Source organism: Erythranthe guttata, chromosome 8 (genome assembly GCF_056151865.1).
Source record: "Erythranthe guttata isolate IM_541 chromosome 8, IM_541, whole genome shotgun sequence".
Classification (NCBI taxonomy): Eukaryota; Viridiplantae; Streptophyta; class Magnoliopsida; order Lamiales; family Phrymaceae; genus Erythranthe; species Erythranthe guttata.
The window spans coordinates 6915656-6987744 of NC_142540.1; the positions used below are offsets into that span (position 1 = coordinate 6915656).

The 72089-nt window shown below is 36.1% G+C and overlaps 3 protein-coding genes, 1 long non-coding RNA gene and 2 pseudogenes across 4 annotated transcripts; 4 read left to right on the forward strand and 2 right to left on the reverse strand.

Annotated features, from left to right (window-relative positions):
• Nucleotides 1–8769: 8769 nt before the first annotated feature.
• On the forward strand, nucleotides 8770–10833 carry LOC105973207 (flavonoid-6-hydroxylase). Its single transcript, XM_012998225.2, has 2 exons — nucleotides 8770–9759; nucleotides 9977–10833. The coding sequence occupies exons 1-2, from the start codon at nucleotides 8809–8811 to the stop codon at nucleotides 10601–10603; spliced, it is 1578 nt and encodes a 525-aa protein (XP_012853679.1). The 5' UTR covers nucleotides 8770–8808; the 3' UTR covers nucleotides 10604–10833.
• An 11822-nt stretch (nucleotides 10834–22655) lies between these two features.
• Nucleotides 22656–26156, reverse strand: LOC105973246 (flavonoid-6-hydroxylase). The gene is made up of 2 exons (XM_012998267.2): nucleotides 25177–26156; nucleotides 22656–23476 (listed from the first exon to the last, which is right to left on the reverse strand). Exons 1-2 carry the CDS (start codon nucleotides 26110–26112, stop codon nucleotides 22853–22855), a joined length of 1560 nt encoding a protein of 519 aa, XP_012853721.2. The 5' UTR covers nucleotides 26113–26156; the 3' UTR covers nucleotides 22656–22852.
• A 9847-nt stretch (nucleotides 26157–36003) lies between these two features.
• Nucleotides 36004–36444, forward strand: LOC148768413 (cytochrome P450 CYP82D47 pseudogene; annotated as a pseudogene).
• Nucleotides 36445–49160: 12716 nt separating this feature from the next.
• On the forward strand, nucleotides 49161–51346 carry LOC105973202 (flavonoid-6-hydroxylase). Its single transcript, XM_012998220.2, has 2 exons — nucleotides 49161–50127; nucleotides 50596–51346. Exons 1-2 carry the CDS (start codon nucleotides 49186–49188, stop codon nucleotides 51220–51222), a joined length of 1569 nt encoding a protein of 522 aa, XP_012853674.2. The 5' UTR covers nucleotides 49161–49185; the 3' UTR covers nucleotides 51223–51346.
• Nucleotides 51347–53501: 2155 nt separating this feature from the next.
• On the reverse strand, nucleotides 53502–58299 carry LOC148768414 (uncharacterized; annotated as a pseudogene).
• A 10423-nt stretch (nucleotides 58300–68722) lies between these two features.
• On the forward strand, nucleotides 68723–69911 carry LOC148768415 (uncharacterized). The gene is made up of 3 exons (XR_016032832.1): nucleotides 68723–68949; nucleotides 69041–69274; nucleotides 69858–69911. It is a non-coding gene; the product is annotated as an uncharacterized LOC148768415 (long non-coding RNA).
• The last annotated feature ends 2178 nt before the right edge of the window (nucleotides 69912–72089 follow it).

The following is a 72089-nucleotide window of genomic DNA, read 5'->3' on the forward strand; positions in this document are numbered from 1 at the left end:
TTTACAATAATTATGGTAATTATATTTTAACTAATTATTAATTTTAATTACAAAAATTTGTTGTTTTGGTAAAATATATATATATATATTATTAGCATTCATGCAATATAATAAAATATTTGAGGGTAATTTTGTATTTTGAGTGTTTTAGTAAAGAAACAAATAAGATCTTAAAAAAAGGTGGGGTGTATGTACATTTTTGAAAGGGGAAATTTGTTAGACACCCTTTATTCTGAACTTATATAGGTAAATATCCAACTTGTTAGATGGATATATGTATAGGTCATTTGACCCAGAAAATAATATAAATAAAATAAAATAAATAGTACATAAACACCCTCATTTAATTACTCTCTCATCTCTCTCTCCCCTGCATCTTTTTCTTTTCAATTTTTTTTTTCTTTTCTTTCGAATTCCATTTTTTTGTATTGAAGAAATGTTATACAAATGAAAAAATATGGGAGCTTTTTATTTTATGAGATGATTTTTAGGTGAAAGAGTTAAGAGCGGAGAACAAACATCACCCTCCCAACCCCTCCAAAAGAAAAAGAAAAACGAATTTCTGAAATCCAAAATCCTAGCCAAAATTCGCATTGCGTGTTTTGTATGTAGAACATTCCCATCATTTATTATTAGCATTTTTTCTTTGCATTTTGGGTTAAATTCGTTTGTTGTTTGAAGAATAGTGTTTGGTGTTGAGATTTGATCCCTCTGGTTTACAATTTGCAATGTATGTTTTAAGTTACGTTTTGCAAATATTTTTTTTTAATTTTATTGTTTTTTGCAAAGTGTTCCATAAAAAAAATTTGTTGATGTTTTTAATGATACTAATTTTTTTCTTCAATTTGTTGTTTTGTTAGTTTATTGTTTGCAATTCAACAATGAAAATTCCGTTGATTTTTTTCTTTAGTCTGTTGTTTGCATTTTGGCAAAATCTAGGTAGTTTGTTGTTTGCAATTCAATAATACAAATGTTGGATTTTGTTATTCAGTTTACTGGCATTTACCGAAATCACATGAAGTTTGTTGTTTACAATTAAATAATACAATTTTTAATTTTCAGTTTGCTATTTGTAGTCCACGGAGTTAGCGGCGGTGGCGCGACAGCGGTTAGACACGGCCACGGGCCGGGTCGGGTCCGGGTCCTACTTTTTGGGGACCCAAAACCGACCCATGTGGAGGCGGGTTTGGGTCCGGGTCGGGTCCTTCCGGGTTCGGGCCGGGTCCGAGTCGGGTCCGGGTCCAAACCTGGTCTTTTAGTTTTTTTTTATTTTTTTTAATCTTGACCGTTAGAAAAAAAATTGAATTCAGTTAGACCGAGTTCGGGTCGGCTCCAGGTTGGTTCCGGGTGGACCCGAGTTTTTAGCTGTTGAAAATAAAATAAAAAATTAAAAAAAAATTGAATTTACGGACCGGGTCCAAGTCGGGTCCGGTTTACAGCCGTTGCGTTTTCAAAATTAAAAAAAAAAATATTCGGGTGAACCCGACGGGTCATCGGGTTCCCCCGCCGGGTAGACCCGTCGGGTCTTGGGTCCAATAAATCAAGACTCGAACCGACCCATGTAAAATCGGCTCCGGGTCCAGTTCCAAGGGGTGCGAGTCGGTTCCAGGGCAGGGCGGGTCTAAATCCGGGTCGGGTCGGGTCCAACCCGGCCCGTGACCGTGTCTAGCAGCGGTGACGCGACGGCGGTGTGTTTTTTAGAGTATGAGTTTGTTCAATAAAGTTTATTTTTGTTTTTACGAATTAGTTTTGTTTTTTAGTTAAATTTGGAAGAGAGATGTTGGGGGAATTTGTTTTGATAGAAATGTTTTTGGGGATTTAATTTTGATTTGATTAAGCGTATTCTTACCACAATGAGTATAATTAATTTATTAAATATGCAGATTTTGACCTGTATTTATAGACATAAATTATAATATAGAGAGACATGTAGCAAATTGCCCCTTTTTTAAAACATCTTATAACCTTCCTAACAGCTTATTTTTTGAAAAAAATAAGATTTTTTGTAATTTTTTTACCGAATCCATTTTAACAACTTATAAACTCTTAAACATCTTATAAGATGTTTTTAGGAGCTTACAAGCTAAGCCAAATGAGCTTCAAATAAAACTGAATTCTATAAGCATATAAATCTAAGGGTTATTTGTTAAACACCCTCTATTGAGGTTTTATTTCTTGATAAAATCCTTAATTTGTAATTGATATTTAATATAAATCCATTAGGGCCGAAAAAACATTATATTCCCCCACTAATTAGAATAATTATTTTAAATAAAAATTACGGTAAATTAAATACAGAATCCCTTCCAAAATCGCATTACCTAAAACTCCTCCCAATACATCTCCATCTCTCCACAAATCTCGCCCCCAACTTCTAGTATCTCGAAAATCCATTTCATCTTTTTTCTATTGATCTCCAAATACTGCAACAATGGCTTCACGTTTACTGTAAGAAAATCTACTACTATTTTCGGACAAAAACTTATTCTCTTTAGGGCAAACAACATGCATATTGGTTCAACATCACACAAGCTTTTTCGGTAAAAAAATGACGTGTATTACAGTGAAAATGAGAATTCACTTTGCACAATAGTGGATTCAATAAAATGGGAAAGTCAAAATCCATGGATTTAATAAGGGAAGGGCATAAACCACTCTGCGCGTGAAAACCACTATGTGCGCGAAAACCACTATTTGTACAAAAATCACTCTACGTGCAAAAACTACTCTTAAATTGTTTAAGCATCAACACAACATATACAATGCACCGGACACATACAAATCTTATATATATCAACAAAACGTGTACATACATACACATACAACTTGCTGTCCAACATAAGTCATTACTAAACGTCACATATAACTCATCTTAAATTCTCATGTAACCCGAAAACTGCCATGTGAATCTGCACCGCCGCCGCTTATCCAATGAAACAAACAGATTATTATTTATGTGAGTTACAATTTCGATTCCATATAAGCGGAAATATGCAATCAATAAGCGTTAATGGTGGAATTAATTGAGAAAGTGCCTATTAAAATATTTATGTAGAAGATATTATGTATCTTCTCTAATAACAGATATTAAAAACACGTGTATTAATTAGTTAGGGACATAATAATGATAATTAAAGGTTTTTAATTAATAAAAGCTTTTTTGAATTTATCTTAAAATGAAAAATAAAATTGAATCTGATCTAATGACGGTTGTATAATGGAGGATTTGTGTTAAATTATCTCATAAATCTAACAGGTAGGAATAAAAATAGGCACCGACTATTTGCAATCACAATTTTACTTAGGGCAAGACCAAATTAATTTTTTTTTTATCAAATTCAGTATAAAAAGACTATAATAACCTTAATAAAATACAAACAAAATAAAAAATCTTTTATTAATTTACTTTTGCAAGACCAATTTAAAAAAGAAAAAATAATAAAAAAAGAAAGAAAAAACAAATTGAAAAACGAGGAGGAGGGAAGAAGGAAAGAAAACAAAAATATTCAATTGCAGCACTCAACCCGGCCTTCGCCGTCGCCCCGTCGCCGTCGACGTCGCCGTTGAAGTCCACCACCTCCCCCGTCGCCGTTGAAGTCCCCACCTGCAACTGTTGTTGCCCGAACCCGCCACAACAATCTCACGAAAAGCAAGTAAGGAAATTACTTTTTGAATTAACTTTTTTTGAGAAATAAAATGTGATAAACATGATTTTATTGTTAGAATAATGAATGCAAGTCATTTTAGAACATAGTTGATGATTCTAGGGTTCGATTCTAGCCCTATTGTTGAAGGAATTGTGGTTTTACAAAAAACGACCTGTACTTGTCGATTTTTTGGAAATATTTCCACATATTGGTGTCGATTTTTTCATCTAATTTCGACAGCAAACAATTGTCGATTATTGGAACTTTTTTCGACATCTCAATGTCGATATTTGTACGAAAATTCGACATAAACCCAATATCGAGTTTTTAGAGCAAAATTCGACATTGCTGTGTCGAGTTTTCGTACAATTTTCGACACAAAGCTTATGTCGATTTTTTTTGTCCAAATATCGACATTAGGATGTCGAAAATTGACTGGTAAACTATTTTTTTTGCAAATTTTTTTTTTATATCCATCTACTCGGGTCGATCCTCCGGCCAATCGTACACATTTACCTACCGATGTTGAGCCTTCATTGTCCATACCTGAGGATCCACCGTTCACATCGACTACCGAAGTTGGTGGATCTAGTAGCCAATCGGCTGGCCCCAGAGGACCACAAATACCAGACTTGATGCCGTAGTTTGAGAATCATATCGCCCGACAGATTTTGTCCGGAAAGGTACTTTTACACTTATAGACACACATATACATATGTTATTGAAGTTATTTACTTTATTGATTGAATGTTTATTTTTATTAAAATTGTAGGAGCGCGAAAGTGTGATGGTTCATAATCACACAACAATGTTGGAGAAGTGGCGGCTGGCTCCTTTTATGACCGAGGTTGTCGAGAGGTCCGGTTTGATGCCCCTTGTACGTCATTCGTACAAGGTGATAGATAGTGTATTGGTGTTGACTTTCATAGAGCGGTGGCAACCAGCAACTTGTACGTTCCATTTACCATTTGGGGAGATGACTATCACGCTAGACGATGTCAGCAGCTTGACAGTTTTGCCAGTGGTGGGACGGCCGGTATTTATTCAACAAATTAGTAAGACGGGGCCATCGTCACAAGCAATCGTAAAACGAATTCTCGGAGTAGTGCTTGATTCGACGAATAAATATTGGGGTCAAAATCAGAAGGCGCTTAAGTTGGAGTGGTTGCGTAGTACTTTCAGTTCTGTGACAGATAGTGATGATGACAGCTTGTTTGTGTCTGCTCTATGAGGCGCTGTCGGATGCTTCAATGGCTAATACGAAGCAAATCAGTGGATATTTGACGCTTCTTTAGGGTTGGATTTACAAGCATTTCCCCCGTCTCACACCGACGGTTAGTTCCGGCGAGATTGAGGGACCGTTAGTTACACGAAATTATCTTCCCCAAAGCCCATCATTGATGCAACCGCCCGAAATCCACAATGACCATCCGACGCAACATTTTTTATATCTCGAACATATCTTCGGAACTTCGGATGTATTTGTTTAATATATATATCCTTGGTAGTTTTTTTTCGAACCTGCACATAAGAATGTTAAATTAGTAATACAGAATGGGAAAAAAAATTACAGCGAATTATCGACATATTGATGTCGAAAATTATGAGAAATATTGACATGTTGATGTCGAAAAATGTGACATATTTCGACGATAACGCGTCGAAAATTGTTGTTTTTTTCGACACTGAGATGTCGATATTATACTGATATATTTTTACGCCTTACTGATATATTACCGGTAGTTTTTCCAACACCGTCGATTTACCGGTGCTTCGATTGAAGATGTCGGTTACCATTGATACAGTGATCGGCTGCGGCATAAGCTGTTCACGTTGCTTTTGGATACCAGAAATAGGAATGCAACTCTCAGGAGTCATAATCTACAATGTTTAACCAATATCACGTATTACAAAATGAGAAACCAAAAAATGAACTATGAGCTAAAAACTTCAAAAAATTTACCTTTGGGGAACAACTATCTTTGCTTGAATGAAGCTCGTACTCAAATTTGGATGGGTTGCGTCGGGTTGATTTATCAATACACAATTTTTTTCCGGGACGACCTTTGGTAACAACATTTTGCATTGGCTCAATGAGAGAGTTACTCTCGGGGTGAGTAATCTCCCGCAATTTCATAAGCAAATGAACCCTTTTATTTGCGTCGGACTGATCGAAAACAGCCCGCCATGCTTCCATTTCTTCCGCATCAGTCGGGAGATGTTCATCCTTTGTACAAATCATTGGCTCCATGCTCAAGTGCTTCCAATACGGGTCTATCCAGTCCAATGAGATGGGAGTGCGATTTATGACGTTACCATGAAGTTCGTGGGCGCAAGGTAATCCATGAGTGGTTCGGATATCGCAAATACAAGACATAAACTCGTTCAGAAACAACTCAAGTGATTTTTTCACCTCAAGTTTGAGTTGCTCAAGAGAGTACAACGACACACATCCTCGAAGTTCGTTGTATATCGTTACTTTGTAACTGTGTTGGTAAGTATTCTTGCTCTTCTCAAACGAGGCTTTGATTTCCGTATGTTGATGCATCAGTAGGTTCTCAATATGAGCCCAAATCATTACAAATGTGCCCATACTATTTCCCAACTCTTTCTTCATTCGTGAGTGTGCACCCTCTACCCGGTTAGAAGTGTACGTTCCAAGATGCCTATGTTTGTTTGTCCAAGCCGAGACAATCATCTCTTTGTACGGATCCAACCACGAATGAGAGACATAAGTTAAAGCATCCGGGTAGTCAAAAAAATTTGTTTTCATAACATCCCATTCTTTATGAAATGACTCTTCTGTCTCTTGACCAACAAGACTTGCCCATTCTGACTCAAAATCTTTCCACTTATCATTGTTTGTTTTGAACATCTTCTTACAATTACTAAGAATGTTCTTGCTCACTTGTCATCGACACAAAAGTTGTTGACTGGAGGGATATACGATCTCTATAGCCTTCATCAAAGTCAACTCTCGATCTGTGACTATACAATTAGGTCTATGACAACTTTCCATGACCTTCGCCAAGCTTTTCAAGGCCCATACGTAATTGTCTATTTTTTCCGCCCGAAGGTATGCAAAGGCAACAGAGAAAGTTTTATTCGTAGAAGTAATACCCACAATCTATAGGAATGGGAGTCCGGATATGTTGGTTTTGTATGTGCAATCCATAACCAATACATACGGATAACTACATGCCAATTTAATGCACGTAGGGTGGGTCCACAACAAGTCCATTACCTCGCCAGTCTCCTCCAAATATCTGTGATACTCGAAGTAGTTATTTTCGGACAACTTCAACATCAACAATTGCATTTGAGTTCTACCAGCATTCTCTTTGAACTGGATCTTCAAACGAGCATTGTAAACCGTCTTTATTAAAGACGCATTTGTCGGATTCTTCAACTTTAGTGATGATAAGATTGCCTTTGGTTTCACCAATGCGTTTGACAAGTCTTCTACAAGTGCCATCTCTTCACTTGTTAATCTTCCAGCATATGAGTGGCCTTGAAAGTTTTCAAAATCTGAGTGATTGTGACTACCACATTCAACTGTCAACACCCACCCAACTTCTTCATCATCCATGCCCATTTTTTGGCCCTTCAACTCAAACGGACACTCACATTTCTTTGACGATGTTTGCCTTTTTCCCTTTCCTTTGTCGTCTTGACCGGGTACCTTTTTACCACGATACACTCCCGCACGCTCGCATACAAGTACCACGTAGGGCCTTCTACGTCTATTTTTTCCCGGGTTTGAAAACTTTACTGTCATTATCATTCCTAGTCGCATACCAACTTCGCGCACCCATGTGACTAAATTGTCCCTTGTTGCAAACTCCTCATGGGTGGTAAATTCATGTGAATAATCCAAAGCTAATTCCCTACATGCATTAGCTCCACTACACGCGCTAGGTACAAAACTCTGCAAGAAAAACCGGAAAATTGGTTACACAATTGTAACATTGAAAAATCGACACACCAGTGTCGAAATATGCATCTAATATCGACACCAGGATGTCGAAAATTTCAATATAATTCGACAGTTAAAGAGTGTCGATTTATGTTGAAATTTACGACACTACTGTGTCGATATTATGCGCATATTTCGACCTGTACACGTCGAATTTTGTGTACGTGAAATGAGGTGCGAAAAACGAGAAAAACGATCACAAAGTACAATATTTCTTACCTCTTTGTGTTCTTCGACCTTAGAATCCTCCATATTTATGTCTTGTGTATCCATCATGTCCTTCTTTTCAAGTTTTAGTAAGATTTGAGGGTTTTGTGTGATAAGGGTTTTGGAGAATATGGAAGATTTTTTTGTGGAAAAAAGTGTGTAAAATGAGGGTGAAGAAGAAGATGTTGGTGTTTTGTTGGGGGAGTGAGTTCACTCTCGTTTTTCCTTTTTTTTTATTCATTTTTTTTTTTGGTCTTGCAATAGCAATTAGCTTAATTTAAATTAATAATATCTAAATTATTATTGGGGTTATATTTGTAATTTCATGTCTTGATCTTAGTAAATTTATTTATATTTTGATCTTGCATGAAGTAAGGTCTTGCACTTAGTAATTTTCGTCTTGCAAATATACGCTGCCATAAAAATATTATAGGCTCCACTTGAAACTGACATTCAAACCATTAGAGTCAATTATACTATTTGTTTGTTCAGGTACATGCACTTGATTATAACCAACAATTATTAAAGCTCCGGCGGATTATTATTTAATCAAACAAAATAAAAATCCATCGAGTTTCAAAATTTACACACAAAAAAAAAAAAGAAAAAAAAAAAGTCTTCAAGCTTCACGTAGTGTTCCATTTAATAACTTTTTAATAGATATTGATATAATACTAATTAAGACCAATCTCTTGTCGGATCATTTGATAATGCCTCCATCTTAATATAAACAAATTAGGCAAAAAGACAAAAACAAAAATGGAGGCTAAGAAAGTCTCATAAAAATAAATTATCTAGTATTCATGGAAAAAATTGCACCGCTTGGACTAACAACTTCTGAAGAATATTCAACATAAGAAATCGCATTTTTTCTCCAACCTCACCTATATATATATATATATATATATATATATATATATATATATATATATATATATATATACACACACACACAAACAAGCCAAACAATTATACAACATGGAATTCATCAGCTATGCAATCTATGGAGCCATCGCCTTCATTTCCCTTTTCTCCTATTACTACCGGCTTTCCGCTAAGCCAAAAACCAAATCGCCACCAGCAGCCGGCGGGGCACGGCCCTTTACAGGTCATCTACACCTCATGGCCGGCGGCGGAGGAGGTGGTGGTGGTGGACTCCCTCACATAAAGTTAGCCGCCCTAGCAGATGAACACGGGCCTGTTTTCACAATCCGGCTGGGCGTCCACCGCGCCATGGTGGTCAGCAGCTCCGATTTGGCGAAAGAACTGTTCACCGCCTTCGACGCCGCCATCTCTTCCCGCCCGAAGCTAAGGGGGGCCAAACACTTGGGCCGCGACTTCGCCACGTTCGGTTTCTCTCCCTACAGTGCGTACTGGAAGGAGCTCCGTAAAATCGTCTCCGTCGAGCTTCTCTCGAACCGTAGGATCGAGCTTCTGCGAAAAGTGCGTGTTTCGGAAATCGATGAATCCGTTAAAGAGCTTTACAAGCTCTGTGAGAGGAAGAAAGACCAAGTATATAATTCCGGGGGCGGTGGAGTGTTGGTGGATATGAAGGAGTGGTTCGGTAACTTGAATTTGAACGTGGTCCTCAGGATGGTGGCCGGCAAGAGGTTTAACGGCGACGCGGAGGAGACGAGGCGGTGCCTGGTGGTGATGAGGGATTTCTTCCGATTGGCGGGGACCTTTGTGCCGGCTGACGCCCTTCCTTATCTTGGGTGGATGGATTTAGGTGGACGCGAGAAGAAAATGAAGGAGACTGCTAAAGAATTGGACGAAATCGTTGGAGGGTGGTTGGCGGAGCACCGCGAAAAGGAATATTCCGGCGACGATGATGATCGCGATTTCATGGATGTGATGTTGTCGGTTATACAAAGTGCAAACCTTCGAGGTCAATACGATGCTGATACCATTATCAAAGCTACATGCGAGGTATGTTTATTAGTACTTAGATTTTTCTAATTAGGTTGCATTTTGGACGGAAGAATTTGAATTTGATGAGAGAATTTGAGAAAACGATTCGAACAACTTGAAATTAACAATTTGGATTTATTGTGTATGTATATGTATGATTTTATTCAAACAAGTTCAATGAGTTGGTTAATATAAATTTAATTAATACTGATACGACGTTTCAATGAGCTGGCAGAGTTTGATCGCGGGTGGGACCGACACAACTTCGATCATGTTAGTATGGGCACTCTGCCTCCTACTAATCAATCGTCGCGTCCTAAAAAAAGCACAAGAAGAATTGGACGTGCGTGTCGGGAGAGAAAGGCGAGTAAACGAATCGGATATCAACAGTCTAGTCTATCTCCAGGCCATAGCTAAAGAAACTCTACGATTACACCCCGCGAGCCCCTTGGGGGGATTTCGGGAGTTCACCGAAGATATCAATATTAGAGGCTACAATGTTCCAAAAGGCACATGGCTAATAGTGAACTTGTGGAAGTTGCATCGCGATCCGCGCGTGTGGGGGGAGGACGCGATGGAGTTCAGGCCGGAGAGATTTTTGAGTGGGCCCCACATGAATTTAGATGTCAAGGGACAGGATTTCGAGCTGATCCCGTTTGGCGCTGGTCGGAGAATTTGCCCCGGGACGAGCTTTGGCATGCATATGTTGCATTTGGTGTTGGCTAACGTGCTGCAGGCGTTCGATCTGTCGACGGTGTCCGATGAAGTGGTTGATATGGCTGAAACTGTAGGATTGACAAACAACAAAGCCATGCCACTTAATGTTCTTGTGGTGCCCAGACTAACTTCTAGTCTTTATTAATTAGGTTATTTGGATTTTTATCAAGAATAATTAACCACCTATTAGATGCTATATTATTATGGGTGAAGTACACGAGTATAATATTTACTGCTCATCTAAATAAATGTATGTGAAAACGGCAAATCAGCTTTGTTCAATGTACGTATTTTATTTTAATCGGTTAATTGGGTGCAGGGCATACTACCCCTGATTTATATATCAAAGGTCATGTTGGCCAAAGTTATTTTTCTCGTTTAAGTGTCATTTTATAATTTCACCGACAATTTTTGTTTTCCAACTTTACTCTAATATTAATTAATTAATAATGAGGAAATGCAAATGCAAAATGGGTACTCTTGTCAAATAAGATTATTTTTTTTTCCTAAAATCAAGTGTGTTTATTAACTTTTATAATTAGTGTACAACAGCTTCAAACGACACTTAATACGAAACGACGACGGTAATAACTAATAATAAATAGGGGTCATTATAAATAAGCCCCAATGGTTACTTATTCATAAAGCCTCATACTTTAATATGCTTCAATTTTATCATTAATTTATTTTAACTTCTATATAACCTCAAATTTTATAAATTGTTCAATTTTGACCCAAAACTTGTTTTACTGCCGGATTCCGCCGTTGACCGGTTGACTTTTCAAAAAAATTTCTTCTTCCGGATTTTTTCGCCGGTCTCCGGTGTTGACTTTTTCGATTTTTTTTTTTTTTTTTATTTTTTATTTATTTCTGTAATTTTCTTTTTCGTTTAAACAACAATATTGATGTGATTAACAGTAATATTAACTATATTACTGTTAAACACAGTAAAATTAACTAAACTACAGTTTAACACAATAATATTGTTATATTAATCTCTAGCACAGTAATATTAACACAACAAAACCCATTATTATTGTGTAATAGAGTAATATTACTATGTTGACCGTTCAACAAATGTAAACATAATAAAAAGCCAAAAGTATTAATATTACTGTGAGTGACAGTAATATTACAATAATAGACAGTAATATTATTACGTTACTCCGTGAATAACTCAAACAAAACAAAAAACCCAAAAAATAATAATATTGATGTTGTTGACAGTAATATTATTGTGTTTACAGTTATTTTACTGTCAACAACAATAATATAATTACGTTGACTTGTCAACAATCAAACAAAATAAAAGAAAATAACAAAAAATAAAAAATAATAATATTACATTAATTTACTGTCAAGGGTAGCACAATTACATAAATGTATTGTCAACGGCAGTACAATTACGTTAATTAACTGTCATTACAGCATAATTACGTTAATTTACTGTCAGTGACAGCACAATTAGGGTCAACGTTTAGCGGTGGACTAAGAAAAAAAAATCTACAAAAAACACTAAAAAAAATCAACGCCGGAAACCGGTGAAAAAAAAAAAAAAAAAAGTCAATGCCGGAAACCGGCGAAAAAATCCGAAAGAATAAAAAAAAAAAAAAAGCGAAAAAGTCAACACCGGAATCCGACGGCAAATTTTTTTTTTTAAAAAAAAAAGTTTTTGAAAAATAAAAGTCAAAATTGGATATTTGTGGTCAAAATTGGATTTTTGTGGACAAAATTGATTAAATTGGGGTTATAATTAAGAATTTGGTATAAATGGTTGGGGGTAATATTGGCATATACATGAATGTTTCCTTTATTTAATATTAAAGACATGGGCTTATTGGTGAAAGAGATATATGCCCTAAACCTAGAATAATAAAGATACTTAGTTGGGGACTTATGGACAAAACCCCTAATAAATAAGGATGCCAACGGTAGATATCCACGAAAAAATGCAATATCAAAAACCATTTTCATTTAATTTACCGTTTATCAAAACCATACCAAAATGATTTTAAAAACTTTATTGAAATACCAAAACCATTATCACAAGTTTTCGAATATCCACATATATTCATTTAGCATTTTCTTTGTATACATAATATTTTAGTTAGATAATTAAATTAAATTATCCCTTTTACTATGGATTCATATCAATGGTTGTTGCAAGAATTTTTTGGAGCGATGAATTGTAAATTCTTCGATGTGTTATGACATGATCCGGACTCATCTATGGTAGATGCTATTTTTATAAAATTTTCAAGAACAAAGTATCGATTGGAATCAAAGTTGAAAGATTTATGGTCCCGAATTCGTTTAATACAGAGATGTTGTATTAAGTATTATGACACTTAAGTAAACATGCAGCGGAAATATAAGGACAATACTCAGATATAAAAATGTTCACAAGTAAAAACTTGTGAACTTGCCCTTTACAGGACGTAAAAAATTATATTAAACAAACAGTATTCTAAGAATACAAAGGGAAGATGTACGAAAACTTCTTCCTTATGAATGAATCATTAACATGATCATTCTTACATTCAAATCTAGAAACAAAAAGATAAATACTAAAAATTCTAGATTTCAAAGAATGTACTCGTGAGAAGTACGTAAAGAACTTCTTTCTTATGGATGAATCACTATCTTGATCATTCTTACAACCATGTCTAGAAACATAAAAATTATATGCTAAACAATCTAGACTACAAAGAATGTACTCATGAGGAGTACAAACAACCGATTCTAAAACCACTCTAAAACACTCATGTATTTTTTTCAGCTCTCGGTTTTTTTTCTTAGAATCGATTATTTTCCTTGAGTCTTGAAGTCGGTATTTATAGACATTCCAAGCTTCCACTCCTCCGCCCATGATCTGCAAAAAAACCAACTACAAGAGCCCTCAAGAACATGAGTTAGTGGGTTAGTTTAGTAGTTAGAATAATATCCACAATTTAACCCACTAAGCACTACTTAGCCCACTAAGTAATATACTTAGCCCACTAAGCCATATACTTAACCCACTAAGTACTACTTATTCCATAACTAAAATTTAGTTAGAAAATAAGAAAGTTAAAAACAAAATGTGGAAATAATCCACGTGTTTCAAACTCCCCCTTTTTAACTTTCTGATCAAAACTAAATTTTAGCTTAACTCCCCCTGAGTCATTGCTTGAACTCCTCCTGAATATGATAACCAATATAGCAAATAACAAAATAGTGCAATCCTAGCATAAAAGTTCAGAGGGAAAATAACAAACTGAACAAAAACAAATATTGTTCATAAAAATAACTTTAGAGCAGACTTTCCTCTGCTCCTTCAGCTTCACCTCATTCTTTTCTTCTTCTTCATTAACTCCATGTTCTCTGCCTCTGGCATCCAAATGATGAGAAGTCCCTGCTTCAACTTCATGACTAGCTTTTTCTCCCCCTTTTTGACCAGAAAGAGTTTTTCGAAGCATTTCCACCATGGACTGGTGATAGGTAATCTGAGCTAGAGAGTGAGTAAGATGTTGTAACAAGAGATCTCTAGGAACAGAAACAAGAATGTCAGGGATGTTGTCAACATGAGGAGCAACACCTTCAGTACAAAAAATATTTTGACCTGATTCAGTTGAGAGGAAATTATCTCCATTCCAGGGAAGATCTTGGACATGAGGAGCTTTGAGAAAATTTTGAGAAACAATTATCATGCCAAGTGGAGTGTGAAGATATTCTGATTCATCTTGGCCCAAATTTTGAGAAAGCAGAATGGAGTAGATGAGAGAATTAAGGATAAGGAAGATGAGTGGAGGATGAAATTTTCTGGGCAAGATGACCTATATTATTAAAGAAAAGCTTTCCAAAATCAACTGGTAATCCCATCCCCAGTTTGTACATGAGTACTGCATGAGGTTTGGTCACCACAGAGACATTTTTGGATGGAATCCAATTCATCACTGTGAGTCTGAACATGACAGAGTAAAATGCAGTAAGTTGAGAAACTTTGAATTTTCTGGGGTGAGCAGGCCAACTTTTTAAACGATTGCCAGAAAGAGTCTTACAAACCTCAGTAAAATCACCATAATTATCCTCATCAATCACAGTAGGAGTTTGTAAATGAGAGTTGATAATTTTGGGAGAAAGGGAGAAAATGGAATTTCGCACAAAAACTTTGCCAAAGTTTGGAGAATTTTTCTTAAAAAAAAAAGGTTTGTAAATTTTTCAATAAAGGGATTATAAGGACAGGCAATCTCAACTAGACTAAGGATTTTTCTTTGATCAAGAAAATCAGTAATCCTATGTCTATCAAACTTATCCTTGGAAATTTTATTCTCCTCAATGAATTGGCAATTCATGATTTGAGGACTCAAATTTCAATCAGATTCAAAATAAAAGGTTGTACTGAAATCATTGTTTACCTCAAAAGGAGTTGACAGATCCTTCCCATCCAAGTCTAGCTCTTCTTCCTCAGAGGATTCCTCTTCTTCAGAGTCTTCAAGTTCATCTGGGATGTATGCTGGCTCAGGTGATGCAACACGTGGGGCAGCATCTTCCTGCATCTGAGAGGATTCCTCAGACGAGTCACTGTCTGACTCTGAGGATGGCAAATTTTTGCGAAAGGTGGCAAGGGGAACTTCCCAGCTATCATCATTTGTTTCTTCTTCTTCTTCAGTCTGGGAAGGTGATGCATCCACTTGAACAGCTGCCTCTGCCAGAGTTTCCAGAGGATCTGGATGTGGAGCTGAGGGTGTTTCTTCAGTGGTAGTGAAATCCTGGGCATCAACAGTGGGAATGTCTACATGCTCAGCAGAGGACATCCCAGAAAAATCAGGCATTTCCTCATCCTGGTAGGGAGCAGCATCCTCAGCAGCACTCTGAGGGGCATTGGCTGAGTCAGAGGGTGCATCAGCATCTTCTGGAACATGTGCAGCAACATCTTCAGAGACAGAATGTTGAGAAGCTGCTGCTGCCATATTAGGCTGAGATGTGTCCCCCTGAGTTGATGCTGGTGGAGGTGAGTCGTTGGACGATGACTCAGTGGAGCTTGAGGAGAGAACTTGGGCTTCAGGTTCTGCAAAAATAGAATCTCCTTCTTCATCATCAGTTTCTTCATCAACCAAATGAAGGCCTCTTTGTGGGTTTGGCCTAACTGGAGTACGACCACCTTTGCCGCCTCTTCTTCCACCTCTGCCGCCTCTGCTGGGAGAATTTCCTCCCCTTCGACGTTGTGACCCAGTTGCATTAAGATCTGGGAATGGATTCATGCGCTTGGACCGGCGAGTAGGAAACCTTCCTGCAGTGGAAGAGGGACCCACGTTCAGGAAGTTGTCTGGGTCAATCGGATTCAGCTCGTCTCCGGGATCAATAAAGCTAATCGGCATAGCTTCAAGGTTGACAGGATGAACGATGATGGCTAGATTAGGATCTGCTGGTTCAGGTGCTGCAGCATCGTTGTGGACATCAGCAACAGCTGGAAGAGGATTTCTAGGAGGAGATGCCATGATACAGTAGATGAAAAATTGCTTCTTGTACTTTTGATTTTTGAGTGTGAATATTCGAAAAAGAAGCAAGAAATTTATAAGCCCTAATTTTTGCAGAAAAAATTGAAGTGGAGAAGGTGAAGTAGTCGTGTGCGTTTTTCTTGGAGAAGTGTGATTAAGGAGAATAAAGGTTTATTTGGCAGTTTAAAACAAAACGTGACACATGACACAATAAGGAGTGGACTTAGTGGAAAATAAAAGACTAACCCATGTACCCCATGACCCATATAAATAGTGATAATTCAATAAAAATAACAAAAATAGTAGCACTCACGAAATTTACACTTAAATAATAAACACATATTTTAATGATTAATAGTGGGAGAAAAATTGGCTAACAGGCATATTTATTATTAAATATATATATATATATTTTTTTTTAAACTCTTATTTTCAAGTCAAACAATTCACATGGAACATGATCAAGTGTTCAGTTTGAAAGTTCCTCAGTTACTAAGATATGACTATTCAGATAGAGGAGTTTGACATATGTGATTATAATTGTTCTCTGAATGTTTACATGAAGCATGATCACATTTCAAGGTGAAAGACTTCCAGTTACTGATTTAGAGAATAATCTATCATAGTGAAGTCATTATTTAAAGAAGCTAAGCTTCAGTAAATTATGTTGCAGCTTAAGGTATTGAATGAGGTGCTGCAACATATTTCAGGACATGTTTATTGGGTACACATCCCGAGAGATTTTCTAAGTTTAGAAAATCTCTCATAATCTAATGCCTTTGTAAAGATGTCAGCTAGCTGATCTTCTTTAGGAATGTACTTTAACCACACTATATTTTTCTCAACTATATCACGAATAAAATGATGTTTAATATCTATGTGTTTAGTTCGTGAGTGTTGAACAGGATTTTTTGAAATATCAATAGCACTTGAATTATCACAATATATGGTCAGGGTGTCACTGGTTAACCCATAATCCCCCAACATTTGTTTCATCCAAATTAGTTGACCACAACATCCTCCAGCAGCTACATATTCTGATTCAGCTGTTGAAAGTGATACACAATTTTGTTTTCTACTAAACCAAGAAACCAAATTATTCCCCAAAAAGAAACATGCACCTGATGTGCTTTTTCTGTCACTAATATCCCCAGCCCAATCAGAATCACTAAAACCTATCAAATTTATATTAGTGTCTTTGAAAAACTGAATCCCTAAGTCTACTGTACCTGCAACATACCTAATAATCCTCTTCACAGCTTTAAGATGAGTGACTTTGGGATTAGCTTGATACCTGGCACACACACAAACACTAAACATAATATCACGTATGCTTGCAGTTAGATACAGAAAGCTTCCAATCATGCTTCTGTATAGGGTGCTGTCAACATCTTCAGCAACATTATCCTTGGACAGTTTTTAACTTGAACCCATTGGAGTTTTCATGTGCTTGGCTGACTCCAACTCAAACCTTTTGACCAGATTTAGAGCATACTTCTTTTGATTTACAAAAATTCCTTCACCTGTCTGTTTGATCTGGAGTCCTAGGAAGTAATTCAACTCTCATACCCTGCTCATTTCAAAAGTGTGAGACATAGAATCTACAAAAGACTGTAAGAGGTTAGCATAAGTAGAACCAAAAACAATATCATCAACATATATATGTACAATAATGATATGGTTATTTGTTCTTCTAACAAATAGAGTTATGTCTGCTTCTCCTCTAGTAAATTGTATTTCAAGTAAGAAGTCTGAGTCTTTTATACCAAGCTCTAGGAGCTTGTTTAAGACCATACAAAGCCTTCTTAAGCTTGAACACATGATCAGGTTTGGCAGAATCTTCAAAACCCTTGGGCTGCTCTACATATGCTTCTTCATTTAAAACACCATTTAGAAATGCACTTTTGATATCCATCTGATACAATTTGATTTTAAGAAAACAGGCTATAGCAAGAAGTAACCTAATAGATTCAATTCTAGCTACTGGAGCAAAGGTTTCATCAAAATTTATACCTTCAATCTGAGTATAACCTTGTGCTACTAACCTAGCCTTATTTCTAACAACTGTACCTTTTTTATTAGTTTTGTTTTGAAGATCCACTTAGTTCCTATTACATTTACATGACTTGGTCTGGGAACTAAGTACCAAACATCATTCCTGATGAACTGATTCAGCTCTTCATGCATTGCATTAATCCAAAACTCATCCTTCAGTGCTTCTACAATATTCCTTGGTTCGACTGAAGATACAAAACAAGTAACTCCAGTTAGTGCACATTCAGAAGATAAATTTGCAAATCTTACCATATCTCTGCAATTCACTCTCTCTTTACTTCTGGTCCTTATCCCATCAAAGATATCTCCCACAACTTGATCAGAGGGGTGATTTTTCTGGATTCTACTTGATGGTTCCTTTCTGCAGACATCATGAGTTAGTTGCAATTCAGCTTTTGTGCTCTTTGTAGGCTGTATTGAGTCAGATATGGTAACACTTGGCTCAACACCCTCTTCTCTTGAAACTGGACTGTTTATATCTGGAGCATCTGTTGCAGTAGTGTCTCCTCTGGTTGTTTCTTCTTCTGCAATCAGGTCATCAACTTCATCTTCAGCTGTTTTACTGCGGAATCAGCAAAATCATCAAATACCACATTTACAGATTCAATAATGGTTCGAGTTCTTAAGTTATATACTCTATAAGCATGACTGTTATTAGAGTATCCCATAAATAAACTCAAATCACTTTTGGAATCAAATTTAGCTAGATGATCTCTATCATTTAGGACATAGCAAACACATCCAAAAACATGCATGTTTTCTAGATCAGATTTTTCTCTTAAAAAATACACCAAAGTATATCTCGAAAAATCATCAACACACACAATTACATATTTTGTACCACCTAGGATTTCTACCTATATAGGACCCATAAGATCCATATGTGCAAGTTCAAAACAAACGGTGGTACCAACGTGTTGTAATACTTTGTGTGGTACTCTAGTTTGCTTTCCTTTTTGGCACATTCCACATATAGGAATATCCTTGATCTTGAGATCTGGAATTCCTCTTATGGAATTGTACTTGTTGAGCAGCTTCAGATTTTTGAAGTTTGTGTTCCCTAGTTTCTGGTGCCACAGCTCTACTTCACTTACTCTTGAGCTCTTGCATGAGATGGTGTCACCTGTTTGATAACAATTATCCATTGATCTGGAACCTGTCAGTACACAATGATTTTGATTATTAAACACAGAACAACAGTATTTATCAAATTGAACACGTAGATCGTCATCACACAATTGACTAATACTGATGAGATTTGACCCCAATCCTTCAACATGTAAGACATTTGAAAGTTTTGGAAGTCCCTCAATACTGAGTGTTCCACGTCCAACCACTTTGTCTTTAGCTCCTCCTCCATAGGTTACACGTCCACCATTGAGTCTATGGTAGTTTGATAGAAACTCTTTAGTTCCAGTCATGTGCCTAGAGCATCCACTATCAAAGTACCATGAACCTGAAATGTTAGCATTTAAAGAAGTGTATATTGCTTTGCACATAAGTTTACCTTTGGGAGTTCATATTCTACACTTCTTTTTGGTAAATTCTACCTTTTTCTTGGAGGTGTTCCCTGGAGTGTTGTGACTCATCCTGTACAACATTTTGTCAATACTTAGTTTCTCACAGAATGGACGAATATGTCCTGGTGAGAAACAGTAATGACAAATGTATCCCCTTATTCTGGACTCTGGAGTGGTGACTGTGGAGTTTCTGCATTCTTTTCCATTTGAACCCTTCTCTTTTACAAGGACAATTTCCTTCTTCTTTGCTGGCTTGTATTTCTTCACTTGTTTTTTGAACCCTAGACTTTCATTTTGTTGTACTTTTCCAGTGACACAATCTCTTCGAGTTTAGTTGTACCGGTATTCATCCTCTTGATTGCTAGAGTTGCTTCTTTGAGTTTATCTTTCACCTTTGCCAGTTCAAGATCTTTCTTGGTGATACCAACCTCTAAATGTGTGATTGTATCTTTGAGGGAATAATTTTCCTTGTTGGCTGCATCTAGAGCTTGAGTCTTCTTCTCCAAGTCGCTGAACAACTTCTTACACATTTCTTCCTCATTTCTAACTGCTTCTTTACTTGATTCTGCTGCATTCAAGGAAATAGAGTTTAAACATGTATAATGGTTATCATCTAACTCAGAAATTTCAGTTACTGAAAGTGTTTCAGAAAGTCTTGTAGCATCTAGAGAAACTCCTTGTGATTCTGTTTCAGAAGAATTTTCAATGATATATCTGACAGAAAGAGCTTGTTTAGTGGATTGCTGTTCCTCTTTCTGTTCAGGTTGCTCTTCCTCCTCATCACTGACAGCACAAATCAGACTCATTCCTCTTCTTCTCAAGGTATTCGCACATTCATTAGCATAATGTCCAAATCCCGAACAGGCCCTGCATTTAATATGGTCCAAGTTAGGTGGTTCAGAATTTGAACGAATAAATGGAGAATTTTTTAAAGTATTTTGAGAAGATGTTTGAGTAAATGTTCTCTATGAAATAGATCTGTTCCGGTGCTGAGTTTGTCGGTTTTGTGGAGAGCCATCTGGAAATAACTGTCTGGGCTTGATTCCACTTCATCTGTATGCTCTATTGAATTTCTGAATCTGGAATGCCACATTGTTGAGACATTCCTCTGCATCATCATCATACTCCGTAGGAACTTCTTCCTTCTCTAGTTCTGCCTGGAGTGCATTTGAGATAGCCTTACCTTTCTCCTTTCTTTGATCTTCAAAGTTCATCTCTCTAGACTTTAAACTACCAATTAGGTCGTCCAGACGTAGAGATGATGTGTCTTTGGCCTCCTCAATAGCAGTAACTGTCATGCTGAATCTTTCTAGAAGAGTTCTCAATACCTTTTTCACCAGTGTCTCGTTGCTCAAAGGACCACCTAAGGATTGAAATTCATTAGCTAAATCAATCAATTTCTCATTGTACTGAGAAATTGTTTTAGTTTCTTTCATCCTTAATCTCTCAAATTTGGAAGAAAGTAATCGGAGCTTAGTTCTTCTGACACTGTCTGATCCTTCACAATGTAGCTGAAGAACCTCCCATGCATCATTCGCAGAAGTGCACACTAAAATCAATTTAAATATTGTTAAATCTACTGAATTAAAGATTGCATTTAACGCTTTTGAGTTTTGATTGGCATTTGATAGATCGTCTGCTGTCCACCGTAATTCTGGTGTTGGAACATACCCATCCGCATATGTGATTGTTGGTGGCTTCCATCTGGTAAGAATAGATCTCCAGGCTCTCTCATCAATGGCTTTGATGTACGCCCTCATCTTGACTTTCCAGTAGGTGTAGTTTGTGCCATCAAGTACAGGAGGTCGCATAGAAGCAGTCATCTGAGTATCCATCACGAATTCGTTTCTGTAAAAAAATAGGAACAAACACTTAGTATACGTCAAGTGTTGGCTCTTGATGCCAATTGAAAGAATTTATGGTCCCGAATTCGTTTAATACAGAGATGTTGTCTTAAGTGTTATGACACTTAAGTAAACATGCAGCGGAAATATAAGGACAATACTCAGATATAAAAATGTTCACAAGTAAAAACTTGTGAACTTGCCCTTTACAGGACGGAAAAATTATATTAAACAAACAGTATTCTAAGAATACAAAGGGAAGATGTACGAAAACTTCTTCCTTATGAATGAATCATTAACATGATCATTCTTACATTCAAATCTATAAACAAAAAGATAAATACTAAAAATTCTAGATTTCAAAGAATGTACTCGTGAGGAGTACGTAAAGAACTTCTTTCTTATGAATGAATCACTATCTTGATCATTCTTACAACCATGTCTAGAAACATAAAAACTATATGCTAAACAATCTAGACTACAAAGAATGTACTCATGAGGAGTACAAACAACCGATTCTAAAACCACTCTAAAACACTCATGTATTCTTTTCAACTCTCGGTTTTTGTTTCTTAGAATCGATTATTTTCCTTGAGTCTTGAAGTCGGTATTTATAGACATTCCAAGCTTCCACTCCTCAGCCCATGATCTGCAAGAAAACCAACTACAAGAGCACTCAAGAATATGGGTTAATGGGTTAGTTTAGTAGTTAGAATAATATCCACAATTTAACCCACTAAGCACTACTTAGCCCACTAAGTAATACACTTAGCCCACTAAGCCATATACTTAACCCACTAAGCACTACTTATTCCATAACTAAAATTTAGTTAGAAAATAAGAAAGTTAAAAACAAAATGTGGAAATAATCCACGTGTTTCAAAAGTATTTCATTTCCTACTTCAAAAATACATAATTTCTTCCCTAGTTTTGACTATTATCGTTTCAAGGGTTTAAAATTGTGTGGTATTTGAAAGTGCGTGCTTGCGAACAAAAAATAAAAAAGGTGTCTTGTGCAATTGGAATCATTGTAGTTATTTTCAAAACGTTAGAATTTATCATATTAGTACTTTTAGTTTTTTTGATTTTATAAAAGTAGGTGTTCTTTCTTTTTCAAAATTTATGGAAGTTTCCCAAACAATTTAAAAATGTTAAAACTCATTTGATTTTCAAAATTCCGAAATTTCCATACCTTTTTGAATTGGAATGAATTTCTAGATTCCGAAATTTTTGACAAAAGAATTAGTTTTATAATTTCAAAAAACAAAATCTGAAAAAGTTAATTCCGAACCATTCCATCCAGAACAATAATAAATAAAACTTTATAAAGTGAATAATAAAATTACATAGATAGCAAATACCCGTGCTTCAGTCTACTTCCCTGACCACAAAAAAAAAGAAGCAAAATATACATTTTATTTAAATCCACTCACATGAATACTTTCAATTTTTGTGTGTGTGGATGAACAACAAATATAATACTCGATGCGCCTAGCTAGTATAAATAAGAAGGAAGCCTCGGGGCAACAACAACATCAAGTGGTGTGGCTTTGAGGTTTGTCAATCCAGCACTTTCAGTCATATCAACCGCTTGATCCGACACCGTCGTAACATCGAACGCCTGCAAGACGTTAGCCAACACCAAATGCAACATATGCAGGCCGAAGTTCGTCCCGGGGCAAATCCTCCGACCAGCGCCAAACGGGATAAACTCGAAATCTTTGCCCCTCATATCCCAAATCTTGTGCGTCTCCAAAAACCTCTCGGGCCTGAACTTCGCCGCGTCGTCCCCCCACACGAGAGGATCGCGCTGCATCTTCCACAAGTTGATCATGAGCCACGTGCCTTTCGGGACGTTATAGCCTCCAACGCTAGTGTCCTCGCCAAACTCGCGGACCCCGCCTAACGGGCTCGCGGGGTATAACCGTAAAGTTTCTTTCGCTACGGCTTGGAGATAGACCAAATTGTTGATGTCGGATTCTTTTACTCGCCTTTCTCTCCCGACTTGCTCGTCCAATTCTTCTTGAACTTTTTTAAGTGTACGGCGATTGTTCAGTAGGAGGCTGAGTGCCCATACTAACATCACTGTAGTTGGGTCGCTACCACCGATGATCATAGTCTGCAAATTCATTGAAACATATTCTTGATATGATCTTATTTGAATACACTATATATAAGAAAAACTGGCATTATTATTATTATTATTTTTTTTTTAATTCGAAAATTATATTTTGTTAATTAAATAGCACAACATGTGCAAGGTGTCAGTTATATTACAAGGACACTACCTCACAGGCCCACAAACTAGCCACAATTATAAAAGTGACAATCATTTATTATTCTTAGGGCGCGTTTGGTTGATAAGATTAGCCAAGATTAAATAAATAGTAAGGCTCAATTTATGTTTGGTTAACGGGTCGACCTGTCAAAATAATTTTATCATGGCTTATCTTGGCTAATTGAAAGTTACCTAATTGGACCTTTGAAAAGTCCAATAAAATTAGGAATTTAATTAAAAACGGACGCTCCGTTTTACTAATGAAAATGGACACCACTAACATCATGACATGTGGATTTTTAATGGCATGTGATTTTTTTTCTCCTCTTTCCTAGAGTGGACAATTATAACTTCAATTTCTATTTATCTTTATATTTCTTTTACTTTCTTCTTGATTTTCATTTTTTTTTTCTGTTTCTTTAAATAAAAAAAATCATCTTAAAACACAACTTAATTCAATGTTACATGTGTTGGGAATTGATTCTCAAGACCCAAAATAAATGCATATAAAATTTATTATATATTATTATCTACTTAATATGAAATTACTTATAATTCAAGAACAAACTTTATTTTTTTTAATTTTTCCAAGAAAGTTAAAATATTCATTGACTACACAAAATAATATTATTTGCTAAACCACATGTACATTCAAGTTGATGTATTATAAGGGAAATTTAATTTTATTTGAAGAAAAAAAAAAGAAAAAAAAATATGCAAACAAATAATGTAAACAAATAACATAGAGAAAACTAAAGTAATACTCATAATTTGGTTCTTTCAACTGCCACGTTTAAGAGAGATAAATTATCTATTCGCTTGAAATTAAATAAATATCCACGTGTCACTAGGTGTATGGCATCCGTTTTTCTCAAAAAAATGGGGCGTCCGGCCCTAATTTACACCCATAAAATTATTGTGTTGTGAGTTATGACTAGATGTGTTAATGACAAAATTGTCCTAGTTTTCATCTCTTTATGACAATAACATAATCATTATTTAAAAAAAAAAAATAATTAAATAAAATAGAAATAAATAAAATTCGAAAACAATATATAAAAAAAATTCAAAATTTTATTTTTGAAATAAATCAAAGAAAGGTTTCTGGAAAAAAAATGAAAAATATAAAAAGAAATTATAAAAAAAAAAAAATTGCAAAAACAAAGTTCGATTTTTTTTAAACTGAAGAAATCGAAATATAATATTTTTTTCGAATTTTTTTTCCGAAAAATAAAATAAATATCGGAAAAACTGAAGAAAAAGCAATTCGAAAAAAATAAAAAAAAAGTTGAATTTGTTTTTGAAAAAAAAATCGAAAATAATATTTTTTAGAGATAAAATAAAAAAATATTTGTTTTTTCGAATTTTATTTTTTCAAAAAATAAAAAGAATATCGGAAAAGCTGAAGAAAACAAAAAAATCGAAAAAAATAACAAAATAACAAAATATAAATATTAAAAAGAAAGAAAAAAGCTATATTTGAATATAAAATACTTTCGAGTTCCTTAATGTAATATTCTGTACGAGGAAATTAAACGTACCCCACAAGTAGCTTTAATGATGGTATCGGCATCGTATTCACCTTGAAAGTTTGCACTTTTCACAACCGACAACATCACATCCATGAAGTCCTGCGGCTTACTTTCGTCGTCGCCGGAGTTTTTCTTCTCCCGGTGCTCCGCCAGCCACCCTCCGATTGTTCTATCCAATTCTTTAGCAGTCTCCTTCATTTTCTTCTCGTGCCCGCCTAAATCCAGCCACCCGAGATAAGGCATGGCATCGGCGGGCACAACCATCGTAATGAAATGGAAGAAATCCCGCATCACCGCCCTCCACCGCCGCGTCTCCTCCGCGTCGTCTCCGCCGCCGGAGTACCTCTTCCCGGCGACCATCATGAGGACCACGTTCAAGTTCAAGTTCCCGAACCACTCCTTCATCTCCACCACCACTCTCTTCTCAGCGGCCATGGTGGTTTGCTTGTATAGCTCGTTGATGGATTTGTCGATTTCGGAGCCGCGTACTTCCTTAAGCAGCTCGATTCTGCGGCTCGAGAGAAGCTCCATAGCCGTCAGCTTGCGTATCTCGCGCCAGTATGCGCCGTAGGGAGTGAAGCCGAACATGGCGAAGTCGTAGCTCAAGTAGATGGCTGACTTTAGGTTCGGGCGCGACGAGATCGCCACGTCACACGCGGTGTAGAGTTCCTTGGCGAGCTGGGCGCTGCTCACTATCACGGCTCGCCGGATGCCGAGGCGGATGGTGAAGATGGGCCCGTATTTGTCTGCGAGGGCCGATAGGTTGAAGTGGGGGAGTGAGCCCCCGCCGCCGCCCATGAGGTGGAGGTGGCCTATGAAGGGGCGTGCGCCGCCTGCTGCGGGTGGGGCATTCTTTGGACCGCCGGAGCTTGACCGGAGAAGGTAGCAGCAGAGAAGGAAAGTGAAGGCTATGGCTCCATAGATGGCGGAGCTCATCAATTCCATGGCTGTATAATTGATATAGCTAGTATATTGAGAATTGAATGGTGGTGAGTGGTTTTAGTTTTAGCTTTAGCCGTGTATATATAGGGTTTGTAGAACCTACGTCTGTTTGAAATACAGCATACAGTATGTAGTTTTACATTATTGACATATAATAACACACTCGTGTATATTTGTTTTTAGTTAGTTATTTATATACATTTATCGTTTCAAATCGTATCACATAGTGTATTTCACCAGGCTTCATAAGCCTAATATGTAGTGAGTGATTGGTAAAAAAAAGTTGAATTCTTCTGGTTCAAAATTTATTAAATTGTCAAAATTCATTTTTGAATTGGTCATTTAAGTTTAAAAATTTAATTGTTTTGTGATTTTATTAAAACTAGCATTTTTTCTCCGTGCGATGCACGGTGATTTTATTAAAACTAGCATTATATCATTATTCGTATTCACTGTTGTTAATATTACCATTTACTGCAAATCTCTGATTCTGATTTCTTATAAATATTAATATTATAAATCTATAAAATATAAAGAAACAAAATAAATGTAAAAAATAACATTCAAGCACCTAATACAAACTCGTGATTATTATTATTATTATTATTATTATTATTATTATTATTATTATTATTATTATTATTTTTTTTTTTTTGAGGAATACTGTTGATTTAATGGCAAGCAGCGGGTCCACGTGGGTCAGCACTCATCACAAACAACTTTGATAACTCGATTGTTTAAAATAAATTGAAAAAATAGGAGTATAATTAGTTCTCATTCAAATTCTGTCACTTGCTTTGAAGTGTGAGTAGGATTGAAGAATATACTTTAATTATATTTTTCTCAAACGCAATACAATATGCAAAAAGCTCAATATTTTATCCCCACGCAATACAATATGCAAAATCTAACAACTTCATTTAATTTAAACCTCAAAATGGTTGTTACGTTCATGGTGATGAATCTAGTTCCAAATGTAGGGGATTGACGGTGACCACGACTTAATTAGTTAATTAAAAAAAATGAAAAATACAGTAGAATATATCTCAATAATAAATTAATATCTGATAAATTAATAATCTCGGAAAAAAAAAAAAACGTATTCAATTATTAGTCTCGATAATTTAACATTTCACTAAATAAATTTTGTTTTGCTTATCCCGACTGTATTAATTTAGAGAGGTTTAATTGACGTTTGGAAAGTAGATTGGTGTGCATGAACGTAACCACCATTCAGCACAATGAATATATATATATATATATATATATATATATATATATATATATATATATATATATATATATATATATATATATATATATATATATATATATATATGTATGTATATGTATGTATCCAACCAATGTAACAAACACCTACCTCAATTTTGGTAAGGGTATTAAGAGCTTGAAATTAAGCCACGCGCTGCGTTTATGGAGAGCCAATAAGAACCTTACGTCCTACCTAACTCCATCACCATGCACCAAAACAAGTTGGGGTGCAAAAAGTGACTGCACAACCTACCTATATATATATATGTATGTATGCATGTATATGTTGCAAATGGATGTCTCCTATGTACTGAATTGTATACTTGCTGATAAATGACTTGTGAGGATGATTTGGATGCATTGTAGCCTCTCAATATATATAAGATCAAAAGAAAATTAATTAAATAAATAAGTGTCGAAGCCTCCCGGTTTGATATAGTACTCCCTCTCTCCCGTAATATTTGTCACTTTGAAAAACAAAATTGTCCATAATTATTTGTCATCTTACAATTCCAATGAAGCATTAATTGCATTAGTTTTAATTTTATCATTTATCACTCTTAATTAGTGGCGAGTCCACATGCTGGGCTTAAATTTTCGGGCCGAATAAAATTTAGGATTTTTTTTATGACAAAATCAAAAAATAGGGAAGTTTTTTTTGCATAATTTTGAATTTTGGGTGGACTAATTCATAAAAATTGGGGTTATTTTACGACTATGGTCTCTATCTTAATTTTCTCTTCACTAATATTCTAGATTTTGCTCTTCCACTGCGAAGGTATTTTTTCTTTTTGTGAATATATGTTCGGCTACAAAGATGTAAAATATGTAATTTATATATTTTTCGATATGTGCTTTATAAACCCGATGTCCAGAAAATACATGAGTCAGGTTTGAACCTATAGTAATGAGGTCCGATAGTATATGGGCTTGAGTTCAACGAGGCGCAATTGTATGTGAGCTTGATTCAACCCAAACTCGGCTCACATGACCCGATAACTAGCCCTAATCATAGCCTTCTACTTACTAAATTTACAATGTATTAGGGGATTTTTATTCTAATTTGGTAGAGAAAAAAATGATTATACCAATTCGATTAGTAATTTTAAAGCTCATTAATCAAGAATAGTGATTTTTTCAATGATCAAAGATTCAAAAGTGTATAAAGTTGAGATTCCAAATAATAAGAACTACATTATTTTGAATGATATAATATTCATATGATGTTGATTGGCTTATTTTATGTTTCAGATGTTTTAAATTAGTTAACATGAAAAGTAATGTTGATAAAATGTATTAAGTCGATTGTTTATGATTTGTTTTGTTAGAATATAATTAGGTTTTCCATCAATATTGTAATGTTGAAATAATACCATGGGAACTGGTTAATAAGTTTGGGGGTTGCGGCATCGCCCTCGATATTTTTCATAGATATTCATAGAAAATGAAAAACAAATAAGTAATTATTTTATTGATTTTATCTAAGATAGAATAAATTTTAACCATATGTAATATTTCATGTTGTATAAATTTATACAAAAGTATGGAGAAAAACAAAATTTAAAATAATCAAAACTCATATTTACAAATTAACTTCTCTCAAAAAAAAAATTACAAATTAACTAATTTTGTTTTTTTTAGTCTTGGAAATTCTTGTGCCACACAAATATTGCTAAGCTTTCCCAACATCCTTGAATTTGATGATATTATTGCAACTAGGAGATTTTTTCCTATATACATAAAGGTAGAAGTGACAAAAGATATTTTAATTGGTGATGAAGTAGTCAAACAAGTTAAAACATGTCTTGTAGGTATTGGCTGTATCAATTCATTTTGGGAATTTGAATTTAAGTATAGGTGGAAATGCAAGAAATTATTATTGTAGTGTAGGTTGTCGTTAGGGGTGGAAATCAGACGAAATGGATCGGATATGAGCTTTTTTCGAAAAAAAAAAAATCATTTTTTTCTCGCAAGTAAATGGGTTCCAATTTCCGTTTCAAAAAGATTGGAATACAAAAATTCATCTCGATAAAATCTCTTGTTCCAAATTCCGATAAAATTGGAATTTCCACAATACTTTTTTAGTTTTTTTGAAATTTTGCAGGAAAATGCAAGAAAAACAAAAAGCAAGTTTGACAAAACACAATAAATTAAAACGCATCCAGGAACAACAAATTAAAACGTTTATTTATTTATATTAAGAAAAATGCAACATAAAGTTTCTGATACCAATTGATCTTTTCTAAGGTATTAATTTCTTGACCCTTCCGTAATTGTATAATCCATATAACATGTTACATAACTTATTTAATGGGATTAAAAAATATATCATAAAATTATATTACATTTTGTTAAAAAATTCGGAACTAAATTAGGATCGAAAATCGGAGCGGGTGGGGGGTCTCATTACTCCAGCTAGTCCATGTGTTCCTCGAATGGATCTCTTAGTTGTTGAGAAGGTTACCCAAAAGCGATATATAAGGCGTACCTAGTAAAACTTACAAGTAAACTAGATGTAAAGATAGCGACTAAGGTTGTTGTTTCCATTATGATTATATAATTTTAAAGACCCCAACGGATCTATCATAAGATCGTTTATTAAGAACAAAATGGTATACAAAGTCAAGAGATCTCAATGAATACAATGGTGTTTATGGCTACACAAACTGTTGAGAACAATTCTACACTGGGGCCAAGATGAACTACTGTAGAGAGTTTATTAAAATCATTGAATTCGGAATATGGTCAAACCGTAGAGTAGCTCCCTGGTGGGGAACGACTCCTTTGATGGGTGTCGCATTGGCCCTATTTGAAGTATTACTATCTATTATTTTGGAGATTTATAATTCTTTCGTTTTATTGGATGACTTTTCAATGAATTTAATCTATAAGAACCATAAAGCCCTAGTAGCTCCTAGCTTTTGAATAAAAAATAAATCAGATAGAACCGAGATTTTTGGTTTATTCTATTTTGATAGTCGATCGTGGAATTTGTTTATTTTTGTATTTTCAGAATATGAGTGTGTGACTTATTGATTCTATTGATAGTAAAGGAAATAGGTTTGTCGCTTTGATAAAGATGGTTCTACTTCGTCGGATATTTATTCGAGTATCTGGAACACGACCTATATGAACTAGATTAAGAAATATTTGAATTACGATTCATACTTCATGTGCGGACTAAAAAAAAAATGCAAACGGTTTCAAACAAAAATAAGAAAAAATATTTCTTATTATTGTTTTTAGTCATTTTATCTAATTTATGGAATACGTGATGATCCAATGGTTCTTACTCAGGGAACTTTTGGCTTTGCTTTTGATTTTTTATTGAATCATCGTGGTTCTAGTATGAATCTAAGGTTTTAACTGATTCATAGAGTCTTAACAAGAGAATTTCTATCAATTGAATAATAAAGAAAGGGAAAAAGCTGCGTTAGAGACAAAAACAAATTAAAAATAGGTAAATAGATAATTCAAGAGGCCTGCAGGGTTGTTTTTTACATGAGTATTTTTGCTGGAACTTTTGTGTGTGGGATTCGAACCCGGGCGGCCACTCCCAAATAAGGCATTCCAAACCACCAAGACAAGTACGTATTTATTGAACTATTTGCAAGACATAGATATAACATAAATAAACAGTATAAAATGATTATAATAAATAATGTTAAATATATTGTTAATATCATATTTATAATTATTAAATAATTATAATTAAATTATTAACAAATATAATACAATATAAAAATTGAAAGGACTTGAGATTAGTCCATTTAAATTATACGATTCCATTCTAATATTTGAATAAAATGTAAATGTAAAAAAATGATTAAATCATATGATTTACAATTTAATTCTTACATTTTTTTACAAATTAAACCAATTATTAAAAGAGACATTACATCATAATAGTTTGATTATACTAGTCATATATAATGTTATTTTGTAAAGTAAGAATATGAATTGAAATGAGATATAACCTATTTTTGTTAAAATAATCATATTACGATAAAATACTCAATAATATTAATAAGTTCTTGTCAACAATTGAGGTTAATGGATTTAAATTAATTGAAATGGGTTATAATCTATTTTTTTAAATAAACATATGATTTTATTTTTCATTCGCTTTTTTCACGCTATCGATTTTAATAACATAACTGAATTTGTAATAAGTCAACACATTTGTTTATATATTGAATTGATTCAATGCTTTATATTTTTCAATAGTGGAGATTATATTGATATAGTAATTAATAATAGATGTTTTGAAGTATTGAACCGTGATTTCATATTTTTTTTTAAAATATCTTATATTGCATTTGTTAATTATTTAATTAAAATTATTTAATAATAATTAATATGAGAAAATTTTCATAATTTCAAATTTAAAAAAATCAAAATACAATCTTTCTTTTAAATTAAATCGTAATTATTTATATTTTTCAAAATTAAATATATATGCATTTGTTATTAGGGGAGATTTTTAATATTAATGATAATGAACATGACAATTAATAATTTATTGAATATTAGTTATTTAATAAAATTGTTATAATTATTTTATAGTATTATTTATTTATATAGTTATAGTCAAGCGTAATATTATAATAATTAACTTTGCCCGAGTGGTTAGTACTCACTAATCCACTTGGGTTACCCGGGTTCGTACCCCATATGCCGCATTTTTGGTGTTTAATTACATTGAAGATCCGGGTAGACCTGTCGGGTCTCGGGTCCGAAAAATCGGGACCCGAAACCGACGACCCGTACTTGATCGGGTCTGGGTCCATTGTCAACGAGCCGGAGCCGTGTCTGGTCCGGGCCGGGTCCGTCCCGTGGCCGTGTCTAGGATGAAAACTCCTATAATTGGAAAAGGGAATTCATATGAGAACCCAAAATAAGAGAACTATAATTGTAAAGTCCAGAAAATGGAGTTTGGTGCCAGTTTACTTATGGTGTTTTTGTGCACATTTCCCATCATTTATCATTTCATCGCATATTAGGACAATCGGCTATCTATTCTATTATGATAGACAGGGGCACAATCATGATATCGTTATGATTTTTCTTTTTGAAGATTTTACGATCACAAGCTAAAATTATGAAAAAAATCTCTCAATTGATAATCACACTCTTCAATTATAAATCTCTTCACATGTCCACTTTTATAGTGTCAAATTTAGTGGAGTATTTTAGGTTATGTGAAAAATTCTCCAGTTATTATCTGGTTTACCTCATTTGAACCCCACAGTTTAAAACAAGATGATCATAAGATGTGTCTATTGACTTGTAAATATTAGATTGTGGTGCATCAAAAACTATATTTTTACATAAAACGAGTACAAACTAGAGAACGTTCTACGGATCTAGAAAATTCTTGTTGAATTTGACACCATAAAGATGAATATGTAAGAAAATTCATAGTTAATGAATAGTTGTAGTTATCCAAACATGAGGATATTCTTCATAATTTAACATTACATCGAGTTGGCCGTAATTTAACTTTTTTTTTTCTTCCTATAGCTAGAGTTGAAAAAATTGCCACGGATAATAAATGAAAGTTTGAATTTGAACCAATATTATTCAAGATAAGCAGCCCCCTCCAAGGTGAAGAGGGGCGAGGCCCCCCTACGTGAAATCATTGTTAGGAAGTGGACTATTGGAGGTAAGAGACGGGGAAGGTAAGCTGGTGGGAAGTCTGGCCATGTTAGGTATAATGAAAGGTAAAGAAGAATTTGAGGTTGTAGGTGGATGGATTGGCTGTGAGGAGTTGGGCTGGGAAAATGGAAAATTACATTCATCGAAGATAACATCTCGAGAAATGTAGATCCGAGAAGATGGAATATGAAGACAGATATGCCCGCGGTGGGATGAGCTATATCCCAAGAAGATACATGGCAATGAGCGAAAATGCATTTTGTGATTGTTATAAGGCCGAAGATGTGGCCAACATCGACAACCAAGGGTTTTGAGAAAAAGTTAGTCCGGTGTTCGATCAAAAACAATTTCATATGGAGATTTGTTATTCAGGACTGGAGATGGAAGACGATTAATAAGGTAAACTGCGGTGTTAAAGGCATCGGACCAAAAAGTATATGGAAGGGATGAGTGAGACAGTAGAGCCAGCCCTGTTTCGACAATATGGCTGTGTTTTCGTTCAACGGTGCCATTCTGAGAATGGGCATGAGGACACGAAATGCGATGGTCTATACCACAAGAGCTCAATATGTGATTAAGAGAACGAAATTCACCGCCCCAATCCGATTGTATTGCACGAATTTTGGTATTAAACATATTTTCAACCTTACACTTGAATGATGGAAAAACCTTAGTCACATCATACTTACACCGAAGAGGAAAAATCCAAGTAAAGCGGCTATAATCATCTACGAATGATAAATAATATCTAAAACCATCACGAGAAAGTAAAGGGCCAGGACCCCAGACATCCGTAAATAAAAGTTGAAGAGGAGCAGTGGATGTGTGGAGAGAGGTAATGTAAGGTAGTTGATGAGACTTGGCTTGGCAACAAGCAGAGCATAACCCCAAGTTCTTCGAACGATTTATTGGAAGAGAAGCGTGATTGATAATCCTATGGACAGTAGACATAGAGGGATGACCCAAACGATCATGCCAAAGTGAAGGTGTGGCACGCTCGCATATATTGGCTTGAGGAGAAGGAGATAGAGATGGAAAGACGTACATCCCATCCCTAGTAAGACCACGGAGAAGTAGACTCTGGGTTCGAGAACCCTTCACACAAAAATAGGAACCATGAAACTCGAAGAAAACACTATTATCAACACAAAATTTAAGCACAGAAACAAGATTTTTTGTTATAGAAGGCACATGGTATAATTGAGAAAGAATAAAAGTGCCATTAGGTGTCGGGAAATGTGTACTGCCAACATGGTGAATGGGAAGGGTTTTACCATCACCAATTTTAACTTGCTCCACGCCCTTGTACTCCACGGTATTGATAGATAAATTGGAGAACTCATTAGTAAAATGGTGAGTAGTCGCAGTATCAGGGTACCATTGAGAATCAGATCGAGGTACCATAGGATGAGGGGCAGAGGTATGAGGGGCAGAGGTATAGTGAGCTGTAAGAGACGGAGGAGATAGTGGAAGTTATAGTCAAAACGATGGTGACATGTGGCTGCAGAATGGCCAAATTTGTTGCAAACTTGACATGTAGGCTTAGGAGGGGCAGGAAATGATGAGGATGAATGAGGAAATGATGAGGGTGAACGAGTAGGATTGGTAAAACGACCTCCCCTTCCCCTGAAACGGCCACGACCTCGCGAAATACCACGACCCCGATTCAGAGTAAATACAGATTGTCTACTCGAGAAATTGGCTGATAGATCTCCGGAAGGTGTAATGTCTTTTAGTTGATGATTTATGCGAGATTCGTGAGTCAGGAGATGACTGTAAACTTGGGCAGGAGAAAGAGGGACAGCTTGAGTGGTGATGGAAGTCACCACCGAGTCAAAATCTAAACCGAGCCCGGCGAGCAGAAATACAATGAATTCGGAGGAGGGAACCAGCTTTCCGACCATGGCTAATGTATCCACAAGAAGTTTGGCACGACGATAATAGATAGCAACAGATTTGGCCCTGTTTTTTAGGGTAGTGAGCTGGAAAAATAGTTGCATCACACGGGCTTGAGAATTAGCAGAAAACATATCCTCAAGGATATGCCATACCTCGCCTGAGGTGGTAGCTTCAAGAACATGAGCCGTCACAAACTCGGAGAGAGATGAGATTAGTAAACTCATAACAGATTGGTCATTTTGGTGCCAAACTGAGTACGCCGGATTTGGTTGTGACATTTCGTCAAACACTTCAGGGGCTGAAAATGACCCATCAACAAAACCATATAAATTATGGCCTCGAAGAAAGGGAAGCAGTTGTGCTTTCCATAACATATAGTTATCATCGGAAAGCTTCAAAGAAAGGATCTGGGATGGGGAAATAGATGGCATCATAGGGGTTGTATAGGCAGAGGATGGGGTGAGTGGGTGTGTGGTGGGAGAATTGGGGACAGAAGTGGGTTCTGCCATGGAAGAGGAAAAAAAAATAGAAATTAGAGAAGATCTCAGGATAAGGCGCAGGTCTTAGTAGCTCTGATACCATGTTAAAGATGAGAGAAAGTAATATGGTGAAAGAAACACAGGGAAAGAGATATGAAACCATTTCTCATATTTTATTTTTCATATTGAAATGTTGTACAGAGAGTCATCTATATAGACTTTGCTAGCTGATATTTTCTGTTAAGGAAATCTCCTATATGCTCAGAAAATGACACGTAATGTACTTTAGTTTTGTGGTCCTTCCAATTTGATCTTATCTATTTTATTGTTAGAGGAAGAATTATCCTCTATAGCATGTGTATATTTAATAATGGGCGACGGTGGTGGTGGGTCACAACTCCCCCACATAAAGTTAGCCGCCCTTGCAGATAAACACGGACCCATTTTCACCATCCGTCTAGGGCTCCGCCGCACAGTGGTGGTGAGCAGCCCGGAGTTGGCCAAAAAGCTGTTCACCGCCTGCGACGCCGCCGTGTCTGGCCGTCCGCGATAAAGGGCCGCCAAACACCTGGGCTACAACTTCGCCATGTTCGCCTTCTGCCCCTACGGTGCCTACTGGCGCGTGATCCGCAAAATTGTCGCCGCCGAGCTTCTCTCAAACCGTAGAGTAGATCTTCTCAGACACGCGCGCGTGTCGGAAATTCAAAGCTCCATTAATGAACTTTACAAGCTATGGGAGGAGAAGGAGGAATCATCGGTGGAGATGAAGCAGTGGTTTAGCAATTTGAATTTGAATGTGGTACTCAGGATGGTGGCCGGGAAGAGATATTACGACGGTGGAGGAGGAGGAGTGGAGACGAGGCGGTGCATGGCGGTGATGAGGGACTTCTTTGACTTGGCGGGGATGTTTGTGGCGGCTGATGCTTTGCCTTATCTTGGGTGGATGGATTTAGGTGGGCATGAGAAGAGAATGAATGAGACTGCTAAAGAATTGGACGGAATCGTTGGAGGCTGGTTGGCGGCATGAGCACCGGAATAAAAAGGAATATTACGGCGAGGATGATGATGATGATTGGGATTTCATGGATGTGATGTTGTCAGTGTACAAACTGTTGGGTTTCGGGCACGCATACGCAGCGGAAAACAAAAATTTTACGTGATTTAAACGACTTTAAAGCACACAAGTACATGCCCGACAAATTAAATCAATTAATTGCGTACCTTTGCGCTTCCAGCGAAATTAAAAAACAACATACATGCTAATAAATTTAACCGAATTTAAATCAATTAACATGCTCGCAATTTAAACCAAATAACATGCTCGCAACGATTTAATCGATTACACATAATCACATAAAATCATACAAACACAAGCATGAAATCATAGTTTAAATTAAACCCTAAAACGAAACTAGGGTTTCGAGTATTTACCTCTTGACGCGTGAGGTAGGAGCGAACGATTCGTCGTGATTACTACGGAAACCAATCCGTAGAATCGGGGCAGCAATGGAGCAGCAGCAGCGGCGGTGTGGCAGCTCACGGCGGCGCGTGTACAGCACGCGCGGTTTGTGCGAGGCGGCGCGTGGGGCAGCGTGCGGCTTCGGCTCGTGCGTTGCTCCTCGATTCTTCGATCTACGGTCTTCCTCCTCTCGGATTTCACCTCGTATACTTCGATCTACTAAATCGTGGCACTAGACACGAAGTAGTTAGAATAAAACGGAAAGAAAATAAAGGAGAAAGAATACCGAACAAAAGCCGGCCGAGGAACGGCCGTTTCCGGCGACGGAGCGGCGGTGGTGGCGCGGTGGTGGCCGCGCGGAAGAGAGGGCGAGAGAGAGAGGGTGGCCGATTAGGGTTAGGGTTTTTTGTGTGTGTGTGCTAGGGTTATAAATCATGTATTTATAGTCCCTAGCATGAAACCCTAGCGGGCTTAAGTTGGACTGGGCCCAACAGCTTAAGCTCGTTAGTTTCTTTAATCGCTAGTATCTCTCAATTCAATGATCGAAAAATTGTAACGATTACAATTTCCGAGTCATTATAATTTTCTCGTCATTACGAGTGCCATCTCTTATTTTCCAACTTTCCAAAAGTGGAAACCCTAGTTCAGTGGACTTTCTAAATTTGGAAACTTCCCGATTTAGAAAGTTCACTAACATGTTCGCTTATTCTTTTCCTTTTCTTATTCTCATTCATAATTCCAAATTACGAATGTTGGACTCAATCATATTGACTTCCAATTATGCAAAGATAAACTATTTTATCTCTGACCGTTTATTCAAAGATCTCATGTGCACGAGCAGTGTGACCCTCGATGGTTCAGGTGTAAGCTAGCCGTGGGCCCACAACTCTTTGTGGTCAAAACTCGTCCCCTTCGAGTTACAATTAAGATGAAGCTCGTTTCACCTTAATCACCCAACGAATCAAGATTGGCGTCTAGCAACTACGCGTCATGATTCCCTAGATACAAATGAAGTGCCTGCAAGAACCTTCAGATATAGTTAACGTACAGTACGGTCCCTTCGATTCATATGTCCCGATCGAACTAGAGGCATTGGTTCATCGAGACCTCTTTATATGTTCAATAACGGTGCGATCGTTCTAAGTGTTGTAATCCTTACGTGCATGACTTAAAGAATCGAATTCTCTAATCATCACTTAGTCAGCTCTGGCCAGAGACTTAGAATGATTACAAACTTTCAGAACACACAGGACATCCAAGACTATTCTAGCGATCGAATCCCCGACTACAATGCACAGACCTCCCACTAGATTTCGGACTGCACGAACACTGGCCCTTGGGATGGTCCTCGGTGGAACTCAGGGACAGGTCACGATACAGCTGGTCCTCTAGTGAAGTCACGGTGATGTCTAGGTCATAAGGACTAATGGTGTACAACTATACCATAGATATCTCTACTCGATTATTGGGAACCACTTAGAGATTTCTAGGGTGAGGGAGTTCAGTGAACTCGTCAACTTACGAGCACCCACTTGTGCATGCCGATATCACAATACCGTTTACTGATGAGATGCAGTACACATACACTAAGTGCTAGTCTTAATGGGAAAGGCCGATATCCTCATTAGTGGCGTAACCCTTCGACTAGGAACACGTTTAACAGTTATAATACTTAAGTAAATATCTCACGATCCTAACGATCAATTACTAGTACTTGTAATAACTGTAAGGACTATATCTATGCTTGTGACAAAGGGACAAAGATATAGAATGCCAATGTGTTTTATCATTAATACGAATAAAGGTTCGTTTATTACAATAATAAATACGAAAGACCACAGCCACAAGTTGGCTTGTTGGTCACCTACTCTAACAATCTCCCACTTGACCTAAAGCCAACTACCCATAAACCGCAATCCCATCGACTCTCGATGTTTCTCATGGACCGATCTTGGTAAAGGCTTCGTGAAGGGGTCTGCAACGTTCTCTTCCGAGGTGACTCGTTCTACCTTAACTTCACCTCTATCAATGATCTCTCGGATCACGTGATACTTCCTCAGAATATGCTTCGACTTCTGATGAGATCGCGGCTCCTTAGCTTGCGCCACGGCTCCGGTGTTATCACAGTACAACGGTACTGGATCACTAGCATCAGGAATGACACCCAACTCTTGGATGAATTTCCTTATCCAAGTCCCTTCTTTTGCAGCTTCGGACGCTGCAATGTATTCCGCTTCGGTAGTGGAATCGGCCGTTGTGCTTTGCTTGGAACTTTTCCAACACACGGCACCACCATTAAGCGTGAATATAAATCCAGAATTCGACTTTGAGTCGTCCACGTCCGATTGAAAACTAGAGTCAGTGAAACCCTCTAATTTCAACTCGGCACCCCCATAGACCAAAAATATATCCTTAGTTCTTCGCAAGTACTTGAGGATATCTTTCACGGCTTTCCAGTGAGCCGGGCCGGGGTTAGACTGATATCTGCTTGTGACACTCACAGCATACGCAATATCGGGTCTAGTACATAGCATGCCATACATTATGCTTCCTATGGCAGAAGCATAGGGCGTCCTTTTCATCTCCTCGATTTCACTAGGTGTTTGGGGACACATAGATTTCGAGAGACGAACCCCATGGGACATTGGCAAGAATCCCTTCTTGGATTCTTCCATGCTAAACCGTTTCATAACGGTGTCTATGTACAGGCTTTGGGACAAGCCAAGCATCTTTCTTGCTCTATCTCTATAGATGCGTATTCCCAATACGTAAGATGCTTCTCCCAAATCCTTCATTGAGAAACGTGTGGACAACCATGCTTTCGTTTGCTGTAACATTCCTACGTCATTCCCAATGAGTAGAATGTCATCAACGTAAAGCACTAGAAATATTACTGCCCTCCCACTAACCTTCTTGTATACACAAGGTTCCTCCGGATTCTTCTCAAAATCAAACTCTTTGATAGTTGAGTCGAATCTAATGTTCCAACTACGGGATGCTTGTTTCAATCCATAAATGGATCGCTGGAGCTTGCAAACCTTTTGCTCACTTCCAGAAGATATGAAGCCTTCCGGCTGCGCCATGTAAATTTCTTCCTCAATATCTCCATTAAGGAAGGCGGTCTTCACATCCATTTGCCATATCTCGTAGTCGTACCACGCAGCTATGGCCAGCAAAATCCTAATGGACTTCAGCATCGCGACCGGCGAAAAGGTTTCCTCATAGTCAACACCTTGCCTTTGAGTGTATCCTTTTGCTACCAATCTAGCTTTATAGGTCGACACCTTTCCATCCACTCCAATTTTCTTCTTATAGATCCACTTGCAGCCTATAGGAACAATTCCTTTAGGTGGATCTACCAAGGTCCATACCTTGTTGGAGTACATGGAGTCCATTTCGGATTTCATGGCAGTTAGCCAATGTCCCATGTCCGCATCCGATACGGCCTCATTGTATGTTCTTGGATCTCGTCCAAGATCAACATGATCTTCATCATTTTCGAGGAGGAATAACCTGTCCGGTATTTTCCGAACTCTTTCGGATCTACGTACCGTAGGTTCAGGAGGTATATTAGTGGTTTGTTGTATTGGTTCGATTACTTGTTCTTGCGTTTGAACTTCACTTTGTGGTTCTTGAACTACTTCAAGTTCTATCATGCTGCCCTTTCTATCGGATAGAAATTCCCTTTCCAAAAAGGTGGCATTTCTTGAAACAAACGTCTTTGCTTCTTTGACATAGTAGAACTCGTATCCCATCGAGTCTTCAGGATACCCCACAAAATAGCACAAGTCGGATTTACTATCCAACTTATCTCCCACTAATCGCTTCACATAAGCGGGACAACCCCATATCCTAATATGTTTGTAATTGGGTTTCCGGGAATGCCAAAGTTCATAAGGTGTGGATTTAACTGCTTTGGTGTTAACTCTATTCAGCAAATACGCGGCAGTACGGAGTGCATGACCCCACAAGTATGCCGGTAAGTTTGTGAACCCCATCATTGATCGAACCATATCTAATAAAGTTCGATTCCGACGTTCGGACACTCCATTAAGTTGAGGAGTTCCCGGTGGAGTCCATTGGGACTGTATCCCATTTTCTTTTAGATAGTCAATGAACTCGATGCTCAAGTACTCTCCACCACGATCGGATCGCAGCTTCTTAATACTTCGTCCGAGTTGCTTTTCTACTTCATGTCTAAAATCTTTGAACCTTTCAAATGTTTCAGACTTGTACTTCATCAAGTACACATACCCATACCTAGAATAATCGTCGGTAAAGGTAGCGAAGTAGTTATATCCACCCTTCGCACTAACACTTAGTGGACCACATACGTCTGTATGGATCAAATCCAAAAGACCTTCGGCTCGTTCCATTACCCCTTTGTAGGGTGACTTGGTCATTTTCCCTTTAAGGCAAGATTCACAAGTTTGTAGTGATTTCACGTCCTCCAAAGAGAACAATCCTTCACTAACAAAATCGTTCATCCTTCTTAAAGAGACATGACCTAATCTAGCGTGCCAAAGTTGTGCGGGGTTTTGATCTATCTCCTTACGTTTTGCTGATATAACGTTAATAGGTATTTCACTTGGATTTAGTTCATATAAGTTGTTTAATAGTCGTCCTTTGCAAATTAAGTTCTCATTCTTTTGTATAATGCAAATCGAATTTCCAAAAACAAAAGTAAAACCTTCAATATCTAATACAGGAATAGAAATAAGGTTTCTAATGAGCGACGGAACAAATAAACAATCGTTCAAAACAATAGGAAAACTAGAATCCAAAACATTTAAGTAAATAGTGCCAATGGCTTCAGCAGCAACTCTTGCTCCATTCCCCATCCTTAGGTAGGTCTCACCCGCTCTAAGTCTTCGACTTCTTGTCATTAGCTGCAAATCATTGCACAAATGTGAGCCACAGCCCGTATCCAATACCCAAGAAGAAGAGTTGACAGACAAATTTACGTCAATGAAATACGTACCCTTTTCAGAACCTTTCTGCTTTAGGTAAGCTTTGCAGTTGCGGCGCCAATGTCCTTTCTTTCCACAGTGATGGCAAGCATCATCAACTTGTTTGCTAACCTTTGCTTTGGGGCCCCCACTGCCTTCACCCACTTCGAACTTGCTGTTTGGGAAGGAAACTCTTTCCTTTCTCTTCTTTTGGAAAGAACTCTTCTTTCCAGAAGGAGCAGCAATGAGAACAGACTTCTCTTTCTTAATGGTGGACTCGAAGCTGACCAACATGTTCATTAACTCATCCAAGGGAGGATCTAGTTTGTTCATGTTGAAGTTCACTATGAACGATTCATAGGAACTAGGAAGAGACAACAGGATCAAATCCAACGAGAGCTCGGCCGGGAGGGTGACATCGAGATTCACTAGCTTTTCAAGGAGAGTGATCATTTTGAGACAGTGCTCGTGGACCGAAACCCCTTCGCGCAATCTCGCTGTGATCAACTCCTTTGTAGCAGCGTATCTCGATGCCCTAATATTCTCACTATACATGCTATCGAGATGAGCCTTTATATCGAAAGCATGCAAGTGAGACTCATATTTCCTCGCAAGCGCGGGCTCCATGGCGGCTATCATATAGCACCTAGCATGGGTGTCATCTTTCTTCCAAACTTCATAAGTTTCCTTTTCAGCATCAGTCGCTGTAGCAGGTATAGTGGCGGGAAGTCTCTCGTTCAAAACATAGAGACGCCCCTCAACAGTTAGCACAAGCTTAAGACTACGCAACCAATCTAGGTAATTAGGGCCATTGAGTTTATTGTCGAGGATTGACATTATGGGATTCTTAGACATAATTATCTGAGACATATAGAGAAGAGGATTATTAGAGATTCGCGTTAAATGATTGTTACAATTAAATGTTTGGACTTATGTTATTTAATTGTTCTCCCACTAATTTTATCGAGTTCCACTTCCCTCTAGTAGACAAACGAGAAAACTGATTTTTCTTAATGGGCTTTAGGTCCAATAGACAAATATAACCCGTAGTTAATCTAGCCCGATTATATTTGCCCAAAGGTAGATCACAATCAATCATATCCACAATATGACCCTAAATTAATTTTCCTCACACTTGATAATGACCTAAGTTAATCTCGCGAATATCAAAATCGTCGTGTGTCAAGTCTAACCTACCAATCAAAGATGCTCATAGAACTCGATTATGCCAAACTAATGCAGTCCCTAGTTAATCTAGCCGACCACGTTAATTCAACATAACCCTTTTCTATGGCTACCTTCATCATTATGTCAATTGAATTACAGCTTACTCTACCATAGCACTCCCCGCTAACACGGCTTACTGCACTATAGTAAAGGGCTACACATAATCCAACCGTTGGCAGAAGGAAAGAAATAACTCAACAGATTGGGTTTTTCTTTATAGCTTGAAATGATTCTTAATTAAAAGAATGAGGGGTTTTGATTAAGTGTTTTATCTCATCAGAAGGTTTTGGATTGGTCTATGTGATTCCTACATCTATGTTCTCTAAAGGTATATGGAAAACGCATATTGTCCTAAGAGGAACATACGACCTAATTTCATAATTAATTACATTAATTAATTATCGAGTTTTCAAAATAATTATAGAACCTCAACTAGCATAAGTCATTCAAATAATGTTGAGGTACTACTAATTAAGTTGAACTTATAATCAATATTATATATGTGTTCTATTAATTGAAATCAATTTAACAATTTAAATTAATTAATTAATCTAACACTTATTTACTAAAATAGATGATTGTCGATCCAATTATCTAATTTGGGATTAATTGAAAATAATTTTCCAAAAATTAAAATCAATTTGTTTTAAGTTTAATTTTAGAAATCTGAAATAAAAATTTTTTTATTTTTTTTTTATTTTTTCAGTGGTCCGGTTCGGCCCAACCGGTCTGACCGGTTCGGACCGAATCGGGCCGGTTCTGTCCGGTCCAGCTGACCCAAATCAGTGGGCCGGGTCAGTCGGACCGAGAACCGGTCTGACCGACCCGAATCCACTTGGATTCGGTCAACTAAACCGCACACAACCATCGAACCGGCCGGTTCGGCCGGTTCGATCCGAACATTTAAAAACCGACATTTTAAAAACAATTTCAGATCCGATTTTCAAATTTTAAACAATTTTAAAGCTGGAAAAATTCTAAACAATATTTCAAAAATATTTTAAACTTACGAAAACTCCCAATTACATAATACGACAATCGCTACTTTAATAAATCGAACATGCATATTAAAATGAAACGCAATTAATTGCGCAACGAGCTCTGATACCACTGTTGGGTTTCGGGCACGCATACGCAGCGGAAAACAAAAATTTTACGTGATTTAAACGACTTTAAAGCACACAAGTACATGCCCGACAAATTAAATCAATTAATTGCGTACCTTTGCGCTTCCAGCGAAATTAAAAAACAACATACATGCTAATAAATTTAACCGAATTTAAATCAATTAACATGCTCGCAATTTAAACCAAATAACATGCTCGCAACGATTTAATCGATTACACATAATCACATAAAATCATACAAACACAAGCATGAAATCATAGTTTAAATTAAACCCTAAAACGAAACTAGGGTTTCGAGTATTTACCTCTTGACGCGTGAGGTAGGAGCGAACGATTCGTCGTGATTACTACGGAAACCAATCCGTAGAATCGGGGCAGCAATGGAGCAGCAGCAGCGGCGGTGTGGCAGCTCACGGCGGCGCGTGTACAGCACGCGCGGTTTGTGCGAGGCGGCGCGTGGGGCAGCGTGCGGCTTCGGCTCGTGCGTTGCTCCTCGATTCTTCGATCTACGGTCTTCCTCCTCTCGGATTTCACCTCGTATACTTCGATCTACTAAATCGTGGCACTAGACACGAAGTAGTTAGAATAAAACGGAAAGAAAATAAAGGAGAAAGAATACCGAACAAAAGCCGGCCGAGGAACGGCCGTTTCCGGCGACGGAGCGGCGGTGGTGGCGCGGTGGTGGCCGCGCGGAAGAGAGGGCGAGAGAGAGAGGGTGGCCGATTAGGGTTAGGGTTTTTTGTGTGTGTGTGCTAGGGTTATAAATCATGTATTTATAGTCCCTAGCATGAAACCCTAGCGGGCTTAAGTTGGACTGGGCCCAACAGCTTAAGCTCGTTAGTTTCTTTAATCGCTAGTATCTCTCAATTCAATGATCGAAAAATTGTAACGATTACAATTTCCGAGTCATTATAATTTTCTCGTCATTACGAGTGCCATCTCTTATTTTCCAACTTTCCAAAAGTGGAAACCCTAGTTCAGTGGACTTTCTAAATTTGGAAACTTCCCGATTTAGAAAGTTCACTAACATGTTCGCTTATTCTTTTCCTTTTCTTATTCTCATTCATAATTCCAAATTACGAATGTTGGACTCAATCATATTGACTTCCAATTATGCAAAGATAAACTATTTTATCTCTGACCGTTTATTCAAAGATCTCATGTGCACGAGCAGTGTGACCCTCGATGGTTCAGGTGTAAGCTAGCCGTGGGCCCACAACTCTTTGTGGTCAAAACTCGTCCCCTTCGAGTTACAATTAAGATGAAGCTCGTTTCACCTTAATCACCCAACGAATCAAGATTGGCGTCTAGCAACTACGCGTCATGATTCCCTAGATACAAATGAAGTGCCTGCAAGAACCTTCAGATATAGTTAACGTACAGTACGGTCCCTTCGATTCATATGTCCCGATCGAACTAGAGGCATTGGTTCATCGAGACCTCTTTATATGTTCAATAACGGTGCGATCGTTCTAAGTGTTGTAATCCTTACGTGCATGACTTAAAGAATCGAATTCTCTAATCATCACTTAGTCAGCTCTGGCCAGAGACTTAGAATGATTACAAACTTTCAGAACACACAGGACATCCAAGACTATTCTAGCGATCGAATCCCCGACTACAATGCACAGACCTCCCACTAGATTTCGGACTGCACGAACACTGGCCCTTGGGATGGTCCTCGGTGGAACTCAGGGACAGGTCACGATACAGCTGGTCCTCTAGTGAAGTCACGGTGATGTCTAGGTCATAAGGACTAATGGTGTACAACTATACCATAGATATCTCTACTCGATTATTGAGAACCACTTAGAGATTTCTAGGGTGAGGGAGTTCAGTGAACTCGTCAACTTACGAGCACCCACTTGTGCATGCCGATATCACAATACCGTTTACTGATGAGATGCAGTACACATACACTAAGTGCTAGTCTTAATGGGAAAGGCCGATATCCTCATTAGTGGCGTAACCCTTCGACTAGGAACACGTTTAACAGTTATAATACTTAAGTAAATATCTCACGATCCTAACGATCAATTACTAGTACTTGTAATAACTGTAAGGACTATATCTATGCTTGTGACAAAGGGACAAAGATATAGAATGCCAATGTGTTTTATCATTAATACGAATAAAGGTTCGTTTATTACAATAATAAATACGAAAGACCACAGCCACAAGTTGGCTTGTTGGTCACCTACTCTAACACAAACTGCTAATCTTCAATGTCAGTATGATGATGATCGGAGGTTTCTTGACACTTATACACAGGCCCAAATCTTGGCCAACCCGGGTGTGAAGCAGGTGCATGCACACAGTTGGAATCCTCCTCCTGAGGGAGTGCTCAAGCTCAACTTCGACGCGGCTTTGCCGAACGAGAAGGACTTCTATTCGGTGGCGATAGTTGCACGGGATTCGCGTGGGGTATGCATTTGGTGGGCGGTCCGCAAGTTCAAAGGTAGGCCGACCGTGGAGGATTGCGAGGCTCACGCGGCTTTGACAGCTATCAACCAAACACGACATCACGGATGGCACTCGATCATTTTATAAGGTGACTGCTTACAAGTTATCAAGGTTCTTAAAGCGAGAGAGTCTTCTCTCTCGTCGTTTGGAGTTTTCGTTGAAGCCATTTTACGCATTGCTAGTTCTTTATTATTATGCGATTTTTCTTTTGTTAAACGCAGCGGCAATATGTTGGCCCATGCGCTAGCTACCGGATTTAGTGACTATTGTAATGAGGGTTCTTCTTTACCCATTGAACTGACGCATTTAGTTTAATACATCGTCATTTTATCCTAAAAAAAATAATAGATGAGGGGTTATGACTACTAATACAAAGGGGTTGGATCCATTATAATATTTGTAAAAATATTGAGTAATTTTCACTAATAATCTCTTTAATTAAGAAGATGGTAAATAAATCCATGACAAACTTATTTAATTAAAAAAGGATATTCATTTTTTTTGGAAGTTAATTCACCCATCTAACACTTATTTTTATTAAGAAAACTCTACTATATTATACCAAAATTACTCATAATGCTTTTAAACTCTAATTTAACCTGAATTTAATGATTTAAATCCCTAATTTAATCTCAATTTTACAAATTCACCAATTTGACACATAATCCAATTTTGACCTTGATTTTGACCGTCGCCGATGTTGATAGTCAGTCAGAAGATATCGTTGACCGCCGATTATTTTGTTGTCCAACGTTGAGTTTTATTAGAAATAATATCCTAATTTTTTTTCCAGACAAAGTTTTTTCTTTTTTATGTCATTGACTACCCCATCACACAAGAATAATTACTAAGAGGGTGTTTGTCTAAACTTATAAAATGTTAAAAGAAGTTTATGAGATGTTTAAGAGCTTATAAGCTCTTCCAACGTGTTTGGTAATTTGTAAGAAATATCTGAACTCTTTTAAAATAAGCTACTGGATAGCAATTGCGAAATGAGAGAAGAAATAACAAATAAAGGGAGAAAAAGAAAAGGAAGAAGAGGAGGACATATCTTGGGAGACGTGTGTGAGCCGTGAAGAGGAAGAAGCAGACGGAAGAAGAAAGAAAGAAGCAAGAAGAGAGAGAGAGAGAAGAGTAATAAGAAAAAAAAAAGTATAATTTTTTTTTTATTAAAAAAGCCAAAAAGTGAAGTAAGTTGGAAGAAAATATAATAAACATATAAAGATATTATATTTAAGATATTTAATTAATAAAATAATTAGATAATTTATTTTTTGGACTCCGATTGGACCGGTAACTTGGCCGGATCGATGTTCGGTCTAGTTTTCAAAACATTGGCAACGAGCAAACAAGGTTAACAAAATCAGGGATAGTACAAGAGAGTGGAGAGATAGTGGAGGATATCGAGCATGTGGTATCTAGTTACTTTATAAAGCTTAATTCGAAAAATCGTAGGAATTATATGACTCTTAAATTAGATATATGTAAAGCCTACGATTGAATTGAATGGATTTTCCTTCAAAAAATTCTTTGTCGGCCTGGTATTCCTTCTACTTTTGTTGATCTTATTATGGTTTGCATTACCTCGGTCTCATATGCTTTCCTTTTTAATGGTACACAGTTTGGTTTGGTTCAGCCTTCGAGAGGCCTCCGCCAAGACGACCCACTATCTCCTATCTTTTTATTTGTTGTACAAAAGCTTGTATCGCGAGGGTGTGCATTTTGGCGCCATTAGCACCACCAATTTCCAATTTTTGCTTTGCCGACGACACACTGTTATTCTAATCTTTGCTTGGCCGACGACACACTGTTGTGCTGTGAGGCCTTGGACTCGGGCGTTATCGTGCTCAAGGATATGCTAGACAAGTACGCAAGAATCAACCTCGACAAGTTGACCATGGTGTTTAGTCCGAAAACTCCACCAACTCAGCAGGAATCCACTCATCAAATTCTCAGATTCAAGATTGTGGACCTACATAACAAGTACCTGGGTATGCGAGCCTCATTGGGCCGGACTGAAAATGAGATTTTCGCCTATATTAGGGACAGTATTTGGGCCAAGATGAATGTGTAGGGATCGGAGCAAAACAACCATCTCGGGCTGGCAAATAAATGTTGATTAAATCCGTTCTTCATTCCATTCCCACGTGTATCATGAGTTGCTTCTTGTTGTCAAGTGGTTTTCTCCAAGAGATTGAATCGACAATGAAGCAATATTGGTGGGGCAATCTATTCTATTATGATAGACAGGGACAAAAATCATGATCTTGTTAAGATTTTTTCTTTTTTCTTTTTTTTCCTGATAGATAGAGTTGAAAAATTGCCACTCTGATAATTAATGAAGTTTGAATTTGAACCAATATTCAAGATAAGCAGCCCCCTCCAAGGGGGGCGAGGGCCCCATACGTGAAATCAAACAGAACATCCATCAATAATTAATCATCTCCAATGTATATCAGTATTATAAATATATGTTACTACTTACTAGATATGGAATCACAGCCTGCCAATTATTACAAACAATACTAATTAATTAATTAGTCATGGAATTTATAATCAGCTCTACCACCATCTACGTCATCGCTATATCCTTCATTTTCCTTTTCTACTATTACCGTCTCCGGCTAACCTCTACGAGCAAAGCGCCGCCGGTAGCTGGCGGCGCACGGCCCTTCACTGGCCATCTCCACCTCATGGGAGACGGTGGTGATGGGTCACAGCTCCCCCACATAAAGTTAGCCGCCCTCGCCGATAAACACGGACCCATTTTCACCATCCGTCTAGGGCTCCGCCGTGCAGTGGTGGTGAGCAGCCCGGAGCTGGCCAAAAAGTTGTTCACCGCCTGCGACGCCGCCGTGTCTGGCCGTCCGCAATTAAGGGCCGCCAAACACCTGGGCTACAACTTCGCCATGTTCGCCTTCTGCCCCTACGGTGCCTACTGGCGCGTGATCCGCAAACTTGTCGCCGCCGAGCTTCTCTCGAACCGTAGAGTAGATCTTCTCGGACACGCGCGCTTGTCGGAAATTCAAAGCTCCATTAACGAACTTTACAAGCTCTGGGAGGAGAAGGAGGAATTATCGGTGGAGATGAAGCAGTGGTTTAGCAATTTGAATTTGAATGTGGTACTAAGGATGGTGGCCGGGAAGAGTTATGACTACGGTGGAGGAGGAGGAGCGGAGACGAGGCGGTGCATGGCGGTGATGAGGGACTTCTTCGACTTGGCGGGGATGTTTGTGCCCGCCGATGCTTTGCCTTATCTTGGGTGGATGGATTTAGGTGGGCATGAGAAGAGAATGAAGGAGACTGCTAAAGAATTCGACGGAATCGTTGGAGGCTGGTTGGCGGAGCATGAGCACCGGAAAAAAAAGGAATATTCCGGCGAGGATGATGATCGGGATTTCATGGATGTGATGCTGTCAGTTGTACAAACTGCTAATCTTCAATGTCAATATGATGCTGATACCATCATCAAAGCTACATGCACGGTATAATTAAAATTAATACATATGCTTATTTAATTACTGATTAGTGAACTCATTTAGTTTTAATAATTGTAATCCTTCCAAAAACAAAAAACACTATAGGCTCCATTAATAATATATATCTTAAGAGATTGAAGATTTTGTAGTCGAAATTTCATCAATTTATTTTTAAAATATGATCAAATTAGTAATATCATGAATGCATGAACTTATAGCATAGCAAAGTCCTTCTTTTTCCCCCCTTTTTTTTCTTAGAAATTAGATGCTACACCTGGTTATTTACACACATGGTTCTACGTATAATCACATACACCAATGTGTATGTGTGCTTAGTGGGTAGTTATTTAATCAAATATACGGTACAAATTCACCCGGTGTAAATAACCATGTGTAGCATTTAACTTCCCATTTTTTTTAACAAATTAAATGATGTTTATAAATTATAACATGTGATCAACGATTCTTTGTTAGATTTTAATTGGAGGCGGGAGTGACACGACTACAGTCATGTTGGTATGGGTACTCTGCCTCTTATTGAACAATCCTAGTGTCCTAAAAAAGGCTCAACAAGAGATAGACGAGCACGCTGGGAGAGAAAGACGAGTAAACGAATCTGATATTACCAATCTAATCTATCTGCAAGCCATAGTGAAAGAAACGATGAGACTACACCCAGCGGCCCCCTTAGGGGGCGCGCGAGAGTTCACAGAAGACACCACCGTCGGAGGCTACCTTGTTGCAAAAGGCACGTGGTTGATAGTCAACGCATGGAAGTTGCATAGAGATCCACACGTGTGGGGAGACGATGTATTGGAGTTTAGACCGGAGAGGTTTTTGAGTGGGCCCCACGCGAATGTAGACGTTAGAGGCCAAGATTTCGAGTTGATCCCGTTTGGTGCTGGTAGGAGAAGTTGCCCTGGGATAAGTTTCGGCTTGCATATGTTGCATTTAGTGTTGGCTAGTTTGTTGCAGGCGTTCGATCTCTCCACGGTGTCAAATGAAATTGTCGATATGACTGAAAGTGTTGGTTTGACAAATAGCAAAGCCACACCACTTGATGTTCTTGTTGTGCCAAGACTATCTCCCGGTCTTTACTAGGCCATGTATTATCGGTATAACTGGTATTTATCGTCTATGTCGAAAATTTAATTTGTATTTTTTAGAATAATAGTATGTCTTTGAATAACAAGGCTTGACTCGGTGAAAGAAAAGAAGTCTTCGAGTATTTTGATGTGTTTTAACATTTTTTGGTGGAACTTTAAACTATGACTAATGGAGTGACTCTTTGTTTTCACTAATATCGTCAATAAATTATATAGTTTATACACAACATTTGATTTTTATAATAATAGGAACTCATATAAAAGTTAGGAGTCTTTACAAATAAGTCCATCAATTGGTACTTATTCATAAAGAGATCCAGACAAAAACCTTCTTTACCAATAAGTCCACACATAGTCCAGATTTTTGTAAATGACTAAAATCACCCCTCATACTTTAATATGCCCTAATTTCATCTTTAATTTAATTTAACTTTAATTTGACCCCAATTTTCACAAAGTATTCAATTTTGACCCCACACTTTTTTTTTCAAAACTTTTTTTTGCCGCCGGTCTCCGGCTTTGACTTTTCAAATTTTTTTTTCCTTCTTCCGAATTTTTTCGCCGGATTCCGGCGTTGATTTTTTTGAATTTTCTTTTCTTTTCTTTCTTTATGTAACCTTTTTTTTTCCGTTTAAATAGTAATATTGCTGAGATTGACGGTAATATTAACTATATTACTGTTAAATAGAGTAAAATTAAATAAACTATAGTTTAACACAGTAATATTGCTATATTAATCTCTAGCACAGTAATATTAACACAACAAAACTCATTATTATTGTGTAATAAAGTAATATTACTATGTTGACCGTTCAACAAATATAAACATAATAAAAAGCCAAATGAATTAATATTACTGTGAGTGACAGTAATATTGCTATAACAACAGTAATATTATAATAATAGACAGTAATATTATTACGTTACTCTGTGAATAACTCAAACAAACAAAAAATTTCAAATAAAATAATAATATTGATGTGGTTGACAGCAATATTACTATAACAACGGTAATATTACCGTTAACCACAGTAATATTATTGTGTTTACAGTAATATTTACAATAATAGACTGTAATATTATTACGTTACTCCGTGAATAACTCAAACAAAACAAAAAACCCAAAAAAATAATAATATTGATATTGTTGACAGTAATATTATTGTGTTTACAGTTATTTTACTGTCAACGACAGTAATATAATTACGTTGACTTGTCAACAAATAAAAAAAATAAAGAAAAATAACAAAATATAAAAAATAATAATATTACGTTAATTTACTGTGAACGACAGAACAATTACATAAATGTATTGTCAACGGCAGTATAATTACGTTAATTAACTGTCATTGACAGTATAATTACCTTAATTTACTGTCAATGACACCACAATTACGGTCAACGTTTAGAGGCGGGCGTAAAAAAAAACAAAAAAAAATTTAAAAAAACACTAAAAGAAGTCAACGCCGAAAACCGGCGAAAAAATCCGGAAGTAAAGAAAAGAAAAAAGAAAAAAAGAAAAAAAAGTCAACGACGGTGACCGGCGTTGACCGCCGATCAACGCGGGAAACCGACGAAAAAATCCGAAAGAAAGAAAAAAAAATTGAAAAGTGAACGCCGGAATCCGACGGCAAATTTTTTTTCTTTTAAAAAAAAATTTGAATTTTTTTTTTTTGGGTCAAAATTGAATAATATGTGAAATTTGGAGTCAAATTAAAATTAAATTAAGTTAAGGATGAAATTAGAGCATGATATGAACTACGCCAACATGTGACGAAACCCAATAATAATATATGGTTTTGGAACCCCAAGACCCCCCAAAGAAACAAGTTTGTCGAACCTTGACCCAATGATTAGTAAATCACGAACCAAGATTTCAATGGATACGAAGACGCCACACCAAGAGTTCAAGATGGATTCAAGAATCTTGATGATAAGTCTGATTGTTTGAACGCCACAAGATAACTTGATAAGTTCAAAAGTTCTTTCAAGATAGAAAGAAGAATACTAATGCCTCACAAAAATGATTTCTGAATTGATTGCTGAAACATACAACTTAGCCCCTTTATATAGGGTTCAATATTCTCTAATCTATGGAAATAAACTAAGAACAAGGAATTATTATCTATCTAATCAAATCAGCCACAAATCAGCCAATCTAATTAACAATTATTGATTCTAAATTAAGGAAACATCTAAATCAGAATTTTGATATTCTAAAGCTGAAGTTGCACAAGTGAAGGACTCTCCAAATCCTTGAAAAACGTGATTGCTTCAGTTAGATCCTTCCATAAATGATATCTTTGTGATTGACTTCCCTCCAATCTGATTTGGGTCCATTTGAATTGCGAATGGGCTTGTACATGGATTTGAACTCATGTTGGGCCTCCAATTGTTTGCCATCTCAACTTCCATTTGAATCAGCCCATATAATGCTTCATTGAAACGCTTGGCTCTAAGCCTTGTGATTGGTCCGCTTGGCAAGCTTAGTGGCTCTTGGTGGACCTCATCTCTTATGGTTCCATTTGCATCAGTCTCCCCTTCTGAGAAGGATTTGTCCTCAAATCTGCATCACCTACATCAAATGGAGATAAGTCAGAAACATTAAAGCTAGTACTTACACCATACTCACCAGGTAGTTCAAGTTTGTAGGCATTGTCATTGATACGTTCCACCACTTGAAATGGTCCATCACCCCTTGGAAGAAGTTTAGATCTTCTTTGTTGAGGGAACCGATCCTTTCTCATATGTAGCCATACCCAATCTCCTGGTTCGAAGACAACTTTCTTGCGCCCCTTATTAGCTTGCTTGACATATTGCTCAGTTCGACGCTCTATATGTTGCCTTGCTTTCTCATGAAGTTGTTTAACGAAATCTGCTTTTTTTTCGCCATCTAAGTTAACACGCTCATCCAAGGTAAAGGGGTTAAATCCAAAGGAGTCAAAGGATTAAAACAATAAACAATCTCAAATGGTGAAAACTTAGTTGCAGAATGAACACAACGATTATAAGCAAATTCAACATGTGGTAAACAATCTTCCCAAGTTTTCAATTTTTTTTGTATAATTGCACGCAATAAAGTAGACAAAGTCCTATTGACTACTTCCGTTTGACCATCAGTTTGTGGGTGACATGTAGTAGAGAACAACAATTTAGTTCCTAACTTACCCACAAAGTCTTCCAAAAGTAACTTAAAAACCTTGCATCTCTATCAGAAACAATAGTCCTTGGCATGCCATGCAACCTAACAATCTCACAAAAAAATAAATTCGCTACATGCGATGCATCATCAGTTTTATGGCATACAATAAAGTGAGCCATTTTAGAGAACCTATCAACAACCACAAAAACTGAATCTCTCCCCCTCTTTGTCCTAGGTAAACCCAAAACAAAATCCATAGAGATATCAACCCAATGTGCATTTGGAATAGGTAGGGGAGTGTACAAACCATGTGGTTGAAGCCTAGATTTAGCTTGTTTGCAACTAATGCATCTTGCACAAATTTTCTCTACATCATGTTTCATGCGTGGCCAAAAGAAATGCTCATGCAACACACCTAAAGTCTTAGTCACCCCAAAGTGCCCCATCAAACCACCACTATGTGATTCCCGAACAAGTAATTCACGCGAAGATGAATGTGGCACACATAACTTGTTCTCCCGAAATAAAAAACCATCATGGAAATAGAACTTCCCGTATGCCCCATTAGTGCAATTTTTAAAATAATCACCAAAATCAGAATCAGTTGCATACAAGTCCTTAATATACTCAAATCCAAGCAACTTAGTACTAAGTGTTGAAAGCAAAACATACCTTCGTGACAATGCATCAGCAACTATGTTCTCCTTACCTTGCTTGTATTTGATAACATAAGGAAAAGTTTCGATGAATTCCACCCACTTGGCATGACGCTTGCTCAATTTGTATTGTCCCTTTAGATGCTTCAAGGATTCATGATCGCTATGAATCACAAACTCTTTTGCCCACAGGTAGTGCTGCCATGTCTCTAGAGTTCGAACCAATGCATACAATTCCTTGTCATATGTAGGATAGTTTAAAGCTGCCCCACTTAATTTTTCACTAAAGTATGCAATTGGTCTTCCTTCTTGCATTAGTACACCGCCAATACCTATACCTGATGCATCACACTCAATTTCAAACATTTAAGTGAAGTTAGGCAAAACAAGTAACGGTGCATTAGTCAATTTATCCTTGATTGTTGAAATGCCTTTCCTTGTTCCTCTCCCCACTTGAATGGAACGTTCTTCTTGATAACTTTTGTAAGAGGTGATGCTATGCTGCTGAAATCTCGAACAAAGCGCCTATAAAATCCAGCCAAGCCATGAAAGCTCCTTACTGGAGTCACCGATGTAGGCGTTGGCCAATCTCGAATCGCCATCACCTTTTCCTCATCAACCTCTATACCTTTAGCACTAACAACATAACCAAGAAACACAAGTTTGTCCGTACAGAAAGTACATTTCTTAAGATTAGCAAACAACCTTTCTTTCCTTAGAACCTTTAAAACAAGTGCTAGGTGTTCAACGTGATCATCAAGGTTTTTGCTGTAAATTAGAATATCATCAAAATACACAACTACAAATTTACCAAGGAATGCACGTAAAACATGGTTCATGAGCCTCATAAAAGTACTAGGTGCATTAGTAAGCCCAAAAGGCATAACCAACCATTCGTACAAGCCATATTTTGTTTTAAATGCAGATTTCCACTCATCACCTTCTTTCATTCTAATTTGATGATAACCACTCTTAAGATCAATTTTAGAGAACACGCAAGACCCATGCAATTCATCTAACATATCATCTAGTCTAGGAATAGGATGACGATACTTTACCGTGATATTGTTGATGGCTCGACAATCAACACACATCCTCCATGTCCCATCCTTCTTAGGTACAAGCAACACCGGAACTGCATACTCTCCCTAATATGTCCTTTTCTCCAGTAGCTCATCAACCTGCCGTTGAAGTTCCTTTGTCTCCTCGGGACTACTTCAATAGGTTGGTCGGTTTGGAATTGTTGCACCTGGTACGAAGTCAATTTGGTGCTCAATTCCTCGAGTTGGTGGTAAGCCTGGTGGTACCTCATCGGGAAAGACATCTTCAAATTCCTGCAAAAGTGAAACAACATTGCTCGGCAATGATCCGACAAGTTTGTTAGTACTCAAAAGGGCCTCCTTGTACATAAGTACTATAAGGGGCTGTTGCGATAATAAAGCTCTCTTGATCTCACTTTTTTTTGCAATGAAGTTGTATTTTTCCCCTCGTGCACTCTCAATTTTTTTTATCACTCTTTTGTTTTGACACTTCTCTCCTTTTCTCTTCTCTCTTTTTCTCTTCTCTCAATCTCACCATCTCTTTGTTTTTCTTTACACTTCTCACTCTTTTTTTGTATCTTGAGTTGATCTTCAAGAACTTGTTATGGACTTAACGGTACAAGTGTCATGGGTTGCTTTTTAATGATAAAAGAGTACCTATTGGTGTACCCATCATGTGTTGCCCGGCGGTCGTACTACCATGGTCTCCCCAATAGGACATGGCATGCTTGCATAGGCACCACATCACACAACACTTCATCCTCATACTTGCCAATGGAGAATGCCACTAACACTTGCTTTGTCACCTTGATTTCTCCACTATTGTTTAGCCACTGAAGTCGGTATGGTCGAGCATGCCTCAAGGTAGGCAACCCCAATTTCTCAACTAATTCAGTACTTGCAATATTAATGCAGCTCCCAGCATCAATAATAACGCTGCAAACCTTACCATTTACAAAACAACGAGTATGAAATAAATTTTCTCGTTGATTGTTCTCTTCTTCTTTACCTTGTGCACTAAGAGCTCGCCTTGCCACTAATAACTCGCCCTCTACAGCATATTGTCTTTCGTATGTATCTTCAAAAGATGGCAACTCATCTACCTCGTCTTCCTTTTCATCCTCCGATTCGATCTTCCCTTGGGCATTTATCACCATAACCTTTTTGTTAGGACACTCACTAGCTATGTGTCCCCTGCCATGGCACTTGAAACATTTCATATCTCGATTCTTAGAAGTGGAAGGTTCAGTGTTACCTTGTTTGAATGTTGTCGCTGGTTTGGCATCCTTAGAAGGTTCGAATTTAGGTTTAGTTGATGGCCATTTATCCCGTTTAGGTGCTGCCTTCCACGAATTTGAAGTGATTGCACCTGTTCCCTTCCTAGCCAAATTCCTCCGCTTCAGTTGTTGTTCGACTTTGATAGCTTGGTGCACCATATCCGTCAATTCCACATAGTGTTGCATCTCCACAACATCTGCTATTTCACGATTTAAGCCATGTAGGAATCTAGCCATGGTAGCTTCCCTACCTTCTTGTACACTTGCTCGGATCATAGCAACTTCCATCTCTTTGTGGTACTCATCGACGCTCCTCGATCCTTGAGTTAGGCGTTGTAACTTGTTGAACAACTCTCTGTGGTAGTAGTTTGGAATGAAATGTTTCCTCATGATGGCCTTCATCTCATACCATGTTTCAACAGGTTGCTCATAATTTCTCCTCCTTTCCTTCAACAATTGATCCCACCAAATAATAGCATAATCAGTGAATTCAATCGAAGCAAGCTTTACCTTTTTGTTTTCGGAGTAGTTATGACATTCGAAGACAATTTATATCTTCTTCTCCCATTCTAGATAAGCCTCCGGGTCGTTTCTGCCTTGAAATGGCGGAATCGTCACCTTGATGCTTCCCAAATCGTCATCTTGCCTAGGCCTTCTTCCATTGTTAGCACCTCTATACCCACGTTCAAACCTTCCTCCATTCATTGGACGTTCATCGAGTTCCTCTAATTCTTCTTCATCTTCAGCACCACCCCATTGTGCCCTTGGTTGCACTCGCCTAGGTGGGTGCTGCCTCTTTGTTGTCTCCTCCTCCAATTTGTCTATCCTTTCATGAATTTGCTCCAACTCCATTCTCATCACCCGCCTCATCTCGCTCACCAATGCTTGCATTTGGAACTTTGAAATGCCTGGTTGTTGCCCCTCTTCAGTGGAATTATCTCATTCGTTTTGTGACATGTTACGAGATCTGCAAGATATTATAAAAAACCTCACAAAAACTCCCTCACGTGTTTCCCTCAATATGATGTCACTCACACTCGTGTTTAACACTCAATCGGCTTTTACCCTCTTATATTCTCACCACTCTGCCTTTTTCCGCTCGTTGTATCTTCTTTCCACTCTTAATTGAACTCAAGAACAATCGGGAATCAAATAGCAATTCAAATTGAGAATCAATCAAACAAATCACAAGAATAAAAAATTAAAGTCCTATGAGATGCAAGTAATCTCTATAGAGATAAATGCTAAAGAATATGGAAATCTAGGAGAACAAGAATAAAGATACCATATTGAAGATTACGCAGATATTTTCTTTTCTTTTTTTTTTCTTTTTTTTTTTCTTTTTCTTTTCGTTTTTTTTTTCTTTTTTTTTTCTTTGAGCAAAAAATACGAAATTACAAGATAAATTGAAACTTGCCTTTGAAACCAAGGCTCTGAATACCAACTGATATGAACTACGCCAACATGTGACGAAACCCAATAACAATATATGGTTTTGGAACCCCAAGACCCCCCCAAAGAAACAAGTTTGTCGAACCTTGACCCAATGATTAGTAAATCACGAACCAAGATTACAATGGATACGAAGACGCCACACCAAGAGTTCAAGATGGATTCAAGAATCTTGATGATACGTCTGATTGTTTGAACGCCACAAGATAACTTGATAAGTTCAAAAGTTCTTTCAAGATAGAAAGAAGAATACTAATGCCTCACAAAAATGATTTCTGAATTGATTGCTGAAACATACAACTTAGCCGCCCCTTTATATAGGGTTCAATATTCTCTAATCTATGGAAATAAACTAAGAACAAGGAATTATTATCTATCTAATCAAATCAGCCACAAGTCAGCCAATCTAATTAACAATTATTGATTCTAAATTAAGGAAACATCTAAATCAGAATTTTGATATTCTAAAGCTGAAATTGCACAAGTGAAGGACTCTCCAAATCCTTGAAAAAAGTGATTGCTTCAATTAGATCCTTCCATAAATGATATCTTTGTGATTGACTTCCCTCCAACCTGATTTGGGTCCATTTGAATTGCGAATGGGCTTGTACATGGATTTGAACTCATGTTAGGCCTCAAATTGTTTGCCATCTCAACTTCCATTTGAATCAGCCCATATAATGCTTCCTTGAAACGCTTAGCTCTAAGCCTTGTGATTGGTCCGCTTGGCAAGCTTAGTGGCTCTTGGTGGACTTCGTCTCTTATGGTTCCATTTGCATCAGAGCATATTAAAGTATGCTCCAAAAAAAGTCAAAATTGAATATTTGTGGTCAAAATTGAATTTTTGTGGACAAAATTGATTAAATTGGGGTAACAATTAAGAATTGGGTATAAACGGTTGAGGGTAATATTTGGATATACATGAATGTTTCTTTTAATAAATATTAAAGGAATGGGTTTATTGATGAAAGATATATATCCCCTAAACCTAGAATAATAAATATGCTTGGTTGGGGACTTATGCATAAAAACCCCTAAACATTAACTGATACATACTTTTTACAGTAAGACACTCTTTTAGCATAAGTATTATTGTTTACTTAATTCTCTTAAAAATGGGTACTAAAATAAGTATTCAATTATTATACTAAAAAAATAATCATCTATTTGATCAGCAAATGCACTCCGAAATCCAAAACACCGTATCTATCATTTCTTGGGTAAACAACATGAAGTTCACTTGCGGTAAGGCATCTTTGCACCAAATTTTCTTGTTTTTATTTTATTGTGTAAGAGCAACTCCAATGCTAAACATCAAAACTGAATTATCGAATACTCATTTAATAAATAAGATAATATTTTAATAAACATTAATAGTTTATCTACTGCAACCATAGTTTCTAAATATAATAATCAATTGGAAGTTTTTTAGTGGTTTCATTTGTAATTTACACGTGTTACTTTGCGATTGGATGTTTATGTTGTTATTTTTTTGATAACTCAATTTCCATGATGTATTTTTACATGCAAAGAGGTAGAATATCAAAGTTCATACTCATTTTGATACTCCCATTGGAGTAGAAACTTTTAATTTTGGGATATCAAAAAGGTGGTTTATGGGTTTGATAATCCATTTGATACTCCCGTTGGAGTTGCTCTAAGTTTGTTTTAATTTTCTTTACATTAAAGGGGTTTTTGTGCATAAGTCTCCAACCAAACATATTTATTATTCTAGGTTTAGGGTTATATCTTTTTCACCAATAAGTCCATCTCTTTAGTATTTATTACAAGGGTCCCATTAGATATACACCCCTCATTTGGAAAATATATTGGGATAGGTCCACCCCTAAAAATCTTCATTTGAGATTACTATTGTGCCCTTATTTGTAATTTTCGCCCAACTGGATTCAACATTTTCACCTACTGCATTTATCATTTTGGACCTGCATTTTTTTATTACTATATATATATATATATATATATATATATATATATATATATATATATATATATATATATATATATACTGTACTTTTTTAATATTTTGATTTTTTTAATTTTTTTAGTATTTTTTTTCATTTTCTTTTATAAATTCAAAATTTGGTAAAATTACAGAACTGAAAGTATACTACACATGACTACAGTTAACTACAAGTTCAATAGTCTTGTATAGTTATATATAGTAATGTACTGTCTTTTTACCCCAAAATTCATATACACCAACAAAACAAATTCACAATTTATCTTGATATTATAAATCAACCTACAAACCAAAAATGAAAAAATACAATCACATGCATATATTCTTCAAACATGAACAAGTATTATTGTACATTAAAAACCCATAGCATACATATAAATGTACGTTGCTACAAGTGACTATAGTTATTTACAACTATCTATAGTTATATATAGTGGCATAAATTTTAGACTACTGTAGCATGAATCCAACTTCACAAAGGCACTTTATCGAATCTTATTCCCTGCATGTCATAAAATTATAATAAAAGCAAAATCTGCGACAAAAAAAATGAGTTAAATAGCAAAATGGAAAATGCGAGTTAGATTACATGAAAAATACAAAAAAATACATGATTTTTTTTTTTGTTGATAAATTTACTGAACTTAAATCGACTATAAATGACCATAGTATATACAAGTCCTATCGTCATGTATAGTTATATGTAGTAATGACTATACATGACTACATATGACTGACTATATATGACTGTATATGACTAAATATAATTGTATATTCACCTGACTCAAATCACCAATGTAAGTAACCACTACTGGTTAAATTTCTATTACAGACAAACAAAGCTTCACACTTTTTGAATCATCTTTAAATAAATACAAAAAATAAATTACTTACAATTTATAATAAAAAAATCAAATTACATGAAACATACAAAATACTTGATTTTTTTTTTTTTTGATAAATTTACTGAACTGAAATCGAGTACAAATGACTATAGTATACCACAAGTCCTATAGTCATGTATAGTTATATGTAGCCATGACTATACATGACTACATGCGAATGACTATATATGACTGTATATAACTAAATATAACTGTATATTCACCTGACTCAAATCACTCATGTAAGTAATCACTACTGGTTAAAAATTTCCATTACAGACAAACAAAGCTCTCACACTTTAGTCATTTCGAATCATCTTCAAATAAATACAAAAAATAAATTATGATATGATCTATAATAAAAAAATCAAATTAATCCAAAGAAAAATATTTTAATATTCTGAAATGCTAAATCCCACACTAATTTTACCAAATCAAGCACAAAACCAAAAAAATATTTTTTTTCTCTAAAATCTTCTCTTCCCCTTTCCACCCTTCTTTTTCCCTATTTTTTTCACAAAATGACACAATAAAAACGTTCCTAGCATTCCAAATTCAAATTTGACAAAAATCTTCACATGTTCAAACTAAAATAAAGTTGGAACTGGAGGAAAAAAATTGAATTTGATATGAATTGGAAATAAAATTGAATAAATACTAAATAAACTGAACTCATTTTTTATGATTATTCACGTAAAAAAATAATGAATTTTGAGTGACTTCGATAAAATTATTTTAGAGAGAAGTTAGAGAGAGTATGAGTAAAGAGAGAGTTTTTTTACTTTATATGTGGGATTTAGTAAATTTTAGTGGGATTTAGCACGCCCCTTTAATATTAATTGTTCACAGATCTTCAAAAACATAGTAGATCTGTATTTTTCTTATATATAAATGCAGTAAATATATAAAAATCGAACACCACCAATTCCAAATCTGAAATTTACCATTAGATTTGACTACACATCATCGAATCACAATTTAAAATTTTCGAATTTAGTTGATTTTCATAAAAAAAAAAAAAAAAAAACAATAAAATAAGGTGAAATAGTGAAAAAAATTCAGATCTTAAAAAGTAAATTAAAAATGGATGGACATTCATAAATTAAAAAAATAACTTAGAAAAGTGAAGTGAGTGGTTTAGTACCGATTTCAAGGCGGTGGGAGGAGCAACGAAGGCCGACACAAGGCTGTGGCGGAGCAGCGACGCAAGGCTTTGACGGAGCAGCGGAACAGCCAGTGCGGAGCGGCGGAGAAGCGGAACGGCGGAGAAGGCGTGTGGCGGAGAAGACGGAGAAGCGGAGCGGCGGAGAAGGCGTGCGGCGGAGAAGACGGAGAAGCGGAGCGGCGGAGAAGGCGGTGGGAGGTGAGAGAGAGAGAAGAGAACAAAGATTTTGAGAGAGAAAGAGAAAACGTGGGAGGAGAAAGAGAGAAGAGAAAACGGCTGGGAAGAGGGAGAGAGAAAATAACGAGAGGTGGTGAGAAGATTATGATTTTAAATTATAACTAAAATGGTAAGACTTGTATTTTAATTTGTCTAAGGGGGTCTATCAAATTAAGATTATAATTTGAGTTTTTGACTAGGAAAGAAAAATTTATAGGACCTATCCCTATATATTTTCAAAATTAGGGGGTTATCCCTCATTTCCCCTTATTATAAATAAAGGAAACATTCATGTATATGACAATACTACCACCAATCCTTTATACACAATTATTAATTGTAACCCCAATTTCATTAATTTTGTCCACAAAAATTCAATTTTGACTTTTTTTTTCAAAAACTTTTTTTTTCCTTTTTCTGAAAAAACATTTCAATTTATTTGAATATTTTTTTATTTGCAATTTATTTATTTATTCATAATCAACTACAAAATTTCCGTAATCAACTAATTTTAATTTTCTTCTTTTTTCAAAATCGATTATGAAATTATGATAAACATCTATAAAATTGTGTTATTGAAGGTTTTATCAGTTTGAAATCAACTATTAATTGTCAAAATTAACTACAAAATATATTAAAATCAACTACAAATTATTAAAACCAATTATAAATTATCGAAACCACCTACAATTTGTCGAAATCAACTACAAACTTATCAAAACCAACTATAAATATCGAAACCAAATACATAAACACTAAATTCCAACTAAAATCAATATCAATTCCTGACAAAAACAACTACACAAGAAAGGTCAGTCTTATTGTTGTTTTAATATTTAATAATATTTCAGAATTGAATTATCTCAACAATCAAGTTCAAACATGCATTCATCACCAGACACACTACCAAGTACCACCCCTCCTTGCCAACCCGTACACAAAATAACGTAGACCAAAATAAACAAATATTTCTTTGAAAGACAAAAAATGATCAACTAAAAATTATCGAAAATAACTAAAAGCTATCGAAAACAACTATAAAAAATAGGAGAATAACGAAAACAACTTGAAAAAAATAGCATAATGGCAAAAACATCTATACATCTTTAAAACCTACCCAACATAAAAAATATCACAAAAAGATAAAATAAGATTAAAATGATGGCGGCGGTGGAGTAGATGTGTAAGGGGGAGGCGGGTTGCGGCAGGGTATGAAGGATGAGGCCACATAAGAAGTCGATCAGAAACCCACCCTCTCTAATTATAGTAATTCAAGTATCTTCCTACAATCAATAGCGAGCGCATTAGTTCAATTCCAATATTTTCCTCCTATCCTTTGCAACTTTGTGGGAGAAAAAATAGGGATAGAGAAGAGGGAGAGATGGCGGCGGCAATGAAGAGATTAGGTGGTTGGCGATTGGAGGCGGTGGTGATGGAACTGACAGCAGCAGAAAGAGGAAGACAAAAAGAGGGATTTATTGACTGCCAAAAGAGAAGTGCGGCGCTGGTAGAGAAAAAATGGAAAGATGAGAAATATTGGTTGGGATGAAATTAAGAAGATGAAGACGGGTGGAAATTAAAAATGAGGAAGAGAAGAAGATACTAGGGTTTCACAATGGCGACGGTTATATGCAAGCCCATTTTTTTATTAATTCAAGACCTTCAATATAAAAATACTACTTTATCCTTAATGAAATTTAAAATTAAATAAAAAATACAAAATATTAAAAAATAAAAAGAAATCATTTCCTTTGTGCAAGACCAAATAAAATACATAAATCCAGAAACCCCTCTTCCTTATTTCACGACTGAAAACTCTCCTTCTTCTTCCCCTTCTTCTTCACAAACCCACAAAGAAATCCTACACACCAAAATTATCAAATACATACCAAACATTCACGATGGAACCAGAAAACAATGATATGGTGGTTTAAGTGAGTGGAGAACATAATGAAATATGTTTTAACCCTTTATTTTTGCTTTTGGGTCGTTTTTTTTTGTTGGGAAAAAAATTCGACGACACCAATTTTTGTAGTAAAAATCGGCATGACAACACCGATTTGTTTTTGTATTATCGGTATTGTCATGCCGACTTGTACTACAAAAATCAGTTTTTCAATACCGATTTTATTATCTGTGTTTTTTTAAGACCGTTTTCTCATACTTTTGTGCATCAACCTAGGGGATTGATGGAGGATTATTCAAATGAATTATCTAACGAATAAATATTTGAGATACGGAAAGCTCTACTCGATTGGGTTAAAGGCGTGGTAGACGCCACCGAATGGTGATAAACATTTTCGTTCCAAATATTTAAAAAATATCAATTAACCAAATATATAATGTATTATTTAAAAAAAATATCGGTATTCGAAAACCGATTTTGTACTCAATAATCGACATAAGAACGCCGATTTTGACTTGAAAAGTCGACGTTGTGTCGCCGATTTGGTTAACAAAAATCGGTATTATGACGCCAATTTTCGTGTACAAAATCGGTCTGGATAAACCGATTTCGGAAACCAACGAAAAAAAATAAAAAAAATTAATTTCAATCTCAATTTTTTTTCCAAAATCGGCCAAATCATTGCAACCCAACAAGAAATAAGCATAGATTAATGTTCATTGGTACATATTTATCAAGAATCGATGTTCGATCAATGTTTTCGAATTTACAAATAAAAATTTAGTAAAAAGGACATCGATGCTCGATTAATATTTTCGAATTTACAAACAAAAGTTTAGTAAAATGGACTTACTTGTTGGTGGTTGTTGGGTGCTAAATACCAACACGCAAGTGTACGTATCGCAAACAAGTAGTAAAAGTGGACTCGTGAGAGTCGGATGTCGATCCCACAGGGAATACGCAAATTATCTAATCCTAAGTACCAAATTCTAACAATTACGATTTTTATCCAGCCTACGCAAGTTTGTCAAATAAAATCAATCAAACAATTAAACTAATTATGAAAGCAATTAAACACGAGAAAATATCAATAAAAACGGACCTAGGATTTTATCTTCCCCCTATGCAAGAATCGCTCACCCGAAACCCCTCAATTATGAAATATATGATTCATGATTATTAACCCGAGACACTAATTTACTCATAACCCGCTGTCGCGTGTATTATGAATCTATTATTCATAAAAGATTCACTATATGTCTATGCAAACCAATTATAAATAAAGCATTAACTAACAAGTCTCGTAAATGGCTACCTAAGGTGATATCTGTATGTCTACGACACCACATGCAATTGACACACTCATCCGGTGAAAACTACTCGAAGGTTCTTATACTTACCGTCTAATTATCAAAATAGCTTTGTCGAGTCAATCCCAATAATCATAGATAAAGCACATAAATTGATCAAGTTCATGCACTAACAATCATAACAAGTATAAGAAATAATCATAAAATCATACTTGCATAATCTCAAGAAAACGGATTCACAATCCCCACATACACTACAACAAAATATAGATGTTGCGACATTTGTTTGGAGGCATTTTTTTTAAAATGCCTCAAATATAATTTATTGGGACATTTGATAAAATTTTCTTATTTCTAGAAATATAGGGACATTTACTTTCTGGGGACATATTTTTATAAATGCCTCAAATATAATTTGTTGGGACATTTGATAAAATTTATTTATTTATAGGGCATTTATTTTTATATATTTATAAATGCCTCAAATATAATTTATGAGGACACTTAGTTTTTTTAATTATTTTTAAAACCTATAGGGGCACTAATCGAATATATGCAATTTATGCAATAAAAAAATACAATATATGGAATTTATTATTCCAAGCACAAGAGAAGATGGCTTGGTGGGCCATAGTCTTAGTGGGCTATACATATACAAATTACGGAGACACTAAATACACCGCCCAAGTCTTAGTATACCGCCAAAGTTTTACTTCGCGGTATTTTATTATCCCCCAATTCTCTTCCCAAATACACTGTATTTCTGAATAAAAAAAACCCTATTGTGCTTCTTCCTTCCAACAACGACGGTCTTCATCTTTTTTTTTTTTTACCAGCAACAACGAGAAAGAGAAGATTCTACATCGAGTTCCGGAGTAATTTGGGCACTGATATTTCTTTACGGTAATTGACATTGAAATTTATCCCTGCGATTTTCAATTCCCAGTAATTAAATTAGAAGCCCTAAATCGTGATTTTGTAGTTTATATAAGTTTGTATGTATGTATATGTATAAATTGAAATAAGAATATGCTAGCAATTAATTCTCATGCCATCCTTTGTGATTTTTCGAAAAAGAGGTTGGGAAATTGTAGGAAAAAAATACTAGTTTTTTCATAAAAGTTCTATACAGAAATTATTTGTTTTTATGGACATGTGAAGAATAATGACTTTTCTAATGTGGTACCCTTTTCCTTTTTGATTCTTTATTGGTGTGATTTTCCTAGACAAAGCATTATATATATTATTATCTATTGCATCTGATATCCCTTTTCCCTGTATTCATTGAATATATGTTTATGTAATGTCATATGTGTACTTAATTTTGATAGTATTAGCTATGATAAAATTTTCTATAAGCAAAAAGTACAACGTCGATAATTTCAATTATTTATTTATCTTAAACTACCTAATTTTATATTTCGTGATTCTACCAGGGATTCGCTATAGTATTTATCCTACTTGTTATATCTATTTTTCTTTTTGGGAGAAGTGATAATAGCACATCTATGTTAAATAATTGTAGGGGTTACGCTTCACTCTAAAGCTTTTGATCGTGGAATAAGTATTTCGGCTATTCAGGTTCGTGTCTTTTTATCACAATGATGTTTTATTTTTTAGTAAGGTACATTCAGACTATCATAACCTTCTTGCGTAAAATGTGTTCTATAAGAGGAGTTTGGTATAATAAGAAGCAACATCTAGGGTGACATATATATTTTCAGCTACATCCAAACTTATCAGTACCTTAGTTTGTTAATGTTACTACACATATAGAACAAATGATTGTTTTGTATCTCTAAATCATTGGTTTCTTAAAAGCCAATATAGAAGTCTTTTAATATTTTTTTTACTTAATTTATCTAACTTGACATTAATATATATATATATATATATATATATATATATATATATATATATATATATATATATATATATATATATATATATATATATATATATATATATATCTATCTATCTTAAGTTAGAGCCTGCATAAGGTGCATGTGTTTTCTCGTTAGAAATTTCTTATTGACTAGTTCAGGTGTGTGTATAAAATTGTAATCGTGATTTTGAAGGACACTATTTAAATTTTATGGATGCACTATTTTTACTGTAGAATTGTACTAAGTATGTTTCTTTTTAAGATATGCATTTTGCTAATAGCATATTATTTGGATTGGTTGAGCGCATTGCATCTACTAACTTGGTCATAATCAATTGTGAGATATGCATCTCGATTTTTGTTATCTTGTTACAAGTCGCAAACGCAAAACTAATAATTATTTGGTTTATAAGTCTGACGAAAAAGGTTTGTTATTACTTTCTTCCCAGCCCTTTTGTTTTATATTATTATGTCATGGAAATTATTATTACTTTAAGCACATCTTTCAGTTCGTATGAGTATCAGTTCACATGTTTATTTGTTGTTAATGTGCAATATTTTATTTAATTAGGGTCGTAATGGATAAGAGTTGGATGGATAAACCAAGGTCTACAAAAGTATATAAAAATGGGTTAAACAGGAAATTGCTCCTGAAAAATCTCCAATCGCGACTCCAAATGAACAAGATGATTCTTGTTATGTTCCTAATGCATTCTTAAGTGAGCAAGTTGGTGCTCAAAGTCCTTCGTTATCAGTTTGAAATGAGGAACACTCATTTAGAACAAGTTCACTTTCTACGTCTATCAAGGTAACAAAAATATAACATGTAATTTATTATTAACATATATATAATTTTTTGTATATATTTGATGCACTAATTATCAAAAACTCGTTCATAGGGTGGTTCTTATGTTGTTTTGAAAAGTCTTGCAAATATGAATGAAATAGTGGCAACTGGTATAGTGGACAAGATGGACCATATCAGCGTAAATGGAATAGATTTGGGGCCCGACTTTTGCCAAGTTGTCATTCAATATCCGGTAAACAAAGATGCAAGATTAGTTTTACCCTATAATCATATTCAAACCATTGAAAATGCTATCGGAGTACCAGTTGCTTGGCCCATATCATTGGTATGTCTATTTGATCCTTAACATCTTAAACTTGTTTTTCTATCTACATTATCGTCTTTTGTTGATGCTTAATATTAACTTATTGGGAGATATAGATTGAACTTGTTATCTCTGTTAGTTAATGTTTGTTGGTAAATATTTTAGTTTTGCTTTACTTACATAATATTGATACTTAAATGGACCAAATTCATGGATATTTTTTATATGCTCTTGAATTCAACCATGAACAGTACAATGAAATATAACTACCACTAGATCAGTTTTTTCAATTTACAATTTTGAATTTTTAAGTACATTGATGGTGACCTTAAAAAATAGGAATATAATTGTCGGCAAGAGTTTGATTTCATGCAGAGTGAATGGTTTTCTTTACATAGACAATTGATTTAATTTTTTTATTAAATCTATTTTATTTATTGGTTTTCTTTTCATAGGTTTAGTTGATTTGGTAGTCTTTTTATTATTCTACTCTTTTCTCTTTACGGATGGTGAATGAATTTGTTGATATATGTAGTAAATTTGTCTGAATGATGATAATATTTTACTATTTCTTTATAATTAATATATATTTGTGTACATGCAGGTCGCTTTGGATGATGAATTTCATTATTAATAAAATCAAGGCGATGGGGGTTGAATCATAATTTGAGTTCGTGGTGTAGTGCGAGCATATAATGATTTGGTAACACGATTTTTTTCATCTTTTTTTTTCAAATAACTTAGGACGCTGAATTTTATTCAAGATTTCGTCTTCACTATTGTTTTGCTATAGAATTTCCCTCATCTTTGAATATTTTTGTTCTTTGGAGATTGATTATACTAAAACTTTGCCTTCATTGTTGAAACTTTTGAATGTTAATTTTTTATTTGTTATATGCACGTTTAATTTCTATGCATTTTTAAAGTGTATTTATAGTATGATTTAAATTGTGCATATGGATTTGAAATTTAATTTGAATACTATCATATGATATTCCAAAAATTAGTTACGACATTTGATTTTACCCATTAAATAAGAATTTTGAGCATCCGGTAATATTTATTGGAATAATTTTAAATATTGTAAAATTTATTCAATTTAAAAACAATCGTGCCGATAAGATTTTAAGAGGATATTAAAAAATGTCCTTATAAGTATATTAAGAGACAATTATAAATGTCGTATTAATAACTTTTGGAGACACATATACATCTCTCTTCTCTATAATAAGTGTCCCAACACAGTTTATTTGTTACACGTATTATATATTTAGGAGACATATATTTGTGTCTCAAAAATAGTCTATTTGGACATATATAAGTGTCTCGAAAGGAATTTGTTCTAGGGGCATAAGTAAGTGTCCCATGGGCTATTGCGACACACAACTACGCGACACATAGTTTTTTTGCCCCTAAAACTATAAGTGCCTCAATATGGTATATTTTGGGACGTTTATTTGTGTCCTTATAAGCATATTTTGTTGTAGTGATAGGGTTCCAACAAAATTCTAGATTAAAAACTTAGCTACTCATGTTCTCTACGAAAAACATAATAAAAACATAAAAAGAATAGATTAAGAAAAGATAGATAAAAGAAGAATTGTGATTAAGAGTTGTCAATTCTCCGTCTTCGATTCTTCGTTCTCTCGCTCCTCTCGCTCCAAGGTTGTGTCAAAAGTCCTCTAATTCGTGCTTGGTTTGGGCTTAAATAGATGTCCTCACTTGGTAGATGATTTGAGGTTTCCTTGTGTGATGAAAAGTCCAAAATTGTCTCCAGCGTGTTTTAGCACGGCCGCGCGAAAATTAGTGCAATTCTCGCACGGCCGCGCGAGAATCGCTGAACCTTCTGCCCAATTTCTGCATTTGGCACGGCCGTCCCATTTTTAGGTGTAAAATTGGGACGGCCGTCCCGTTCCAAGTTCTTCAGATTTTTGATTATTTCACTTTTGGCCCATATTTTCTCCAAAATTGCAGTTTTGACCCCAAACTTTTCCAATTCTTCAATTTATACCTAAAATACAATAAATCAACTTTTTAAGCACCAATTATCGTTAAATCACACCAAAAGCACAAATAAAGAGGTACGATAAAGTGTAAAAATATACACTTAACACACCCCCAAACTTGATGTTTTGTTTGTCCTCAAGCAAAAACTAGCAACTTTCACAGCAACACTCTCAACAAATGCCTCTCATCACATAGATTAATGGTCAACTTTCATTTTTTCAGAACTTGCAATTATCATGACAATTCTCAAAAATTTACAAGCTCGCAATTCAAAGATACGTATTCACTCACCATTGCTAAAAACCACAAACCATGCTATCGCTTCAAGTATCCCATATTTGTACATTAAAAATTGAGAAAATTTATACTTACATATTAATATTCAACTCCAAATACTCACCAAATTTCTTTACTCGGCTAGTATCAAATAATTGAGCTATTGGGATCATTGGGACTTTTTGGCTTTCAAATGTTGGGCTTTTTGGTTCGAGGTAGGAGATATGGGTACATGTGGCTATACTTCTTGAATTGAGGTGATTACGCCAAATTTTGAAAGATAGGCGTTTGAAACAATGAATTCACCTCTAAGGACTTTAATAAACTCGATTCTTAAGAGTTCAAAAGTCTCCACTTTTGCTCTTAAGACAATGGATCGAGCTTTCAAAACAATTCAACAACTAGTCCTTACTTATCCTTCTAGTCTCTTCTTCTTCTTCTTTTTTTTTTTCGTAGAAGAAGAAGGACCTTATAAAAAAATTCTACCGAACTCCATGGGTTAATTTTTCAAAAATCTCCACTTATTCTACCTTATACACCTTGGCTAAAAGAA

Coding starts and splice junctions, on each gene's coding strand:
- LOC105973207 (XM_012998225.2), top strand. CDS start 8,809: ATGGAATTCATCAGCTATGCAATCTATGGAGCCATCGCCTTCATTTCC. Junction 9,760..9,976: donor TTATCAAAGCTACATGCGAG/GTATGTTTATTA, acceptor ATGAGCTGGCAG/AGTTTGATCGCGGGTGGGAC.
- LOC105973246 (XM_012998267.2), bottom strand. CDS start 26,112: ATGGAATTGATGAGCTCCGCCATCTATGGAGCCATAGCCTTCACTTTC. Junction 23,477..25,176: donor TCATTAAAGCTACTTGTGGG/GTACGTTTAATT, acceptor ATGAATTTGCAG/ACTATGATCATCGGTGGTAG.
- LOC105973202 (XM_012998220.2), top strand. CDS start 49,186: ATGGAATTTATAATCAGCTCTACCACCATCTACGTCATCGCTATATCC. Junction 50,128..50,595: donor TCATCAAAGCTACATGCACG/GTATAATTAAAA, acceptor ATTCTTTGTTAG/ATTTTAATTGGAGGCGGGAG.